The sequence below is a fragment of the Moschus berezovskii genome, chromosome 17, assembly GCF_049115385.1.
Source record: "Moschus berezovskii isolate FMDL1 chromosome 17, NW_MosBer_1.0, whole genome shotgun sequence".
Lineage (NCBI taxonomy): Eukaryota > Metazoa > Chordata > Mammalia > Artiodactyla > Moschidae > Moschus > Moschus berezovskii.
Genome location: NC_142476.1, coordinates 28,394,241 through 28,465,864, shown reverse-complemented (window position 1 = coordinate 28,465,864; position 71,624 = coordinate 28,394,241). Strand labels below are relative to the sequence as shown.

The 71,624-nt window shown below is 46.6% G+C and overlaps 1 protein-coding gene across 7 annotated transcripts; it reads right to left on the bottom strand.

Moving 5' to 3' along the window:
- Window positions 1-28,624: 28,624 nt before the first annotated feature.
- Window positions 28,625-63,342, bottom strand: RGS8 (regulator of G protein signaling 8). Of its 7 annotated transcripts, XR_016039589.1 has the most exons (10): window positions 63,214-63,317; window positions 62,953-63,068; window positions 61,737-61,809; window positions 60,227-60,367; window positions 59,697-59,825; window positions 57,176-57,277; window positions 55,576-55,640; window positions 35,027-35,193; window positions 32,632-33,588; window positions 28,625-29,483 (listed from the first exon to the last, which is right to left on the bottom strand). XR_016039589.1 is itself a non-coding variant. In XM_088845285.1 (9 exons), the coding sequence occupies exons 5-9, from the start codon at window positions 59,720-59,722 to the stop codon at window positions 33,406-33,408; spliced, it is 543 nt and encodes a 180-aa protein (XP_088701411.1). In that variant the 5' UTR covers window positions 59,723-59,825; window positions 60,227-60,367; window positions 61,737-61,809; window positions 62,953-63,068; window positions 63,214-63,317; the 3' UTR covers window positions 28,625-33,405. The 7 variants fall into 7 exon arrangements, 6 of the variants coding, with proteins under 6 accessions (XP_088701411.1, XP_088701412.1, XP_088701415.1 ...); XM_088845285.1 differs by having other exon boundaries at window positions 28,625-33,588; XM_088845286.1 differs by lacking the exon at window positions 62,953-63,068 and having other exon boundaries at window positions 28,625-33,588; window positions 63,214-63,342.
- Window positions 63,343-71,624: the final 8,282 nt, after the last annotated feature.

Here is a 71,624-nt window from a genome sequence, read left to right as displayed (position 1 = left end):
ATGACCACAGGAAAAACCATAGCCTTGACTAGACGGACATTTGTTGGCAAAGTAATGTCTCTGCTTTTTAATATGCTATCTAGGTTGGTCATAACTTTCCTTCCAAGGAGAAAGCGTCTTTTAATTTCATGGCTGCAGTCAGCATCTGCAGTGATTTTGGAGCCCAAAAATATAAAGTCTGACACTATTTCCACTGTTTCCCCATCTATTTCCCGTGAAGTGATGGGACCAGATGCCATGATCTTTGTTTTCTGAATGTTGAGCTTCAAGCCAACCTTTTCACTCTCCTCTTTCACTTTCATCAAGAGGCTTTTGAGTTCCTCTTCACTTTCTGCCATAAGGGTGGTGTCATCTGCGTATCTGAGGTTATTGATATTTCTCCTGGCAATCTTGATTCCAGCTTGTGCTTCTTCCAGCCCAGCATTCCTCATGATGTACTCTGCATATAAATTAAATAAGCAGGGTGACAATATACAGCCTTGACGTATTCCTTTTCCTATTTGGAACTAGTCTGTTGTTCCATGTCCAGTTCTAACTGTTGCTTCCTGACCTTCATACAGGTTTCTCAAGAGGCAGGTCAGGTGGTCTGGGATTCCCATCTCTTTCAAAATTTTCCAGTTTATTGTGATCCACACAGTCAAAGGCTTTGGCATAGTCAATGAAGCAGAAATAGATGTTTTTCTGGAACTCTCTTGCTTTCTCCATGATCCAGCGGATGTTGGCAATTTGATCTCTGGTGCCTCTGCCTTTTCTAAAACCTGCTTGAACATCTGGAAGTTCACGGTTCACGTATTGTTGAAGCCTGGCTTGGAGAATTTTGAGCATAGAATCAATATTTAGCCTCCTTTAGTGCTGGATTCAGGCTAGACTTACAACATGGACGCTGAGGGAAGCTTCTAACAGAAGCCTATGCAGAGCACCTGAATTTGGGGCCTGACAATTTATGTCATTATTATGTGGTGGGCTTCCCTGGTGGCTCAGATGGTAAAGGATCTGCCTGCAATGCAGGAGACCTGGGTTTCGATCCCTGGGTCAGGAAGATCCCCGGAGAAGGAAATGACAACCCACTCCAGTATTCTTGCCTGGGAAATCCCAGAGACAGAGGAGGTTACAGTCCATGGGTTGGCAAAGAGTCAGACACGACTTAGTGACTAAAGCGCCACCACCAACGTATCTGAGCACCCTTTCTACAGAGTGCTGCTGCTGCTGCTAAGTCGCTTCAGTCGTGTCCGACTCTGTGCCTCCCCATAGACGGCAGCCCACCACGCTCCCCCATCCCTGGGATTCTCCAGGCAAGAACACTGGAGTGGGCCTACAGAGTGCTAGAGAGGCAAAATCAACACAAGAAGTCAGACCCACCTGAGGTACCACTCCATGGCATGGTACCAGGGTGATGAGGCTTCATACAACACCAAGGCTTCAGGTAGTGGGAGTGGGTGGCCCTCTTAGGGCATTGGTCCTCTGCTCAGGTTTTGGCTCAGATAGCCGTAGTCCCCATCCACAGTCAGACCCATGCTTCGTAACTTCTCTTCCTGACCAGCAACCTTTGGAAGTACAATCTGTGGACCCCTTGCCCTCCCAGCCACGCCAGTCAGGGTCTTGCTCCCTCCCTGGGGACACCCGTGGGAAACAGGTCCCAGGCCTCCTCTGCTCTGATGACCCAACAGCCATCTATTCCTTCCCGCGCCAGCCCCAAGGGACTGTCTTTCCAGTGGAGAGTTCAAACCACTCCAGAGAGGAGACAGACGTCAACTTGTGGAGTTCCCCACAGAAAAAGCCCCGCTCAAGCACACAGAGCTTGGAGTCACGCACTGAGTGCTCTGCTCTTAAATGTGAGTGAAAGCCAAGGATCGCCAGACCGAAGAGCAAAGTGTCAAATGTGAAAGAAAGAGACGAAAATGAATAATGTCATGGGACCTAGAAGAAACAGAAACATCGTAGGGAAGAGAAGAAAAAAGTAAACATGACCCATCGTTAGTATACTCAGAGGAGTAGGAGACAGTGTTGCATCATGAAGTGAGAACAGGGATTTCCCTGGTGGTCCAGTGGCTAAGACTCCTCACTCCCAAGGCAGGGGGCTCGGGTTTGATCCCTAGTCAGGGAACTAGATCCCACATGCCACAACAAAGATCGAAGATCCCACCTGCCAAAACCAAGAACCAGTGCAGCCAAATAAATAAACTTAAAAATAAACAAGAACAGAATTTTGGTTCCTAAGATTTAAGGACTAATCAGAGGAAAAAATACAAAGTCTTGGCAGTTAAAAATACAATAGCAAAACAAACAGAAAACAACCAACAGAAGTGTCCAAAGACAATGTTGTGGAAATCTCCCAGAAAATAGAAAAAGATAAAGAGAAAGATAATCCCACACCCCGCCCCGCCACAAAAAAAGAATAAAACCAATAGAAGGTAAAGCCTAGGAGTCTCATTTCTAACTAATAAGAGTGCCAGAAAAAAAACAGAGGAAACAATAGGAAAGATATTATCAAAGCAATGATACAAGCATGCCACCCCCAAATCGAAGTGTGTGCATGCTAAGTTACTTCAGACGTGTCTGTCTCTTTGTGACCCCATAGACTGTAGCCCGCCAGGTTCCTCTGTCCAAGGAATTCTCTGGGCAAGAATACTGGAGTGGGTTGCCATTTCCTGCTCCAGGGTATCTTACTGACCCAAAAATGGAACCCATATCTTTTCTTCTGCACTGCCAGGTGGCTTCTTTACCACTAGCGCCACCCAAGTGAAGCATATTGTTGTCGTTGCTTAGTCTCTGAAGTGAAATCACTCAGTTGTGTCCAACTTTTGCGACCCTATGGACGGAGGCGCCTGCACCAGGCAAGATTTTCTAGGCAAGAGTACTGGAGTGGGTTGCCATTTCCTTCTCCAGGGAATCTTCCTGACCCAGGGATCGAATCCAGGTCTCCCGCATTGATAGACAGACGCTTTACCAGGGAAGTCCATCTCTGAGTCATGTCCAAATGGGCAAGGCCTATTCAGTGCTCATATGCATGGATAAAGCCCCACATCAAGCCCCATGTCATTGTAAATTCAGAACCCTGAAACAAACAAGATTCCACAACCTGGGAAACCAGAGTGATGGGGGATGAGGAACAGACCACAAATAATGCCCAGAAATCAGAATAACCTGTCTTCTCAACGGCAACATTGAAAACAGAAGACAGAGTAGTGCCTCCAAAGGACTAAGTGGAAACTGTTTTTAACCTGGAATTCTATACCACTCAAATCAAAGGTGAGCAGAGAGGAGAGTTTTAGTCAAAAAAGTTTCCAAAAACTTATCTTCCATGTACCCTTTCTTAGAAAGCTACTACTGGAATGTATGCCCTGTGGAAATAAGAACAAGAAAGAAGATGGGGTGAGAGGCAGGAATTACAAGACAAGAGAGAGGTAAAAGGAATTCCCAGGGGACTTCTCTGGTGGTCTGGTGGCTAAAATTCTTCCCTCCCAATGCAGGGGGCCCAGGGTTCGATCCCCGGTCAGGGAAATAGACCCCACATGCCGCAACTAGGAGTTCACTCACCACCAACTAAAGATCCCACCTGCCACAACTGAGATCAAAGATCTTGAGTGTCACAACTAGGACCTGGGATGGCCAAATAAATAAATAATTTTTTTTAAATAGGAGTTCCCAGGAAGTTAGCGAGTGAAAGGGCTATAATATCTAAATGGTAGACTTAAGACAGTCACCTATCCTAATAAAGGATCAGCAGACTCCAGGAGACACCTCTGGGGTGGTGGATTATCTGACAAGCTCCACAACGTGGAATTGTCACTGGGTAGTGTTTTACAGCACGTAGGAAGATTTAATCAGCTGTTGATAGAACACTGAACAGATGAAAATTAAAGGCAATTATCAATCCTGGGGCGGGGAGGGATTGTGCAAGAAAGCATATGTAATTTAATATATTAATTGGCTTAAAATAAACAATATTTATACAGTCACAATAATAAAAGCATTGTTAACCAGAAACTGGGAAGGCCTAGAAGAAGAGAGAAAGGACATGAGTTTAGAATCCTCGTTATCATCCTGGGACGTCTACAGCTAACATCTAAAATGGATGAATCAAGAGGGAGCGGCATGCTCTTTGAGTTAGAAAGGTAGGGGAACTCACCAGGTAAATAACTCAGAGTTGAGTTGCCGGTGGTTTTCTCTGTGGAAAGGGAACTGGGGCAGAGAGGAAGAGAATAAGAGACAGGCGGTTTTTATTGTGTTTTTTTTCCTATGTATATATAGCTTACAACTCATTTCCTAGTATATTTTTATTGAAACATATATTTCAGTTCAGTTCAGTTCAGTCGCTCAGTCGTGTCCGACTCTTTGCGACCCCATGAAACACAGCACGCCAGGCTTCCCTGTCCATCACCAACTCCCGGAGTTCACTCAGACTCATGTCCATCGAGTCGGTGATGCCATCCAGCCATCTCATTCTCTGTTGTCCCCTTCTCCTCCCACCCCCAATCTTCCCAGTATCAGAGTCTTTTCCAGTGAGTCAACTCTTCGCGTGAGGTGGCCAAAGTATTGCAGTTTCAGCTTTAGTTTCAGCCCTTCCAATGAACACCCAGGATTGATCTCCTTTAGAATGGACTGGTTGGATCTCCTTGCAGTCCAAGGGACTCTCAAGAGTCTTCTCCAGCACCACAGTTCAAAAGCATCAATTCTTCGGCGCTCAGCTTTCTTCACAGTCCAACTCTCACATCCATACATGATCACGGGAAAAAACATAGCCTTGATTAGACGGACATTTGTGGGCAAAGTAATGTCTCTGCTTCTTAATATGCTATCTAGGTGGGTCATAACTTTCCGTCCAAGGAGTAAGCGTCTTTTAATTTCCTGGCTGCAATCAGCATCCGCAGTGATTTTGGAGCCCAAAAAAATAAAGTCTAACACTGTTTCCACTGTTTCCCCGTCTATTTCCCATGAAGTGATGGGACCAGATGCCATGATCTTTGTTTTCTTAATGTTGAGCTTCAAGCCAACCTTTTCACTCTCCTCTTTCACTTTCATCAAGAGGCTTTTTTTGAGTTCCTCTTCACTTTCTTTAGTGAATATTATACTTCTATATTTTTAATATCTTAATAATATTAAGATTACTAATTCTTAATATAAAGAATATTAAGTGAATATTAAAAATGGCCCCCAATGATCACATATGTGAAACAGACACATAAACATATCGGAACAGGGAAGAGTTACAGGTGCTACCTGTGTACAGGTGAAGCGTGGGCATAAAAGAGAATAGCTAATTCTACCTAAGAAGGGAGAGCCAAGAAATTCCTGACTTCTTGTCCCCCACCTTATCCAGGGTCACTGCTGCCAGGGTGTGTATACAGACATGGCTCCCTTGGAAAATCAAGCGAGGCAGAAACACACCAAGCCCTTGTGGAGAAGTTGGTAGCATCTGCACATTAGGATCCCAAACCTGAGTGTCACTCTGTCTGGGTTTGAATCCTGGCTCAGCCACCAAATAACTATGTCATATTGGACATGCAACTTACCCCTTGCTGCTGCTGCTGCTAAGTCACTTCAGTCGTGTCCGACTCTGTGCGACCCCATAGACGACAGCCCACCAGGCTCCACCATCCCTGGGATTCTCCAAGCAAGAACACTGGAGTGGGTTGCCATTTCCTTCTCCAATGCATGAAAGTGAAAAGTGAAAGTGAAGTCTCTCAGTCATGTCTGACTAGTAGCGACCCCATGGACTGTAGCCCACCAGGCTCCTCTGTCCATGGGATTTTCTAGGCAAGAGTACTGGAGTGGCTTGCCATTGCCTTCTCTTCTCAACAGCTACCTGGTGCATTTACCAAATGCAGGCACTGGATAAGCAGTGCAGGAAACAAAGAACTCTAAGCCTGTCCCTGCCCTCCAGGAGCTTAAGGAGAGGGTACCAACTGGGGCAGAAGATGCGCCCATACATAAGCATTTTACCAGCACCAGTGTCCAGGTGACTGGATGCAGAACCAGGGTGACTAGATTCCCAGAAGAAGAGCTTGTCAAAATGTGCTCCATGGAAGGGTCTGGGAGACACTTTTCAGACTGGGCCTCTAGTACCCTCTTCTGTAGAAATCTCCCCTTCCCTTCCTGCTTCCACACAGTTACAGCTGGAGCTGTGTTCTGATAAAGTGAGCTTGCCTCCTTGACCCAAGGGAGCATATCCAGATCAAGTTGGGCCAGTCAGCCTGGGAGTTTTTTGACCCAAGTCTTTAAAGACAGAATGGTCTCCTGTCCATGTCCTTGTGTTAGGACTGCTATGTAAACATGGGAGCTGCCAGGCATTTTTTACCATGCAAACTGGAAACAGAAAAGCATTCTACAAGAAGAGTATAGGGTATGGCAGGTGCACAGAAAGAAACAGAGGGGAGGAGAGACAGGGCTCCAGGTTCATTACAGCTCTGCTCACTGTTTCTGGTGCCAGCTGCGTGGCACCCCTGTCTAAATTCCATAGGATGCCCCCTACTCTGGCCCAGTTCCCCTTTTATTCACGCTGGTTTGAGGTGAATCTATGTTGCAAACCAAAACTTCCTTTGTAATAGAGGGGGCCTCCCTTGCTCCCTGCTCCTGTAATAGGCAGCAGGAAGAGAACGTGGGGAGATCTGATCATATTCCCTGACATGATGAGACATGGGGAAGTTTAAACCTGGAAAAACCCAAAGGAGTCCCCGGACTTGCCCTGAAATGTAACCTGGCTCTGCGCCCAGGACACAGTGACTCTGGCTTCCTGGGAATGGCTGGGACTGTGGGAGGGGATGAGAAGGTGGAGAGCAAAGGCTGGGGTCCTGGTCTCTGGGGGAGGCAAGGACATCTGTGGCTGGGCTCTTTCAGGCTGGAAGTGCAGAGTCTGCAGCGAGAGGATGCCAGGGGGAGGTAGCGAGACCCGAGAGCCACAGCAATGGCCAGGTGAAGAAGAAGGGGCGGGGTGAGCAACGCAAAGGTGAGCCACACAAGATGCAGGGGCAAGCCAGTCACTAGTAGCTTCTTTGCTGCCCGTTGTATGCTAGGCAGCCACATTTGGGGACAAGCGAATGAAAGACCAACTCTTCAGGGACTCTGCTATGGAGATGAGTCATGGAATTAGGAGTGTTTCCATTGTGCTTCCTTAGGTCAGTGCGGCTGAAAAGTCACCAATCAGCTGGTTCAGCTCAGTTCAGTCACTCAGTCATGTCTGACTCTTTGCGACCCCATGGACTGCAGCACGCCAGGCCTCCCTGTCCATCACCAACTCCTGGAGCTAGCTCAAACTCATGTCCATCAAGTCAGTGATGCCATCCAGCCATCTCATCCTCTGATGTCCCCTTCTCCTCCTTCCTTCAATCTTTGCCAGTATCAGGGTCCTTTCTAATCAGTCAGTTCTTCCCATCAGGTGGCCAGACTTTTGGATCTTAACTTCAGCATCAGTCCTTCCAATGAATATTCAGGACTGATCTCCCTTTAGGATGGACTGGTTGGATCTCCTTGCAGTCCAAGGGACTCTCAAGAGTCTTCTCCAACACCACAATTCAAAAGCGTTAATTCTTCGGTGCTCAGCTTTCTTCATGGTCCAACTCTCACATCCATACATGACTGCTGAAAAACCATAGCTTTGACTATATGGGCCTTTGTCACCAAAGTGATGTCTCTGCTTTTTAATATGCTGTCTAGGTTGGTCATTGCTTTTCTTCCAAGGAGCAACTATCTTTTAGTTTCATGGCTGCAGTCACCATCTGCAGTGACTTTTGGAGCCCAAGAAAATAAAGTCTGTCTGTTTCCATTGTTCCCCCGTCTGTTTGGCATGAAGTGATGGGAGCAGATGCCATGATCTTAGTTTCTTGAATGTGGAGTTTTAAGCCAGTTTTTTCACTCTCCTCTTTCACTTTCTGCCACAAGGGTGGTGTCATCTGCATATCTGAGGCTATTGATATTTCTCCCTGCAATCTTGATTCCAGCTTGTGCTTCATCCAGCCCAGCATTTCTCGTGATGTACTCTGCATATATGTTATATAAGCAGGCTGACAATATATAGCCAATATATATGACGTACTCTTTTCCCAATTTGGAACCAGTCCATTGTTCCTAGTCTGGGTCTAACTGTTGCTTCTTGATCTGCATACAGATGTCTCAGGAGGCAGGTCAGGTGGTCTAGTATTCCCATCTCTTTCAGAATTTTCCACAGTTTGTTGTGATCCACACAAAGACTTAAGCACAGTCAATGAAGCAGGAGTAGATGTTTTTTCTAGAATTCTGTTGCTTTTTCTTTGATCCAATAGATGTTGGCAATTTGATCAGCAGGTAGATGCACCATTCAAAGCTACAATTCAGATTACCTCCAAGGAGGCAAAGATCACAGAGCAGGGCAGGTAGGGAAACCTGGGACTCCTTCATGGGGGAAGTAGACCTTAAAGGCTAAATAGGATTTAGGCATTTAAAGACAAAGGTTTACAATATCCAGTAGCCAGATAGTTTTTCTCTTTGTATTCCAACTCCCACAGTACTAACACAGTAGATGCTCAAAATGTTATGTTTTATTGAATTGGACTCCAGGCAAAAGGAATAGCATAAGTAAAGGCAAGGGGCAGGAAAGAGTATGGATATATCTATAGGAGTCCCAAGTAGTAATCCTATTTGTTTTTAAAAGGATGCACAAAATCGATCAATGGAAGATACACTGAAAAAGGAAACTGGAGGCAGTGGCTGATCACTCCCAAGCAAAGAGCCCAAGACATTTATCCTAGCCTGTCTGATCATGGGCTGAAAGGCTTACAGAGTAGGTGCACAGAAAGTATTTACATGAATGAAAGAATATGGAAAGTTATACCATTACCACAAAGTTTACCCCTGGATTTCTTCTTTCTCAGTTTAATCATTTTTGGCTGCACTGGGTGTTCGTTGCTGCCCTAGGGCTTTCTCCAGTTGTGGCAAGTGGGGACCACTCTCTCGTTGGGGTGCTCGAGCGTCTAGTGGTGGTGGCTTTTCTTGTTGCAGAGCGTGGTCTGTGGAACACAGGCCTCAGTAACTGTGGCACGCGGCTTCAGTTGCCCATGTAGTGTGGACAGGGATCAAACCCCTGCGTTGGCAGGAAGATTCTTTCCCTAGACCAACATGGAAGTCCATTCCTGCCTTTCTTTAAATCAAATGTCCCTTAGTCCATTTAACATAGGACTCAGTGCCTGGAAATGACTTTTCCCACATCTCTCAGAATGAAGCCCACTGATGTAGTCGTTGCTTTGGCCTGTGGACCTGTGTCTGAACTCCACCTGACTGTTGGGGGGAATGTTAATTTCTGATTCCTTGCCTTTTCATGTGAAGGGATTCCCCCAAAGTTATACGTGTGGCCTCTCTTCCCAGCTTGACTCAGTCCTACCATGGAAGCAGCAATGTCCTAAGTCGCCTGTCGCCAAACTCCCTACTCTTTTTCTAAGTTTAGTGGGGCCTGAGGGAAAGCCTGGAATGTGCCAGTTAGGATCAGAAGAACCTATTAGCTCAACCATTTTGCAGCACTTCTCCGTCAAGCCTCCCAAACCAGCTTTTATCAGTAATGAAGTTGACATTTTCATCATTGTGTCTCTGACTCCTGAGTCAATCAAAGAGTTCAGCACTCAGGAACTGAGTGGAAAGGGGGGTATTAGTTATTGGCTCCCCCAAATCCCAACTCTTACTGCCTGAGAATTTCCTACCAGTAAGGTGGATATGATGGCAATAGGCATTGCATGGGGTTTAGTGAAGATTTTTAAAGATAGTGTGTCAGATGTACACATTGCTATACCGAAAATGGATAACCAACACAGACTTAAAAGTGCAGTGGCTCAGTCATGTCCCACTCTGCAACCCCAGGGACTATAGCCTAACCAGGCTTCTCCATCCATGGGATTCTCCAGGCAAGAATACTGGAGTGGGTTGCCATTTCCTTCTCCAGGGGATCTTCCCGACCCAGGGATCAAACCCGGGTCTCCCGCATTGCAAGCAGATGCTACACAAAAAAACTAAAAGATAGTATGTTAGATATTGTCTTAGTCAGTTCGAGCTGCTATAGCAAAAATCTCATCGACTAGATGGCTTAAACAACAGATTTGTATTTCTCATAATTCAGGAGGCTGGGAAGTCCAAGATCAAGGCACTGGCAGACCCATAAGACAGTTGCCTTCTCAGTGTGTCCCCACATGGCCTAGGGAGGGAGCAGTCTCTAGGCTCTTTCCCAATCCTGGGTGTTCATTGGAAGGACTGATGCTAAAGCTGAAACTCCAATACTTTTGCCACCTCATGCGATGAGTTGACTCACTGGAAAAGAGTCTGATGCTAGGAGGGATTGGGGGTGGGAGGAGACGGGGATGACAGAGAATGAGATGGCTGGATGGCATCACCGACTCGATGGACATGAGTTTGAGTGAACTCCGGGAGTTGATGATGGACAGGGAGGCCTGGCGTGCTGTGATTCATGGGGTCACAAAGAGTCGGACACGACTGAGCGACTGAACTGAACTGAACTGAAGAAAGTTAATCCTATCATGGGGACTCCACCCTCATGACCTCATCTTTACCTAATCACCTCCCAATGGCCCCACCTCCTAACCCAATGCTCTTAGGAGTCATAGTTTCAACATATGAATTTGAGGGGGCTCAAACAAGCAGTTCATAATGGATACTCAGTAAATGTTTAATTGCTTGGTTCCTTTCTTGGAAGTCCTCTTCTTAAAGTGTATCCCCGGGAAGGAAGGGTCTACATTATTCCCTATGTCTAGCATATTTGTGGATGTTTCATAGAGATTTAAAAAGTGGAAGTGATCATTGTAGGGCCTCCCAGCAAATGAATCATTTCTACTCGTATTTTTGTTAACGGCTTTATTAAGGGATAATCAACACAACAAAGTATTTCTCGTTGAAAGTGTAAAATCTGATGTTTTGACATATGTAAGCACAGTGAAATCATCACCATCAAACAGTGAGCATATCCATTACCCACTGAAAGCTCTCATCTCTTTGTAATCTCTGCTTCTCATTTTGCTCTGCCCTCTGTCCCCAGGCAACCACTGAGCTGCTGTCTGTCTCTATGGATTAGTTTATGTTTTCTAGAATTGTACAGAAAGGAAATCACAGTATATTCTCTCCTTCCGCCCATATTTCTGAAGAGCAGAACACTGTCATCACTGAATCACAGAAAAATACTCATTTTAGAACCAAGGGACCAGGGCCCTTGTTCTGAGTAGACAGTAGCATGTCATGTGACCTTGGATGGGTCGTGTTATCCTCTGTGCCTCAGTTTCCCTTATCAGTTAAATGGGGACTAATAATGCCTGCCCTCCTTCACAGATTCAGGTACAGAGGAAATACAACACAAGGTATGAAACTAGCAAACAGAGCATGCACGTGCTTGTGTAAGTAGCAGTAGGATATCTGCCAATATTAATCTGGGGTTTTCTCCCCTACCTGAAATTTCCCCTTTTGCTTCCTCTCTGCAGTCAGGTAGACTGAAGATCTTCCTGGCTTTGGATTTCCCAGATCCTAAATCTTGAGAAGGGCTCAGGATTGCAGAAAATAAAAGGAGGAGTTTGTGGGTTCCTATGATGGTGTCCTAGGGAAGTCATGGGGAGTATGTGGCAAACCCTTCTTCCCAGGCTCTCAATTAGTCCTGCTCCCGCATCCTATCCCCATTTCCCGCAGGCACATGAACTTGACCCCTGTCAATCAACCAAAACCCCACTCTGCACCCCCACCTGCTGGGCTCAGGTCTCTCTCCTCTCTGGTCAATCACTTGCCATCCCCCGCTCTGCTCTCTGGCTCTGTGTATTATTGCTGCCGACGTTACTGCTCTCAGGGAGCTACAGGTTATTTTGCTATTTGCTGTTCTCCTAGTTGTTAGTTGTTTTTGTGAGAAGGGATACAAGTCTTTACTCTGCCTTATTGAAATTGGAAGCTTGTGATGTCTTTGCCTCATATTTTTATTGAGACATATACAGCAAAATACACAGGTCGTAACTGTTTTAGTTCAAAGAGTATTGACAAATGCACTCATGCATGTTATCCATATTGCTATTAAGATCTAGAACATTCCCATCACCCTAGATAGATCCCTCGTGGCCCTTCCCAGTTTCCTTCTACCATCCCACTCCATCCATCCCCAACCAGACTTTTTTTTTAAACCATAGATTAGTTTGCCTGTTGCAGAACTTCACGTATACATTATTACACAGGATGGAGTATATGTGTCTGCTTTCTTGAACTCAGCTTGCTTTTGAAGTTCATCCAAATTGTTTCATGTACCAATAATGCATTCCTTTTAACTGCTGAGTAGTATTTTCCGTGTACGAGTACACCACAATTTGCCGATCCTGCATTGTACTCCTTATTTTGGTTGCTTCGTGTTTTTGCCTGTTGTGAATACAGCTGCGACGGCTGATGGTGGCCACGTCTTTCTGTGAACATATATTTTCAGTTATGACATCTCCATAAGTGGACTTAGCTGAGCCGTAGGATTAGCTTTATAAGAGTTATAAGCTATTGATAAATTATATATATATATGTTATAAGTTAGCTTTATAAGAAACTGCCAAACTTCTTTCTGAAGCACTTTGTACCATGTTGCATTCACACTAGCACTATATAAGAACTCCAGTTATTCCACATCCTTGCCAACTCTTGTGTGACCAGGATTTTCATTTTACAAATCTGGTGGGAGTATAGTGAAACCCCACTGCGGGTTTTGGCATAGTTATTCCAAGTGTTCTCTAGTTCCTAGAAGAGCCTCTTAGAACTCTGAGCAGCAGTCTCTTAGCACTCTCTTTGGTTTCACTTGTATTCACAAGTGCAGCTGTTTTGATGGGCAAGAAAAATCATTACGGTGCTATACTCTAGTAACCTCGGTTTGCATGTTTACAGAGGATGGTAACTGCAGCCTGTTGGGAGAACACTCCCTGGCAAACCCAAATATTAATATATCATTTTTGAATTTAGGAAAGAGACCTAGGAGGCCATTAATGAAAGATTACAAAACCATTGACACCTACGGATCATCTAGCTGTATCTTTGTGGCTTTAGTGCTGAGGATAAAAATAATTTGGAGGCTGAGAAGGGATATGAGGAAAAGTTTTACAACCTAAATTTTAAAAAGCACTCAGGAATCCATGGAACTGTTAAGGATACACACAAAACCATTTCAAATGGTGGCTCCGCTATTTAAAAGCACAGTGTGGGCAAGCTTCTGATTTATACACCCCAAGTGATTTATGGTGTTGACTAGTTTTATAATTTGGTTTATTGGCCATTAATGTACATTCATTTGTGGAGTGTCTGTGTAAGTCTTTTGACTAAATTTTTACATTGCTTTTCATTTGTTTTTTATTGAGTTATAAGAGTTCTTCAGATTTCCCTGGTGGCTCAGATAGTAAAGAATCTGCCTGCAATGTGGAAGACCTGGGTTTGATCCCTGGGTTGGGAAGATCCCCTGGAAGAGGGCATGCAACCCACTCTGGTATTCTTGCCTGAAGAATTTCCATGGACAGAGGATCCTGGAGGGCTACAGTCTATGAGGTCACAAAAAGTTGGACATGATTAAGCGACTAAGCACAGCACACAGGAGTTCTTCATATTTTCTTGATACAAATTTACTGTCAGATTACAGTATTACAAACATGTTCTCCCACTCTGTTCTCTCTATTTATTTTAGTAATTGTCATTTTAGGAGCTGCTGCTGCTGCTGCTAAGTCACTTCAGTCATGTCCGACTCTGTGTGACCCCATAGGCGGCAGCCCATCAGGCTCCCCCGTCCCTGGGATTCTCCAGGCAAGAATACTGGAGTGGGTTGCCATTTCCGTCTCCAATGTGTGAAAGTGAAAAGTGAAAGTGAAGTCACTCAGTCAGAAGTTTTAAATTTTGAAATAGTCTGATTTATCACTTTTTTCCTTTTAATGCTTAGGGTTTTTTGGGTCCTGAGTAATCTCTTCCTGTCTCCAAACCATGAAAGTGTTGTTTTCTCCTAGAAGCTTATGCAGATTATTGTCTTTTGAACAGACCTCTGAGAAACCCCAGAAGGGCCTCAAGGGGACATGGTGAGGTCCGGTCAACGTGACCCCTGACTTTTTACGTCTTTTACCCCTTCCTTCCTCTCTCTCCATCTCAATCAAAGCAGCCCAGGCCCTCTCATTTTATGTGTTGCAGTTTTTAAATAAAATTTCTCTTAACAAAAAGATCCCCCCTCTTTTTTAGCCACTCCTGGACTATAAGTTCCTTGTACACAGGAATCATGAATATATTATTCTTTATGTTTTCAGCTATGCACAGTGCTTGGGCATATTGTAAACATTTAATACAAATGTTTAATTAAATAAATCTAGCCAGGGCATCCCTGGTGGCTCAGTGATAAAGAATCTGCCTGCCTGTTCCCCATGCTACTCCGACCACTTGTCCCACCCTTGGATGGCCAGTGGGAATTTGCTGTATGAATTGGAGAACTCAAACTGGGGCTCTGTGACAACCTAGAGGGGTGGGATGGGGAAGGAGGTTCAAGAGGTAGGAGACATATGTATACCTATAGCTGATTCATGTTCATGATGGCAGAAGCCAACACACCATTGTAAAGCAATTATCCTTCAATTAAAAATAAATTTTAAAAGAAAAGAATAAAAAAACAATCTGCCTGCCATTGCTGGAGACATGGGTTTGGTCCCTGGTCCTGGAAGATCCTACATACCGAAGACTAACTAGACCCGGGCACCACAACTCTTGATCCTGTTCTCTAGAGCCCGGGAGCCGCAACTACTGAAACCCAAGCACCCTGGAGCCCACGCTCCACAACAAGAGAAACTCAGGCACCGAAACTAGATGGTAGCCCCTGCTTGCCACAACTAGAAAAAAGCCCACACAGCAGCAGAGATCCAGCACAGTCAAAAATAAATAAAACTATTTTTAAAAAATAAATGAATGAATGAATAAATTTCTAACCAAGTTTGAACTGGGAAGAAGGCCTCTATCTCTTTAGCCAAATCTTACATAAGATGTATTCCGGGGCCTCAATTCTGGGTCAGACTCCTGGGAAGGGAGAAAGGCTCCCAGTGGGAGCAAGATCAGAGGCCCCTGCCTGCAGCAGGCTCCATAAGAAGCAGGAAGAAAAGCATCCCCTTACACTTATGTAACCTTTTACTATTTATAAAATGCTTTCATTTACCTTATCTCCAAAAAAAGTATGCTTCTAAATGTAAAAAGGCCTGTCCCTACTCACAAAGGCAGACAAACACCCCAGAGTTTCAAATCTTTGGGAGGGTTGGGGGGAATGAAGAGATTGGCCACGCTTCCAAATAGGACAAAATCCTGCCCTTCAGAGTAAAGAGAAGGGCACCCGAGGGGGTCCTTTTAAAATCCTCCCTTCCCCCAGATGCCTACGGAGGCTCAGAATCGTACTAAGCCCTATCCCTTCAGGCTAAGTCTTTTATCCCAGTTAAATGCAGATTCTGTGGGGATGACAGGCCAGCCTCAGTCACCTCCCTTCTCCACGTGGTGTAGCAGGAGGGGCTGTGTGGAAAGGTCAGTGTTTCCAGGAGACAATTCCAACTGGGAAGCGAGGGGCCCCCAGGGCCACAACTGGGCTCCGGTCAGGATCTGCAGACACCACCCCCGCCCAGCAGGTGTGGCCTGAGATACAGGAAACTCTCACTTCCTGTCTGGGACAGCCACCTCCGTCCTGACGCCTGCTCTCTGCCCCCACATTTTCACTATTCATATCTGGGTAACCCCATCTAATCGAAGAAACCATCCCATGTCTAGAAAATGAAGATTTGGAGACGTACTGGTTATACACTGTAAGGTGTGATTTTTCTTTTTTAAGTATTCCAAAAGCTTTGCACGGTGCTAACACGCAGTGGGTGTTGGCTATATCTCTGTTTTGAAAGTAAGTTTCAGAGTTCCCCTCACGCTTCTGGTCTATTTCACAGACCTAGAACTAATCATGGACTGGGATGAGCTGTCACTTTTTTTGAGGGAAAAGTAGGCAACTTTCTCCGGAGAAGGCAATGGCAAGCCACTCCAGTACTCTTGCCTAGAAAATCCCATGGATGGAGGAGCCTGGTAGGCTGCAGTCCGTGGGGTCGCTAAGGGTCGGACATGACTGAGCGACTTCACTTTCACTTTTCACTTTCACACATTGGAGAAGGAAATGGCAACCCACTCCAGTGTTCTTGCCTGGAGAATCCCAGGGAAGGGGGAGCCTGGTGGGCTTCCGTCTATGGGGTCACACAGAGTCGGACACGACTGAAGTGACTTAGCAGCAGCAGCAGCAGGCAACTTTCTCAGCCAAGCCTAATAATTTTTAAAAGGCCTACCGTTTGTTCATTACTGTACCTTTAAACCCTCCTCTCGATTTCCACCACCATTAGGGTTCTCCAGAATCAATAGCCAGTGACTTATTTTTCCTCCCAGGACTGCTCTGGTTGACTCCTTCCCATTGGTTCTGTCCGACACGAAACTTGAGAAAAGAGCCACCAGTAATGTGATTTGTTGTCTTTTTTCCCCAGGCTTCCCACAACAGTGGGCGGGGGTTCAGAAAGTAAGGCAGAGAGTCAGGACCAGCTTCCAACCCCATGTTAGATGTCACCCATCTGTCCCACCGGTTCATCAGCCTTGAATCTGAGAATAACTCTTTCTTGTCAAATCTGGATTAAGTCATTTTCACTCTAGCCGAAGTGAGTGTCCTGATCGCCTGGAAGGAAACTCAGGCTCTAGAGAGAATATGGGATTCAGATTCGGCGAGTAGTTTTAAATGGCTGCTATATGTCAGGCAAGCATTGTACTGCCTCTGTGTGTGTCGCTGTGTGTGCATAAATGTGTTTAATTGACATTCAACTTGCATCATACAGATAAGGGAAGTAGAGCTCAGTGATACTGAGTAACTCACTCACCTACAGCCAATGACTAGGAAGGTCAGGATTCTAATCTAGGTTTTATAGCTCCACGATCAAATCTGGGGATTTTTCCATTCGATCACAGATGCCATCCCAGGGGCAGTGCCTTGCCATTTTCTCTAGCATCCTGCTCTATCCCCCTAGAATATTAGAAATTACAGCAGCCTCTCTCCTCCCCAAACATCAACTACATGGTCACGGGTCCATTTCGCTTATAGAAGCTGCCCAGCTCAGCAGTTGTCTTGTTGTTTTCACCCACTGACAGAAGGCAGGCCACATGGGAAAGTGACAGTTTACTCTCAGCAATCAAAAAGCCTGCTCATATATACTACCCCCATAACTCAGTGACATAGGATATAAATAAGCTTTATTTGTTCTGGGGAGGGAGAGAAAAGTAGGGGAGGGAGGAAGGAAGAAGAAAATTAGTGAGTGATTTAGGACTCAGTCCTAAAGGATCAAAGCACTGAGAATCCTTATATATGGGGAGCAAGACCATATCCATGGTAGGCTGGGAGAATAGAAGGATTAACTTTACTTCTTGAATACCTAGTAGATGCTAGATAGTGCATTAGTAGGTTGTTAAGAATATTATTTATTGGAACCCTGCAATCATATTTTTTAATGAACCTTAGTGTGCAAAATTGAATTAATCTTTATATTTTTTTAATTCATTTCATACTATGCTTATTGGTTCATGCTTGTGCCCTGATTGTTTATTTTCCCTTTCAATCACTTAATTTAGTGATATGATGAGCACCCTTGAACCACGTCCAACCTGAGAATTTAGACACTTAATGCTAAATTACATCTATTCATCTGCCCCTTCCCTATCCTCTCCAATCTCCCTTCACCCAAGTCAAACTCGATTCTATCATTCCCTTGCCCTTTTTCAGTTTTATTGCATATATCTGAAATTGCAAAATATATTGTTTATTTTGTGCTTGTGCTCAGTTGCTCAGTCATATTTGACTCTTTTTGACCCCATGGACTTTAGCTTACCAGGCTCCTCTGTCCATGGGATTCTCTAGGCAAGAATATTGGAGAAAGTTGCCATTTCCTCCTCCAGGGGATCTTCCCAACCGAGGGACTGAACCTGCATCTCCTGCATTGGCAGGTGGGTTCTTCACCACTGAGCCATCTGGGAAGCCTCATTGTTTATTTCGGTCATTGGTGCTGTTGTTCAGTGGCTCAGAAGCATGCCAGGCTTCCTCGTCCTTCACTGTCTCCCAGAGTTTGCTCAAACTCATGTCCATTGAGTCAGTGATGCTATCTAACCATCATTCTCCTCCTGCCCTCAATCTTTCCCAGTATAAGGGTCTTTTCCAATGAGTCACATGGCCAAAGGATTGGAGCTTCAGCTTCAGCATCAGTCCTTCCAATGAACATTCAGGGTTGATTTCCTTTAGGATTGACTGGTTTGATCTCCTTCCAGTCCAAAGGACTCTCAAGAGTCTTCTTTATCCCACCACAGTTCGAAAGCTTCAGTTCTTTGGTGATCAGCCTTCTTTATGGCCCAGCTCTCACATCTGTACATGATTACTGGAAAAATCATAGCTTTGACTCTATGGACCTTCTGGGGTCATATTTAAATTTTCATAAAAAGGACTTGCGTTTTTAGCTCAATGTTGCTTTACTAAGATTCATCCATATGGTTACTACAGTGTCACTGCAGTCCACTCATTTTCACGGATAGATGGTATTCCACTGAATGAATGTGCCAGGTTATTCATTTTTCTAAAGCCTGGTGTGTGGTGTCCAGCCTTTGATGACTGCAAACAGTGCTGCTAAGAACACACTCCTGCCTGCCTACTGGTGTCCTCAGACAAGACTGTCTTTGAGAGTTATAGACCTCAAGGGGAGGAAATGCTGGGCGCCCTTTACAGATAAGGAAACTGAGGCATAGCAAGATTAAGGAAACTATTCAAAATTACACAACTACTAAATAAGCAGATCCAGGATGTGAATCCAGGACAGCTGTGACGAGCAGAAGGTGAGGGAACAGTGGGAGAAAGCAGTAATGAGGCGTATTCAGAGAAACGAGCAGACTCCATATCTTAACGATTTTATCTGGAGATGAGAACTTCCATTTACTGCGTGTGCTCAGCACTTTATATCCCTGTCCTCATGGGCCCTGGTTTGTGCCGGACTTGACCAGAGGTTGGGGGAAACTCTGGCCCTGGTTCTGGACAAGGAGCCACCAGGCCCTTTATCACCGGTGCTGAGAGCATTGTTACAGGCCAGACCTTTCCGGGCATTAGGGGCAGCCTCTTCGCAGGGCCGCCCCTTGCCTCCCCGTGGCCAAGGTGCTGGCAGACTCTGCCCCTGCCACTGCCCTCCGTGGTGAACAGTGGGTGCCAGAACCTCCCCTGTCTTTCCTGCTCTAGGGTGTCCCTGCCCGACCCCCTCTGGCCCGCCTGCCCCCACCCCCACCCTATGCTCACATATTACAGGGTGAGGCCACCCACAGAGCCATTTAATCATCCCCAGAGCAAGGCCACACCACAGGCGCAGGCAACCGGAAGGGAAAACAAGACCCGCAGCTGCGCTGTGATGTCAGCAGACGGGGCAGATGGGCATTCAAATAAAAATTAGAATTACCAGGCAAATATGCTCTCGGCCTGCCAGCTGCTCACTGGCCCCAGGCTTACAGGATTCACAGATCTGTGCTTGTTTAAGTAATGGCAGGGCCATAAAACCCCTCCCCAGAAGGCCCCCAGGCACACAGATCCTGTTCCTCTGGAGAGAGGCCTCACTCTTTCCGGAGGCCACAGACCTGCCCTCACTCAGACCTCGCTCTTCTAATGGAATCTGCTGAAGGCCATGAGGGGAAAGAGTATGGGTCCCAGATGGGAAACCTACCTAGTATTGAAGCCCTGCAGATAGAGGGTCAGGAATACCATCTCCTGCAAGAAGAACAGCCCGGGGTGAACTTGGGTCATCAGAGAACATTTGGGTGTTAAGTGTCTATCATCCAAGTGCCCTGGGCATCAGGAGCTGCCTGCCAAGAAGTATCAGATTTGGCTCTTGCCCTTGGAAAGCTTACATTCTGGATAAAAAGAGAGAAAATGAACAACAGATGAAACGTTAAATAAATGGCTTGGCTCTCTCCTAGGGGAGGTGTCTGGAGGGGTTGGTCTCTTGGAAGGTGGAGCACAGACACGGGAGGTGGTGACAGGCCAGGGCAAAGGGCACAGGGCCGGAGTCTACAGTCTTGTTCTGCCAAGCCTTCAGAGCCCCACGCCCCTCTGTAAAACAGGATGATGGTGCCTGCTTCCCAGGGCTGCCTGGAAGGTCACGTCCGGTTTGTAAGGCTTATAATCAGGGCTTCGTGAAGAGCAGCAATTCCTACATCAAGAATGGAGCACCCGCATCAAGTTCTCTGCCCAAGCTCAAAGATGACAAGATGCCTACTTCCTCGCCTCTGGTGTGTTTCTTTCCTCTCTTCTTGATTGGTGGTGATCTGTACACATGGCATTTCCTTCTACAGCTTCAGAGAATACGTCTCCGCTCCTTGTCCCCCACTCCTCCCTCCTCATACACAAGCACAGACACCCCAAAGGTGGTTGGTTGGCTCTGCTGTGGGATCTGCATGTGTTCTAGCGGTAGAGCAGGGGCGGGAGTCTGATGTCCCCCCACCACCCCCCACCCCCGATCTCTCTGCCCGGTCGGCTGCCAGCCTGTCTGGCTCTGGGACAGACACCTCCTCTGGGACACGGGTGTGGGAGCAAGGGCAGGTGCTACCGAGACAAAAAGGCCGGCAGACGGGACAGCTGCCAGCATCCAGGGGGGCCCTGTGTGAGACCTTAGGTGGGGCCGTCAGGGCACGTGACTAGCATACCTCCTCCCAAAGCTAATGGCCCGGGCAGGCGGCGCTGAACGCATCCTTTATTCTAGAGGCCAGCCCTCTTCATTCCTGCTCAAAAGAGGATTTAACCCGGCCTTGGTGAGCAGGTGGCCAACAGCTGCTCCCTAGACAGAGCAAGAATGTCTCAGCCGCTGCAGAGGGGCCCAGATGCCGCCCCTCTGCATGAGAATGCTCCCTCCCAGCCAAGACAAGTACTTTGCAGAGCTGCCTGCCCAGGGCGGTCTGCCAGGGAAAGGGGTGAGGGTCCCACGACTACCCTGTCCGCCCGCAAGTCCTAGCTCCCTGCTTCTCCAGCGAGTTCCCTGCATCTTAGCAACTGCCCCGCCCGAGTCAGGAAAGGAAAGCTGTTTGCCCTTTGGCCCGGGTTCAGACTTCACCCAGGCCAGGCCCCAGCGGGGGCTGACGTTTCTTATGGGTAATTGCCCCCTATTCATCTCCCAGGGAGTCATCTCCCTTCCTCTCCAGGATGCAGGCAGAAGAAGCTGGCCCCAACCCAGCATGCTCCTGTCCCAGGATTTCTGTGATGGGAACATGATTGTGAAGCCTGTGGTCCTAGAAGACCGCTTCCCAGCTCCTCATCCCTTCTTTGCTATTTCCTGGGAGTTGCTGCCCATCTAGACCCTGCTGACTTGTAGATTTACATCATCTGTGCTATTGGTTACAACTGACTGGAAAACTCTGCTGAATTCATTTTTAAAATACACGGTTGAAATGATTTCCCTTAATACCCCAGCAAACCTCCACACAGCTATTTTGTAGTCAAGGCAGGCTCCACTTTAATCTACTCCAGAGCCACTTACATTCTCTGCACCTGGAATGAGAATATCCACATCAGTTATGTTTCCTGTGTTTCAGCAAAGGCTGCAAGTCAAAACTATAATTTTGGTCCCAGGATGAACTAGAAAGTGCTGGAGGTGCTTGATCTGTGAAATTGGTTTTGAAAGACACAGGGATTTTTTAATTCTGCCAATTCAAGTTCTGGTTAGTTTGTTGCGTTTTCAGTGCCCTTTGAAGAGCCTGTGTGAGAAGTGAGTGATGCCAGTTACAGTTCGCTCACGGGGCGTCCATGGTCCTAGTACCTTGGTCAGGGCAGAGCGCCCTCCTTAATGAACGGCCTCACATCTTGTTTCTAGCTAACCGAGGTCCTGCATTCCTGCAAGTGTAACTTACACTCAACCCACCCCATAGATTTTCCACTGCCACCAGCTCCATGACAGGTTCTGACCCTCAGAAAACCTAAAAAAAAAAATAAGACTGAGAGCCAGGATGTTTACAACCTCAGGGCTGGATCACTAATACATCTGCCATTTTTTGAGTTCCAACCCATAGCAGCTCCTGCCTCAGGTGCTTTGCACATATCACCTCTAATTCTTTAATTTTTTTTTTTTTGCCACACCTCAAGGCATGGAAAACTTCCCTGACCAGGAATTGAACCCACACCCTCTGCAGTGGAAGCGCAGAGTCCTAACCACTGGATCACCAGGAAGTTCCACCTCTAATCCTTGCAGCCATTGTACCTGGAAATATAGGCATTGTTACACACACACCCCTTTTTGCTAATAAGAAAACAGAGGCAGAGAGGGTAAGTTTCCCAGAGTCATATACACAGAGTAAGCAACAGTGTCAGGATTCAGTCTCAGGCCAGCACATCCAAATCCCTTATTTTCTCCCACGCTGTGGCTTGATAACGCTGTCCCTTTTGGTGCCAGCAAGCCTGGTCTCAGAACTTGAAAAGATGAGCTGTTTCTTCCTCCTTGGAAGGGCATGTCTGGAGCCTGCACCATCAGGAGGTGCTTGCCTCATGGCAGATGTAGGAAATGGAGCCAAAGCTTGTCTGGAAGTTGTGGGCAGGGCTGTGACTCAGCCTTCCCTGGAAGAGTGGTGGGCTGGTGTGAGACCGACCACAGTGAACTCGTATGAGTGGACAGAGAGTGTAAAGGGCAAGCCAGCAGCAAAACAAACCCACCTGACTGCCTGAATGCACCAGCAGGGGAACGGGCTAATCCGACTCCCAGCGAGCTTTGCAGCATCTCCCAACCACATCGTCTTCCACCAGGTCTCCAGCTTCTCCAGGAGCCCAGATTTCCACCACTACCCGGCCTGCATCTTTCCTATCCCATAAGCATTTAGCTCCAGCCCGTGGAAACAGTGATAGACTTTATTTTGGGGGGGCTCCAAAATCACAGCAGATGGTGACTGCGGCCATGAAATTAAAAGATGTTTGCTCCCTGGAAGAAAAATTATGACCAACCTAGACAACTAGTGGAGGTGATGGAATTCCAGTGGAGCTATTTCAAATCCTAAAAGATGATGCTGTGAAAGTGCTGCACTCAATATGTCAGCAAATTGGGAAAGCGCAGCAGTGGCCACGGGACTGGAAAATGTCAGTTTTTATTCCAATCCCAAAGAAAGGCAATGCCAAAGAATGCTCAAACTACTGCACAATTGCACTCACACACTAGCAAAGTAATGCTCAAAATTCTCCCAGCCAGGATTCAACAATACGTGAACTGTGAAATTCCAGATGTTCAAGCTGGTTTTGGAAAAGGCAGAGGAACCAGAGATCAAATTGCCAACATCTGCTGGATCATCGAAAAAGCAAGAGTTTCATAAAAACATCTACTTCTGCTTTATTGACTATGCCAAAGCCTTTGACTGTGTGGATCACCACAAATTGTGGAAAATTCTGAAAGAGATGGGAATACCAGATCACCTGGCCTGCCTTTTGAGAAATCTGTATGCAGGTCAGGAAGCAACATGCCCCGTTAGAACGGGGAATGCATAGAACAACAGATTGGTTCCAAATAGGGAAAGGAGTATGTCAAGGCTGTATATTGTCACCTTGCTTATTTAACTTAAATGCAGAGTACATCATGAGAAACACTGGGCTGGATGAAGCACAAGCTGGAATCAAGATTGCCAGGAGAAATAGCAATAACCTCAGATATGCAGATGACACCACCCTTATGGCAGAAAGCAAAGAACTAAAGAGCTTCTTGATGAAAGTGAAAAAGGAGAGTGAAAAGTTTGGCTTAAAGCTCAACATTCAGAAAACTAAGATCATGGCATCTGGTCCCATCACTTCATGGCAAATAGATGGGGAAACAGTGGAAACAGTGTCAGACTTTATTTTTGGGGGCTCCAAAATCACTGCAGATGGTGACTGCAGCCATGAAATTAAAAGACGGTTACTCCTTGGAAGAAAAATTATGACCAACCTAGATAGCATATTAAAAAGCAGAGACATTACTTTGCCAACAAATGCCTGTCTAGTCAAGGCTATGGTTTTTCCACTAGTCATGTATGGATGTGAGAGTTGGACTATAAAGAAGGCTGAGCACTAAAGAATAGATGCTTTTGAACTGTGGTGTTGGAGAAGATTCTTCAGAGTCCCTTGGACTGCAAGGAGATCCAACCAGTCCATCCTAAAGGAAATCAGTCCTGAATATTTATTGGAAGGACTGACAATGAAGCTGAAGCTCCAATAGTTTGGCCACCTGATGGGAAGAACTGATTGATTAGAAAAGACCCTGATACTGGCAAAGATTGAAGGTAGGAAGAGAGGGGATGTCAGAGGATAAGACGGTTGGCATCACTGACTCAATGGACAAGAGTTTGAGCTAGCTCCTGGAGTTGGTGATGGATAGGGAGGCCTGGCGCGCTGTAGTCCATGGGGTCACAAAGAGTCAGACACGACTGAGTGACTGAACTCCCTCCCCCACCACTGCATCTGCTCAATTCCCCACCCCCAGGCCCCCCATCCCCACGTTCACCTCTGGTCCATTAGCATAGCAGGGGTTCTGGATTTATAGGGTTCTAAATCCCCATTCTGCCATCTGCAAGTTGTGTGACTTTGGATGTGTGGCTTAAACTCTATTTCCTTATCTGCAAATGAGGATAATAACAGAATACACTATCTATCTGTATGGGATGAATTATACTACCCCCCGCCCCAACCAAAATTCACATGTGACTACATTTTGAGACAGGTAGTTAGAGGAGTGCGTAAGTTCAAATCAGGCTGTTAGGGAGGCCTTCATCCAATCTGATTGTGTCCTTATAAGAAGACAGGACACCAAGGGCACAGACACAGAGGAATGGCCAGGTGAGGACACAGCACAAAGGTGCCACCTGCAAGCCAAGAAGAGGCCTTGGAAGATGTTAACCATGACTGCACCTTGATCCTGGACTTCCAGACTCCAGGACCATGAGAAAATTGATTTCTGTTGTTTAGAGATTCCCCAGCCTATAGTATTTTGTTATTGCAACCCTAGTAAACCAAACACTACCCCATAGAATTATTGTGGTGATTCAACTAGATGAAGCAACTAAATTGCTCTTCAAAGTTGTTGGCTCCTGCTGCTGCTGCTGCTGCTGCTGCTAAGTCGCTTTAGTCATGTCCGACTCTGTGCGACCCCATAGACGGAAGCCCACCAGACTCCCCCGTCCCTGGGATTCTCCAGGCAAGAACACTGGAGTGGGTTGCCATTTCCTTCTCCAATGCGTGAAAGTGAAAAGTGAAAGTGAGGTCGCTCAGTCGTGTCCGACTGAGTGACCCCATGGACTGCAGCCTACCAGGCCTCTCCATCCATGGGATTTTCTAGGCAAGGGTACTGGAGTGGCTTGCCATTGCCTTCTCCGTGTTGGCTCCTAGGTGTTTTCTATTAGTACTGTCACAGTGACTGTGCAGCCACTTACTTCCTTTACTATCCATTTGTTAAGTCCTTTGGTATCTACGATCTATCTTCTAGGCCTTGGGAAGGGTTAAGTTCCTATAAGAGTTAAATCAGCTCTTCGAGGGCCCAAGTTGTGGGTGTCTTGCCTCCATCTCCAAACAGTCTGGGTGCCTAACCTGTAAGCGCCCAACTTAAAGGAAATCAACCCTGATTGTTCACTGGAAGAATTGATGCTGAAGTTGAAGCTCTAATACTTTGGCCATCTGATGTGAAGAACTGACTCATTGGAAAAGACCCTGATGCAGGGAAAGATTGAGTGCAGGAGGAGAAGGGGATGACAGAGAATGAGATGGATAGATAGCATCACTGACTCAGTGAACAGGAGCCTGAGCACACTCTGGAAGATCGGGAAGGACAGGGAGGCCTGGTGTGCTGCAGTCCATGGGGTCACAAAGTACTGGGCTCGACTTAGAGACTGCACAGCAACAACAACCAGTAAAAGGTGCTCAGAAAACACTTACAGGTACAATATTCTTTCAATAAATATTTAAGGACTAGAGCAGGGGACAAGGCTGTATAGTCTCTACCCTCAGGGAGTTTATGGTTTAGCAGGGAGGGAAGAGACATTGACAGCTTCCCAGGTGGCGCAGTGGTAAAGAATCCACCTGTCAATGCAGGAGACACAAGAGACCCGGGTTTGGTCCCTGGGTTGGGAAGACCCCCAGGAGTAGGAAATGTCAACCCACTCCAGTATTTCACCTGGGAAATCCCATGGACAGAGGAGTCAGTGGGCTATAGTTCATGGAGTTGCAAAGAGTCGGACACTACTGAGCAACTGAACGCACTCACAAGAGCCACTGGATTTGTGTCATCGGGTTTGAATGGCTTCATTTTTCAATCAAGTAGCGGGTGCTGGCTAGAGCCTTGGTGATGCCAGTGTGAGAGAAGATGACAGCACATACTGTGTGCCTGCTATGTGCTGGGCATCATAATAAACACTCTTCTGTGTTAACTTACATGATGTTCACAGCAGCCCCAAGTAGTCGGCTCTGTTATGTACATTTTACAGATGCGAAAACAGAGCCGTAACTTTCCTAGGCTCACACAACTTCTAAGCATTAAAGCTGGGATTCAAACTCAGAATCTGCATCAGGGCCCCAAATATGAGAAAGAGTGTATGATGACACCCTGATCAAAGAAAGCTCTCCCGGGCTTGTGACCTCGTTTCACCCCCTGCAGCCGCGGGGTCCTGGGGGTCCCCATGACTCAGCCCCTCTGTTGTAGAATGAGTCATAGGTGGGGAGGCAGCACCCGTGATGGATCTCCACCCTTCCCCGCCAGCTTTCGGCGGGGGGGCTTTGTCCCACAGCTTCTGGGCAGGGCACCAGGACAGACCCCAACCAAGAAATGTACCTGTGGGAGGCCGTTATCTCAAGGACCTCTGCTCTGTCTCCCTCTGACTGTGGCTCTCACCTTGTTGATGTAGACAATTGGGCCAGAAGGGCTTTGTGTTTTTCCCCCTACATTTACTGTGTGTTAATCAGATGCCCAGCATAGAGTTAAGTGTTTCCCATCTGTAAGAGACTTCTTTCAAGGCCTAGGAGATAGATCTGAGATCCAAAGGGTTGCAGACCAAGCAAACACTGCAGGGAGGGAATGGCGAACCAGTGCAGGCACTCAAAACCTGTCTCCAAGGGAAAACGGTCAGGGCTAGAGAGAATCTGTGAAGGTTTTTTGGAGAGAGCTGTGGGTGTACTCTAAGTCCTACCCCACGCACATGGGGCTGAATGCCCGTCTCTCTCGCTTTGCCCCCAAGAACGGTGGTTCCCTTGGAGGGCCTGATACGTGACTCCTGATGTTTGGGGACCTGACTTCCGCCTGGAAAATAGAAAACATGAGCAGGGGGCTGGCCGGAGGCTTCGGCTGCAGAGCACAGGCAGAGCAACTGCTGCCTTGTAATTCTCAGGCCACATAAGGGCCCAGTGCTTTCAATGGGCCAGCTGTGGGTCTCTGAGAGAAAGAGACTGCCATGGGGTCATCCTAGGGGCTGCCCAAGAGGATGTCCTGGAGGGACAAACGGACTGCAGCAGAGAGACGCCGGGGTACCTCCCAGGAAGGAGCAAGGCACTACCCAGGGGAGGAAGCATTTACCATAGCTTGGAGAGCTGGAGGGGAGAGGAATCCCGCAGAGACAAGGTCCCCATGAGCCTAGGAAGGACCCACCCGAGTCTTCTAGGTTCCAAGAGACAGGGGCCTGTCCCAGGAGGCATGTGCACCAGGAATGAGCCCCCTGCTCCTTCACCTTGCCTCCTACCCTGCTCTTCTCCCACCTGGGGGTAGGAGGGTCAGAAAACCCAGCTGGCAACTAGGGTAGGAAAGCTGGCAAGGCAAGAGGAGGAAAGCTGCCAGCAGGGCAAAGCTGGCAAGAGAGGAGTCAATCTCACCCCCTCCCAAGGGGCAACGTTCCCATCTACAGCAGCTGGGCTGTCAGCTCTTGTGGCCAGTCCACAAAGTTAGGATGGGGGTTAGGGGTGGATCGTTCCAGGCAGAAGGCTGCTTCATTTAACCCAAAGCAATCACCTGTGAAGAAACATCAGCGTTCCTTTAGAGACAGACCATCTCTGGTGCGTTTTAATTATTTTGGACAATTAACATTTCGTGTATCTCTGTCTCATCACCGCCCCTGAAAAATGAGCTTTTGCGAGCAGGTTCTCCAGCTCATTCTCCTGCGGGTCCCCTCCATGGGACCCATCACCAGACACTCTGGAAGATTTGATGACTCACCCGGGCCTTTCAGGGGCACAGCGATTGTATAAAGTGAGGTACAGGCATAAGCAAAATCAACCCACTCCATTCTCAGATGCTCCAGCTGAACAAATATACAAGCCATGCCTCAGTCTTTTCTCTCCCTGCGTTCTCAAGCAGTAGGTGGCACTAATAAAAATACCACCTCGTGTTTGCACAGCTCTTTACAGTTTCAAAGCCACTCTTGCAGCCCGAAGTCACTCTCCACCCATCCCCACTCATCCCAAGCCCTTCCCATCCCATTTTCACCCACACCACTGCTTTTCCTCATGGCTGGCCCTGTGCCAGCCTCTGCCAGGGAGAGGCCACCTGCCCCCTCCCAGGGCGTCCATGTGTTACGGGAAGCGTTTCCTCACAAAAGAGTCAGCCGGCCAGAAACGCGGGCAGAGAGCGAAGGGCAGCGTGTTCAGGTTCGGTTTATTATGTTCTCACAGCCTTGTTTATAGTAGAGGTGAATGACATTATTCCACTTTGCACGGTAATGAAACACTTCAATGAGGATGAGCTGCTACAGATGCGCTTGCGCCCCGTGACTCGGCAGCTAACGCTGCCTCGCCTGGAGGGCACACAAGCCCAGCCACCGTTTCTGTCCTTGGAAGAGGGGAGGGAGCCGAGGGCAGAAGGGAGGAAGTAGCAGGAAGGGGACCAGTGTATCGACAGGACCCAGCCCCCACAGCTGGGATGGCCAGCGGCCCCATCCTGCCGACTTGGACCACGGCATCGCATGATTCGGCGAGGTCGCAGGGACAGGAAGACATCTCTGCGCTTGGCTTCTTCCTTCACAGTCTCATGCCAAGTGGCACAGGCTCCCTGTGCCGGAGGGTGACTTCGCCACCTCTTTTGCTTTCAAAACGGAGAATGAAGATTTAAAGAGGGCTGATGCTTGGCAGATTGCAGGAGAGCCTCAGATGGAAAATCGCGTTAATTCTCTGCCTGGCTGGGAAGTGGGCACAGACAGGGCTCAGGAGAGGTCTGGGTGCTCTCGATGATGGGAGACATCCTGCCTCTGAACTCACCACTCACCACCTCTCCTTTCCAGTTTATGGAAAAGCAGATGCCACTGGAGCGGCTTGTCTTCATCCCACCCACAGCCTTCCTCTTCGGTCTTCCCCGGCTCTCAACCACGGTGAGTTCACACCTTGCCCTCACACCTGGACACCCGGCCATGCCGGGGACAAGCACCCAGGGCCTGTACCCAGCAGCTGGGCCTGCAGGCTGGGCAGAGAGCCATTCACAGCTTTGGTTAATCCAGAGCAGCAAGTTCTGCAGAGAGCACCAGAGGGTAAAATCAACTAGGAACTTCCCAGCTGCCCACCCGGCTTGAGACCAACAAGGGAATGGTGAGGGCACAGACCAACAACCCAAACCCCACGGTGGCCTTGGCAGAAAGCCTCAAAGAGCTTGCAGTTCTGAGGGTATGACACCCTCCACTGAGAAATCTGAAATTGTCTTGCTACCGCTATATTACTGCTATGCACTCCTCATCCGCTACCTAAGACCAGCTCCCATGTTTCACAGCCTTGGGTACAGAGGCACAGCCTAACATGAAATGAGCAAGCACATGAGTGCACGAACACAAACAAAAACCAGACAAGCAGTCCATGAGGCAAGCTTGGAGGAAGCCCTGTGAACAAGAGCCGGGAGCCATAGAAAACCCCAAGGACCCCTCCAGCCCCCACCATTGGCATACCCCATGCATGCACCTGGGACAGAAATATTTTTATCTCAAAAGAGCAAGTCAGAGAGGGCACAGAGACAGTCACCCTAAGAGTCAGATTCAGGGCTGGCAGGTTCCAGGTTATTGTGCTTGTTTGTGGCTGGGTGTGCTCTAGCCCTCTGGACCAGCTGGAGACCACCACCCCTCCCTCCCCATTCCTGAGGTCCAGCTTCCCAACCTCATCTGCACATTGGATTCACCTGTGGAGCTTTAAAAACTACTGATGCTTGAGTTCCGACCCCAAGCTGTTCTGGGGTGGGATCTGGACATTTGGGTTTTTTCAACTCCCCGGGTGGATCCACTGAACAGCCAAGGGGGAGAGCTTCTGTCTTCGAGCACTGTCTTAGACCATCTTTTTTCCAAGTATGGTTCACAGGCCATTACATACCTGGGAACTTATTAAAAATGCAGATTTTTGAGTCCCACCCCAGATCTATCAGATCAGCATCTCTGGGTGTGGAAGCTGGGAATTAGCAATTGTAACAGGCTTTCTGGGTAACCCCTGCGCATCCTCAGGTTTCATAATAGATGCTGCTCAGGGATCCTTCCTCACCCCAGAGGTGCCCAGAGCTCTGAAGGGTTGTCATTGATGATGTTCTATTTGGTTTAGCGAGGGCGACAGGAAATCTCATACCAGCCCCCAAATCAGTTACTACTTACGTGGGGCTGAAAGGCCACTCAGGAACGAGAGCAGCCCTAAATGTCACAGCTCTGCCCGGCCCACTGCACGGCTTGCACCTGGAAGGCAGTCCACAGCACAAGCCCGGCACGAGGCGCCAAGGAAGACGGCAAATGGGAGAAGCGGCCCCTGGGGGTGCCCCCCTAACGAAGCAGAGGAGGGCTTGTGAAGAGGCAGGGGAGCGGGTGGGACAGGGCGATGGGGAAGGTCAGGGATGAGGTATGCTCGGATATTGCTCTAGATGTTGTAAACATTTGTTTCGTCACAGACCAGAATCTGGGTTGGCATGACCAAAGTGCCTGAAAGTAGCATCAGAGCAGAGAGCTCTGTGCTTCTTGTGGGAAGCAGAACACAACGGGTGTGAGGAAAGCTCCACCCATGGGAAGACCATCTCTGTGGTGTACTAGTCTAGCGCTGTTAATTGTCTCTCTCTCTCTCACACACACACACACACACTCTCTCCATGGGAGTACCATTAACATAGCAACCACGATCCTCTACACACAAACACAAACCCACCCACCCTCACTTAGTGGCAAGTTTCAGGATACCCAAGCTGGGTCCTTCACACCTCCCCATCGTGGGAGGAAGTCACCGGGCTCCATGACACCACCATCTGCTGCCTTCCTTCCACCAATAGTTTGGCAAGAATCCTAGGCTCCCCCGCACAACACTCTTGTTCAGACTTTTCTCCTGGGGACAGTGGAAGTGGTGAAAAGGCCCCTCTTAGAATGTTTCACGTTTCCATAACTCTGTGTTGTTCCCATTTACATGCCCTTCGTGTTCGACGGTAGAGTTGGCAGCAGATGCACGTTTTGTATGTAAACAACGTTGGAAATACCCTGTTCGAGAATTTGATCATTAAATTAATTCTGGCAGCGTAAGCTAAGACGGTTTTTCACCAGTGGGGATGGCGGAATACTACCCGATCTGACTAGAAACACCCACAGGAGGCTGCAGAGTTCTTGAACATGGAATTCCACAGGTCTCTTCAGGAGTCCTGTGCTCTCTCTCTCCTTGACGGTTTATGCAGACACATCAACTCTCATTCACCAGCTCACAGATACACAGCAGGGCAGCGGACCCTAAAAGCCAGTGGGACTCAAGAGCCTTCTTGGCCTGTTGTAGCCGTAGCCGAGGAAGGAAGAGATTCATGAAGCTGCTGGACGAGACGCAACCGTGGAACACCCTCACATTTAAAGAGGTCCATCCTTCCCCCAGGAGGAGACAGCTTCCACCAATCCGCTGTCACCTGCGCTGCAGAACCCACACCTGAGTAGCTTCATTTAGTCCTGCTGAAAGCTTTGAAACTCTGCAGTGAATCCAAATCTGCCGGCTGTCAATCACCCCGATCGACCGCCAGCCTGTTCTCTCTGATTCAGTCTACTGGGAGACCAGCATCTCCCAGGCTCCTCTTCCACTTTCTGGTCTCTCTGCTGAGGCTTCATCTCCCTGGCACCACAGTCTTGGGCCAAAGTCAGCTTCTTCCTGGGCAGCTGGAAAAAGGTTTCCTGCATCTCAGTCACCATCCAAGGAAGAGTTTCCTGATGTACTTCCAAGAGCAGCGCTGGGGTACCATGAAGTCATCTTGAAGGAAGGTTCTCCATAAACCAGATGTTCACAGTGATCTTCTCAGCCTCACTTTTGCTTCCATGTTCAATCCCAAAACATCAAGAAAGAAGCTGCTGATCAGCCAAGATGGCCCTCATGAGAGGGACCTTTCTAAGAAAGCATGCTCCCAGGAAGCAAGCTGGAAAGCGAGTGACAGCCTAAGTTCCCATTCTCCCCCATCAGAATTACATGACCTGCATGGAGTGGGGAAGAGGGAGAGACAGGGAAAGTATTAGGCACATGAGAGCTGTCCATGCTAGGGGAATTCACCTCCCTTTACCAAGCCGTCCATCATTCTATGCGGTCAGTGATGTGTGATGCCACAGGGAGGCGAGGGCAGAGCGTACATTAAGCGACAGAGAGGTTATGTGGCGCCCCGCTGCCCAAAAGTCTACTGGTGCTACCTTCCCTGCTCATTCAACTTCTGGAAAACTTCTTGGTAGATCTGAGGAAGACTTGCAAGCTGTCTCTCAATAGCAGCTCGACATCAGAAGTGGTGAAGGACGCCTCCCAAGATCCTTCATGGATTTGCAAGTGTATCGGAGTCTTGTGAATTTCCTAGGGTGAGATGGGCAGTGACCGCGGCCTTTCATTCTGGTCCTATGGAAATGGGAGAAATAGCCAACTTCATGGCGTTTGTCCCTTTCCTCAGAGGCCACCTGTCAGTGATGGTGCTGAAAACCCCAGATACCACTGAGCTCTCAGCACCCAGGACTGGCCATTACATCACGACAGCAAATCACAAATGTGATCCAGAGTCTTCTAGCCCTTCCTCACAGGGGTCTAGGACAAGTTCAAGAGTCAGGAATCCTAAGTGAGGAGCATGTGGAAGTGGTAGACATTGCATTTGCGTTATTTACAGAGTAGCCCAGCACAGCAAATCTCCCTTCTTGGTGGAGATGACCCGAGGCCTTATGAAGGGCCAATTGCCAACCCAGAGAAGGGTGACAAGGTACTACCACTAGCCAAAACACAAACCTGGGTAAATGGGATAGGATAGAGTCCAAGCTCTGGCAGCTGGATCAGACTTTGGAATGGCCCTTCATCCGTTCCTCGCTCCTGGCCTCCCAGCCTAATCGTCACTGCTTTTGAACACCTATGACGCTTCACATTAGAATATGGTCTTGGCAGCAAGGGGAGGGGGAAGCCGGTGATCTCCACGAGTCCCCATCTGAGTTCTAACTGAGCCGCCTCTGGCTTTGGGACAGCAAATCTAAGTACATTTTGGACCTCAGGAACCGGGGGTAAGAGTCTTTCTCCATGAGACTGTGTACTTTGCCCTGGGCTTGGTCAAAACAAGTCAGGGATGGCTCTTGCATGTTCTTCCTCGTGGCTTCTCGGGTCTGGAAGTCTATGTTTACCTGGAGACACAAGCAGAGAACATCATCACAGGCCCTCAAGGGCCAAGGCACCTGGCAGCTGGTCCTACTTAATAATTATTCATGACAGCATCTTAAATACATTAAGGTTATTCACGCTTTTCAAACTGCTTTCATGAAAGTCATCCCTTTTGATCCCAGGAAGAGTCCTGTAAGGTCTGAAGACCAGATATTCTTCATCCCAATTTATAAAGATACTGAAGAAATGAGATATCAAAAAGCTGGTCTATGGAGTAGGATATGGCAGCCCACTCCAGTATTCTTGCCTGGAAAATTCCATTCCCAGAGGAGCCTGGCAGTCCATGGGGTCACAAAGAGTCAGACACAACTAAGCACTCCCCTTTCCCACTCACCTCCTCACCTCCCAACTTTGATTCCCTGTTGCTATTAAAATTTAGTGTGTAATCTTAAAAAAAGAAAAAAAGCTGGTCTAATGTACTATGGAAAGTTAGTAACAGTCAAGGTAAAAAACCCAAATTACTCAACCCTCAATCCAGAGGTCTTCCCAATGTCAGGCCAAGAGTTAAACCAGAGACTAGCATTAATGTGGGTTCCCTAAAGTAAACTTGCCCTTTTGTCTTTTCTCAGCTACTAAGGAAACAAAGGCCCTGGGGAGAAAGACTATGTTAAGAATGTACATCTCTCATCCAACCAACATTTATAAGAAGCCTGCTGTATTCTGGCCATTGGTCAAAGACCTCCTGAGTCCCAAGTCAAAGCATAATTGAAGAGTTCTACATACATAATTCATAAACATCTAAATTCATAAACAGCAAATATTTTTCTTCTATAAAACCCTCCCAGGCAAAACCCTGTTTTATAACTCAGAATAGCAGTACATAGAAATTCATATTACCATTATAAGTAATTATAAATGAAATACCATTAAATAATATAAGTGACTGTAATCACTCATTAATAAGCAATGGCAAATATTGGCTAGGTGTTTGACCCCTAATACTCATAGTAGTCTTGAAAGGGAGGTGATATTATACCCTTTAACACTGGGGAAAATGTGATTCAGAGAAACACGGTAAGTTGACCAAGATCACACAGCAAGCAAGTGGTGGAGCTAACGTTGCAACAAGATTCCAAAGTACATGCTCATTCCATCAAGCCGTGCTGCCTTCCTCTAGGAAAACTAACACAGATTTATTGGCATCTATCTTGCAGAATCCCTATAGAAACACAGTTCCTGCTGGCACTTATTTAACTGACAGACAGCTAAAATACTCCTAATAGAGCTCCTTTTTATAGAATCCCTGGGCTCTGCACCTTAAAAGTGATCCCTTTTTTCATCAAGAGCCATCAGAGCAGTGAGATTCAGTTCAGAAGAAAGTCCCCGTCAAACCTGGCTCAAACCCCTTCAAAGAGAGAGGGCTATGGATGGAAGTCTGACAAGACCCCACCGCCAACACACCTCCCGCGGAGCCTGCACATCCACAAACTCCTCAAAGATTCTATGGGCCTTGGAGACCAGTTTGGCGGTTGACCTGGTCTTCTTGAACTCCTCACAGGCCAACCAGAACTCCAGGTTCTCTTCACTGAACTCCGTCTTCAGGAAAGCACGGAAGGCAGCCACTCCATCTGTGGATATGGAGGGGTGTGGAAAGGAAGAGAAATAGGGAGAGGCTTAAGTTCAAAAACTGTAGAAGAAAGAAAGAAAGGTGGTCAGAATGCAAGAGTGGCCCTAATTAGGCCACTGTCCAGCCCCCACTGAGCCTCCTCCACATCTTCTTGAGGATTCTCCTCTCTTAAACACACAGGTGCCCTCAGAGGTGAGCCGTGCTCCTCGTTAGAGAATCACAGGGATGTTCTGGAGAAATGATTAGGATGCCGCAGGGATAATGACTCTGGGAAGGCCTGGTCACTTCTAATCAGCCCTCCGTGGTCACTGCCTGTCCCCTAACGCAGAGTTGGCTGTCCCCTGGGGTCTACTGGTGAGCTGGTGTTTCTAATGAGGCCAAAGTAATATATGGAATTCGTTCTTGCCCAATCCAACCTGAAAAAAACAATATCACAAGACAAATTGGGTGGGTCGGGGTGTGTGAATGCCTCAGGGCAAATCCTTTACTAACATCAGAAAAATGTCTGAAAGTAAACACCCCACTGCCATGAAGTCAGTAAAACCATCCTATTATATGGAAGGGGCTCTCAGCCTCTTTTTAAAAACTTTTGAGGTCCCATATTTTAATGATCGATTCCATGGATCCTTTATTTTAAAAGAGCTTGCCTATCAAATGTTTTAATTAAGATCAATTATAATTTTTCTATGAAATGATTTAATGATTAACATATCCTTTCATTTTTCTTAATTAATGTCATACATATTGCCAAATGGGGCTTCTGATAAGAATAAGATGAGCAGGGTTATCACACAGATTGGGAAAAAGAAACAACATTCACTGATAGCCTATGCATTCGGGGGATGTTTTCATCTTAGAAGAGTTTTTATAAAGTATCCTAACCCTTAACGCACACTCCTTAAGTCAAATAAGATCTATCACTTTCTACCAACCGTCCCCAGAGAAAGGGCAGATACAACCAAAAATAAAGGAGTGACTGCATTTGGTAAAAAATGACTCTGGCTATAATGTTTCATTTGTTTTCTAAAATTTACTAGAAGGACAATATGTTAATAGGTTTTTATTCACTCTTTGTTTTAGTTTTTAGATTTTTTTTGTTTGTTTTTTATTGGAATATAGTTGCTTTACAATGCTGTGGTAGTTTCTGCTGGACAGCAAAATGAATCAGCCGCACATATACGTATATGTATTGGATTTTCTTCCCATTTAGGTCACCACAGAGCATTGAGTAGAAGTTTCAGTGCTATACAATCTGTTCTCATTAGTTATCTATTTTATACATGTTGTTGTTTAGTCACTAAATTGTGTCAAGCTCTATGACCTCACAGCCTGCAGCCACTAGGATCCCCTGTCCATGTGATTTCCCAGATTCAAGAATACTGGAACGGGTTGCCACTGCCTTCTCCAGGAGATCTTTCCAACTCAGAGATCTAACCCACATCTCCTACTCTCCTGCACTGGCAGGCAGATTCTTTATCCCTGAGCCACCAGAGAAGTCCAATTTTATACATAGTAGTACATATATATACCACTTGAAATCTCCCAGTTCATTTCACATCCGCTTCCCCCACTGGTAACCATGGACTCCCCTGAGCAGCCTAGGTCCATGCATATGTACCAGGATTGGGCACTGTCCAGCTTCATTCCATGGACCAGTGGCACCAGCCACATGGGTGACATATTTAAATGTTTGTTTTACTTTCCTGAAACATTTTTATTAAATGTTTTTACATTAAAATATAATGTAATTAAATTACATTAAATTAAAACGTCTATTTCAAAATAGACATCTTATTGCCCACATTAGAACCATAGTTATAAAAACCAAGACTTTTAATTTTAAGAGCCAGGAACTTGGGAGAGAAAAGGGTTTCAATGAAACTCCCAAACCTAAACCTTAAATCACAAAGAAATCTAAGTTTTGGGGGCCTGAGCTTATAAAGTGTTTAACAGAGGTAGGGTTGGCCATGACATTTATCACCCTAGCCAGGACATTTCTGAGAGTGAAGGGGACCACTTCTGTTAATTACACAGGAAGAATGGGCATAAACATGACCACCTTAGGCAAAAACGAGGACACACGGTCACCTTAACAGTAAGACAAGGAGACTGGAGAAAGCAGAATATGATATAAGGTTGTTTTGCATCAGGCAGGATGGAAATAAAACAGTTGCTGTGCCAGGCAGGAGAAGAGTAACACACAGTTTAGATTAAAATAAGAGGCCTGCTCAGGGCTCCACTCACCCTTATCCCTGCCTTGGGTTCAAAACCCTGAGAGGAGGGAATACAAATGCAAGATAAACCGAGGATCAAAGTGCGCGTGAAACAGTGGCCTGGCAATGATTAGGCAGAGGGAGAGAGTCTAAAAATCATTCATGCGACTCAACAACTTTCTTAAAAACCTACTTATGTACAAAGTACTATTCAAAGTCTTGGGCTACGTTAGAGAACAAATCGTAAAATTCCTGCCCATAATATCGCTTGTGGGTGCTCTCTTTGCCACATTTTATCTCTTCTAAGTTCTCAAAGGGGCGTTCAAGAGGTTTCCACACCCACCTGCTGCCGTGGGAGCCTCTGAGGGGACTCAGTGCCTGTGAGAGGCGAGGGGTGGGCGGGGGGGGTCTGCTCCAGCAACGTGACCTCAGAGCAGAGATCAGTCCACACGTGACCAGAGCCAGGGACGCTATCCATGGCGTGGGGAGGATGCAGGCCAGAGGCCCTGCCCTTGTGTCTTCCCACTGTGGCCAGGGTATGGAAGGAAACAGTTGGGGGGACCCTAAAACACTGCATTGATCTAAAGGAGCAAATGTGAAGAGACTCAGAAGAGTGACTAGGAAGGGCCTGGGTTGTTTTCTTTTCTTTTTAATTGGAGTCTAATTGTTTTGCAATGTTGTGTTAGTGGCTACTGTGCCCTGAAGTGAATCAGCTACGTGTATACATAAGTCCCCTCCCTCCTGAGCCTGCTTCCCATCCCACTCCCATCCCGCCCCTCCAGGTCATCACAGAGCACCAGGTGCCCTGTGCTCTACAGCCCAGTCCTTCTAGCTATTTTCCATATGGCAGCATATATACGTCAATGCTACTCTCTCAAGAGCCTGTTGTTTTTAAACCAGAAGAGGCCACATTCTTCAAATTGAAAAGTTTGTGGCCTGTGTTAGATTTTGTTTTTCTCTTCATCAAGCAAGAACAGGTGCTTGTGAGCAAGCAGAGATAAAGAAAATTACCTCTCCGCCTTCCTCAATGGTATCAGTGAGACGAGCCCTCCCAAGGAAACTGTCTGGCCTCACACTACCCAAGGTACAGACCTTATCTCCTTGCATCAGAGCTCAGCTTTGCTGGGTCTTTGTGTGGATTAAAGGAGATAACGCTGGCAAAGTATTCTCAGGAACATTGCTTTACTTCTCCCCACTTTATCGATGAGGAAATGGATGCTTAGAGAAGTGGCTAGACTGAGTTCATACAAGTAATAACACGCAGCGTGAAAAACTGTAAGACAGGTTAACTTCCAACCTACTGCAGCAGTAACGCCATCCCTACATTCATTGATTCTTCTGCCCATCATGCTACCCAGGCATTCTGCTAGGAGCCTGGGCAGAAAACATAAGCACAGTTATGTGCTCACAGAACTTGCAGTAAAAGAACAATTTGAGCCAAGATAACATAATTATGGTAATTATGGTATAGATGATAAGTGATATGATAGGGAAAGCGTAGGTTGCTGGGAAAGTACCCAGGAAAGGCGCCTGTGCCAGAGCTCAGGGGAAGAGGGAAGTCTTGCAGGAGGAAGAAGCTTCCAGGCTGAGATGTGAAGCTGAGAAGGAAGTTAAATGAAAGCAGGAGGGAGAGAGGGAGAAGAGACTGGCAGGAAAGGCAAATCACACAAGCAGGCCTACAGTTAAGAAACATTCAGTTCAGTTCAGTTGCTCAGTCGTGTCCGACTCTTTGCGACCCCATGAATCGCAGCACACCAGGCCTCCCTGTCCATCATCCAGCCATCTCATTCTCTGTCGTCCCCTTCTCCTCCCGCCCCCAATCATTCCCAGCATCTGAGTCTTTTCCAGTGAAGTCAACTCATTGCATGAGGTGGCCAAAGTATTGGAGTTTCAGCTTTAGCATCAATCCTTCCAATGAACACCCAGGATTGATCTCCTTTAGAATGGACTGGTTGGATCTCCTTGCAGTCCAAGGGACACTCAAGAGTCTTTTCCAGCACCACAGTTCAAAAGCATCAATTCTTCGGTGCTCAGCTTTCTTCACAGTCCAACTCTCACAACCATACATGACCACTGGAAAAACCATAGCCTTGACTAGACGGACCTTTGTTGGCAAAGTAATGTTAGAGTAACCAGAAATAGTTAGGGCTAATGTTTACTACTAATAATAATGCTAAAATTATTGAGCCTACTTAGAAGATACACATACACCAAGAGGCCTGTGAAAGAGCCAGAGAGAGAAGTGCTGCAGAGGAGAAGCCAGTTCTGACTCCACATTGGAACCGTTTCTTTGACTTGCTTTTTGTTGCTTTTATTATTATAACCATACAGAATGGTCTGCCTCGGAGAATCCTGCCCTTCTGTCTGACTGTTTAAACTAAAGTGCCTTTGTTCAGCACCGTGTCCACCTGTGGATGGCAGGAAGGAAGAAATTAACACATCCCCTGCCTGAGGCTTGCATTTCTGGGAGATGTTTGCAAGATTAATGGACTTTTTGCTTTGCTTCCTCACCTCCCCCATCTCTGATCTATAAAAGAGCCTGGCTTCCAGACCAGCACCACCCCCCAGTAAGATGGTCATTTTGAGGTGCTAGACTGCCATCTTCTCTGTCAGCCAGCTCCCCAAGTCTCTTTCTTGCCCTCAACCCCTGTCTCTCAGGTTCATTGGCCTGTCATGTGATGTGCAGAGCAAACTTGCACTTGGTAACAGAAGGATGACACAGCCCTCCAAAAGACCTGGGGAGTCAACATTTCAGGGGGAAGATAGCCACCATATCCAGTGCTACCCAGAGATCAAGCTAGATACGGATACGATCTGAGAAGCAGTGGTTGTCAGACTCAGCAGCAAGATTCAGCAACCATTGGCAGGAACGGTGACAGTGGTGTGATGAGAGCCGTAGTCATATTGTAGTTAAGTACAGGGGTGAGTGAGAGGGGAGGAAGTTGAAAAAATGAATTTAGATACCTCTTCCAGCAAAGGGAATAGAGAGATCAGAGACCTTAGCTGGAGAGAAACAGGAAGTCAGGAAACAGCTCTGGGGTGTGTGTGTGTCTGTTGGGGTTTCTGTAAGATAGCCTTGGTGGTGGTTTAGTCGCTAGGTCAAGTTTGACTCTTGAGACCCCCATGGATTGTAGCCCTCCAGGCTCTTCTGTCCATGGGATTTCCCAGGCAAGAATACTGGAGTGGGTTGCCATTTCCTTCTCCAAGATAGCCTTGGGTATGATTAAATATTGATCTGGCCAGAAAATACTTGTTGAGCAGAAGGAATTGAAGCTAACGAAAAGAAAGAGCTTAATTGAGGGGACTTCCCTGGTGGCCCAGTGTTTAAGAATTTATCTTCCAGTGCAGGAGACATGGGTTCGATCCCTGGTCAGGGAACTAAGATTCCACATGTCGCAACTAAGGAGACGCCCGCATACCGCAATGAAGATCCCATGTGCTGCAACTAAGATCTGACGCAATCTAAATAAATAATTTTTTTTAAAGAAAGTGTTTAATTGACAAAATGTAGTCTCCAGGAAGGCAGGAGAAAGGCCAGAGAACAATGTCATGATAGAAGGAAGAAAAGCTGTGTGTGGATGCAGGGAAGTCTGTAGTTTGGGCGCAGGATACAGAAGCTATCTGATGTTAGCTGGAAAAGTGCTACGAACTGGATATGTTTCTTACCGATTTGTCTAGGATCTGCGGCGAAGAGTTTTATGTATTTACTCCACACCATGCTTTGGGCTCGAGATTTCACACACAGCAGCTCAGTGTACTTTCACAGCAGTGCTGACCCATAGATAGCACAAATGACCCACTCTCAATTTTCCACATTAAAACGCACGGAAGTCAGATAAACTTCCCAGTCACACAGTTGGTAAGAACAGCCAAGTTTCCCTACCGTCCATATGGCTCCAAAGCAGGATCTTTCCAGATGTGTTTGCAGGCAGAAGGAAAAGAAGAGCAAGGGAAGAGAACGATTAAAGGGGAAAAGTATAGTATCTGGTAAAGGCAAATTCTAGAGAAGGAGAAGGATCAAGGAGAAGGATCAAGATGAAGTAGAAGAACTTGACTTCCTAAGAGTCAAAAGTAGAGAAAGAGGGGCAGGGGTCGAAGGAGATGAACAGTTCAGGGAGGGACATATTTGAGATGCATCAGTTTGAACAGCCTTGATATTCTTCTTAATTTGGGGTGAAAGCCCTGTAGGTGGTCTGCCTCCACACACTAGATTTTGGAGATATGGTAGAATCAAATCAGATAAAGTCACAACCTCACAGAACTCCAAGTTAGTCTTAGTGTAACAGACACTAAGCAATCATTTAAAATGATTAATTGAGGGCCTTCCCTGGTTGGTCCAGTGGTTGAAAGTCCACCTGCCAATGCAGGGAACACGAGTTCGATCCCTGGTCCTGGAAAATTCCACATGCTTTGGAGCAACTAAGCCGATGTGCTGCAACCACTGAGGCCCGCACTCCAGAGGCCAAGTTCTCCAACAAGAAACGGCACTGCAATGAGAAGCCAGGGCACTGCAATGAAGAGTCCCCCGTGCTCAGAGCAGCAAAGACCAGGGTAGCCAAAAATAAATAAGTAAATAAATAACAAAATAATCAATTGAATAATTACAAGTGCAGTATGTGCTGAAGTGGGAATGCTGATGAGAGTAGAAAGAGTTTAGAACAGCTACTTTGGAGAAAAAGAGTAGGAATCTGGTAGGAAATAGGCAAACCACTGTGAAGACATAGATCTCAGTTCCTGGAGAAGGTTATGATGCACCAGGAAAGGAGTAAGACCTTTTAGTTTGGGGATGTGCCCATCATTCAAGGACAGGAGCATCAACTCCAGGCTGCAACCTGGAGAGCAGAAAGGAACCAGCAGTTGGGACACTTAAAAAGGAAGAGGCTAAGCAGAAGGTTAGAAAGAAAAAAAACTTTTTTGAAGTTAGAGGAGGTATTTTTTACATAACCCCTCAGTTCAGTTCAGTTCAGTCGCTCCACCGTGTCCAACTCTTTGCGACCCTGTGGACTGCAGCACGCCAGGCATTCCTGTCATCACCAACTCCCGAAGTTGACCGAAACTCATGTCCATTGAGTCAGTGATGCCATCCAACCATCTCATCCTCTGTCGTCCCCTTCTCCTCCTGCCCTCAATATTTCCCAGCATCAAGGACTTTTCCAATGAGTCAGTTCTTCGCATCAGGTGGCCAAAGTATTAGAGTTTCAGCTTCAGCATCAGTCCTTCCAATGAATATTCAGGACTGATCTCCTTTAGGGTGGACTGTTTAGATCTCCTTGCAGTCCAAGGGATTCTCAAGAGTCTTCTCCAGCATTACAGTTCAAAAGCATCAATTCTTCAGTGCTCAGCCTTCTTTATAGTACAACTCTCACATCTATACATGATTACTGGAAAAACCATAGCTTTGACTAGACGGATCTTTGTTGGCAAAGTAATGTCTCTGCTTTTTAATATGCTGTCTAGGTTGGTCATAGCTTTTTTTCCAAGGAGCAAGCATCTTTTAATTTCATGGCTGCAGTGATTTTGGAGCCCCCCAAAATAAAGTCTGTCACTGTTTCCACTGTTTCCCCTCTATTTGCCATCAAGTGATGGGACCAGATGCCATGATCTGAATTTTTCTGAATGATCATGATTTTATTTTTTTTTATGATTTTCTGAATGTTGAGTTTTAAGCCAACTTTTTCACTCTCCTCTTTCACTTTCATCAAGAGGCTCTTTAGTTCTTCTTCGCTTTCTGCCATAAGGGTGGTGTCATCTGCATATCTGAGGTTATTGATATTTCTCCCAGCAATCTTGATTCCAGCTTGTGCTTCATCCAGCCCAGCATTCCTCATGATGTACTCTGCATATAAGTTAAATAAGCAGGGTGACAATATACAGCCTTGACGTACTCCTTTTCCTATTTGGAACCAGTCTGTTGTTCCATGTCCAGTTCTAACTGTTGCTTCCTGACCTGCATACAGATTTCTCAAGAGGCAGGTCAGGTGGTCTGGTATTCCCATCTCTTTAAGAGTTTTCCACAGTTTGTTGTGATCCACACAGTCAAAGGCTTTGGCATAGTCAATAAAGCAGAAGTAGATGTTTTTCTGGAACTCTCTTGCTTTTTCGATGGTCCAACAGATGTTGGCAATTTGATCTCTGGTTCCTCTGCCTTTTCTAAAACCTGCTTGAACATCTGGAAGTTCACAGTTCACACACTGTTGAAGCCTGGCTTGGAGAATTCTGAGCATTACTTTGTTAGTGTGTGAGGTGAGGGCAACTGTGCCATAGTTTGAGCATTCTTTGGCATTGCCTTTCTTTGGGATTGGAATGAAAACTGACCTTTTCCAGTCCTGTGGCCACTGCTGAGTTTTCCAAATTTGCTGGCATATTGAGTGCAGCACTTTCACAGCATCATCTTTCAGGATTTGAAATAGCTCAACTGGAATTCCATCACCTCCACTAGCTTTGTTCGTAGTGATGCTTTCTAAGGCCCACTTGACCTCACATTCCATGATGTCTGGCTCTAGGTGGGTGATCACACCGTCGTGATTATCTAGGTCATGAAGATCTTTTTTGTATAGTTCTTCTGTGTTTTCTTGCCACCTCTTCTTAATACCTTCTGCTTCTGTTAGGTCCGTACCATTTCTGTCCTTTATTGAGCCCATCTTTGCATGAAATGTTCCCTTGGTATCTCTAATGTTCTTGAAGAGATCTCTAGTCTTTCCCATTCTATCGTTTTCCTCTATTTCTATGCACTGAACACTGAGGAAGGCTTTCTTATCTCTCCTTGCTATTCTTTGGAACTCTGCATTGAAATGGGTATATCTTTCATTTTCTCCTTGGCTTTTCACTTCTCTTCTTTTCACAGCTATTTGTAAGGCCTCCTCAGACAGCCATTTTGCCTTTTTGCATTTCTTTTTCCCTGCCAATTTGTATTGAGCATGCATTTTGGGCCAGACACAGCACCAAATGCTTTGTGCACCTCATGGCATTTGCTGCTCCTAGCAAATCAACAGCATAGGTCCTGAGAGTTTCTTCATTTCACATCAGAGAAAGATGAAGCTTAGAGAAGTTAAATAACTTGCTGAAGGTCGCATGGTTAGCAAGTGGCAAGGAGGCCAAACTGCAGAGCCCAGCATTCTTCTGTAGCTGGTGATCCAGTCCCCAGCTCTGCATGATGATGGTCCCAAGGGATGCCTGCCTGCGCCAGTGATGACTAGAGAGGAGAGTCACTGCAGTGCAAGTCAAGGAGGTCTGGAAAGCATGGTGGTGATGACATTTCCAGGAATGAAGACAACAGATGAGGTGGAGAGAAGATGAAAAAAGTCACCAAGGGAGGCGGAAGGGTATGAGAGATGAGAACAATGCGGAGACAGGGATGCGCTTGGGCAGGAGGATCCAATGGAGTTACAGCAGACTCCACGGGGAGGGGGATTTGGAGTAAAATGCATGGTGGGCTCATACTCGACTGTCAGGCAGCCAGGTGAATCCGCCCATCCTACCTAGGGCGGGAGCACTGCAGTCTCAGCTAGTTCGAGACACAGGCAGGCCGCTGGTAATTAGCACATTCAACCTGACCGAGCCTCGGCACCCTGGTCTGTAAGTGAGGGTGGAGGATCTGATGAACTCTCCCAGGTCGGGTCAGTGCTCCACCCTGGGCTTCCAGTGCAATCACCAGCCTGCATCACACACAGTTCTCAGTCGATGGCTTTCCATCCTCCTCCTCCTCACCACACACCGAGAACTTACCCCAGGCCAAGTTCTACAGTGTCCAGTCGAGTTATCAACTCACATAACCTCTACACCAAGCCTGTTATCAAGCCAGAGGCTCTGGGGTCAGACAGCCTGGGTTCGAATCCTGTGAGACCTTGGAAAAACACCTTAACATCTTGAAGCCCAAGTCTTCTCATCTTGGAGAGTTTAAGTGAAATGACTGGTCATTTGGCCTGTGAGGAGGGGAAGGTGGATTTACACATACATCTACATGATTTCAGAGCTCACTCTGCCTGTCATCTTCTCATGACCATTGGTGGGTCCCACGTTATCACTTCCTCCAAAGGCGGATGAACAATAACCCCAAATTGGACAGTATGATGAAAGTATGCTCCACCAGGGCAAAGGCACCATTTGGCCCACAGAGCTGGGGATTCTCCAGCAAGACAACATCTGCCACCACCTCCTCTGTATTGTCCACAGAGGCTACCAGTTACCAGCCATAACCTGGAATCAGGCTGAACTCTTTTCTTTCCCACAGCTCCAATATCCACCCTAGGTGTCCCTCCCAGGATGCAGGGGTACCTCACAGAGCAGACAGGTACACTCCCGCACGCCAGCCCCAGGACGCCATCACACCACACAGCTGAGTGACATTGTAGAGTGCATCCTTTCAGGTGACCTTGATCAAAGATGTGTTTGCCTGCATTTCAGAGGCTTCAGAGGGGAACGAAAGCAAAATATGGTACTTAAAATTACCTGGCATTCCGAGGGAAGAACTCAATGAGAGATGGGGAAGGAAGGGAGAAAGGCCTGGGAGGGTCTGGACCCAACCAGCAGCACTGTAGCAATGATGACCCGAAAAGTGTCTTTGAAAGAGGCCTGCACCCACCCTGGGGATCCCAGCCCTCCTCCTCTCCTTCCCCTCCCCTCTCAGCTCAACCTATCGCCACCCTTTTATATGCCCAGGGCCAGCTCTGAGCAAGGCAGGGAGGAGGGTCACTGTGCAAAGAGAAATTTCATCCCGCAAAAAGGACCCTGAGATGCAGGTGGAACCTTCCCACCCCCGTGACTGCAGGAGCCCCTCCCCTTCCCCGCTGTGTACAGACAGCTGGTCCCCGACCTGGCGCACCTTTCCCGGACCTAGCTAAGGGAGCTACGGGACCTCCCCTACTATTGCCGCCCACATCCTCCCAGCAAGTCTTTCGTCTGGCCCTCTCCCTGATTCCTCAGCATCTTTCCCGGCCTTTCCCCTTTCTCTTCTGTCTTCCATCCCTTTTCGATCCTCCTTCCATCTTTCCTCTTCTCTCTGCCAGGACCCTCTCCTTCCCTTCTGCTTGTCCATAAACTGCAGTTGGTTAAAATGCAAGATGCCGCTTCATCTCTGCAAGGCTCATAGCCTCCACTGGTTTCTGAGAGTGACCTGCTTTATTAGCTGTGCTTCCTCTGCCCTCTCCCCATGTACATCCCGCCCTGGCCATGTACATCCACCCCTCCTTACCCACCCCTCCCTGGGGCATCCCAGACCCAGTTCCCTCCCCAGTACCCAGAGAAAAAGAGTCCCCCTTTCACCACCCCCACAGATTCCAGGCAGCCAGAAAGAGTGACTTCTGAGTCCTGAAGCTATTCTGCCTGGGACTGTTCTGGCTCAACACACACTAGTTAACTGTGACCTTGAGCAAGATACTAGACCTCTCTGAGGCTCAGTTCTCTCCTCTGTGAAATGCAGATGCTAATAGTACCCACCCCATGAAACTGTTAATACATGTAAACAGCATGCAGAGTCTGACACCGAGACAGTGATTGCTCCATACGTGTTTGTGACCATTATTCCCATACTTTGCTGGCTTAAGGACTCATCGGACAGAACATAACATGCCTGATGTATACTCATGGCTGATTCACATTGTTGCATGGCAAAAACCAACACAACATTGCAAAGTGATTCTCCTCCAACTAAAAAAAAATGCCTAACATGGAAAAACAACCCTGGTAACTTAAAGATGATGGGTGAGAAACAGTCCAGGAAAATAAGAGAGAAACAGGAGGATCCTCCTTTTTCCTTTTTCATCTCATACTGGGTTTTCTCTGCACGACCCTATAAGAAGTCAAAGCTCTAAAGACATCAGACCTGTTTGAAATTAGTGTCTATCGAGTCGCAGGAAAGGAAAGGCTGGTGACCAGAATTCCTGGAACACGGGACAGAATTTTGACGTCCTCCTGAGCATGCACAGCATCTCCAAGAACACACCCGTGGCCGCACACGCTGCCTGCTGCCGGCACCCTCCCTCTAGTTCTTTGATGCAGGGTGCTTACATAAGAAAAGAAACTGGGTCACTATGAATGATCAGTGCAGCTGGTGCGGCGGGGAGGGGGGCTTAGGTAACAGTTCAAGGTCCAGGAATCCTGATTTAGCTGGCAGTGGGGGTGGGCTGCAGCCTAGCTCAGTCCCCAAGCTTGGAAAAATACAAGATCACAAGAATGATTTTTTTTTTTAGCTTTCTGTTTGCTAAAGTGTAGTAGTCTCAAACGCCAGAGTCCTCTTGCATCCCTGACCAACTGGAGAAAATAAGCTGGCGCATGGGCCCAAGGTCAGACAGGAGAGGAGAGGAATATACATTTATAAAATCTAGGATACATACACTAATGGCAAATCAAAACCTCTTTGATTCAGAGCCAAGCTTACTAATTTGAAATTTGTGATGAGAATAGCACCAGGATCAAAGCCTTCCTTTTATGTTATCTACAGAATGAAGGTTTTAAAGCAAATAACTTTGACTAAGAAGATTTAGGTAGGAAGATTATTTAGAGAACAAACTATTTTCAGTTCTTGACATTTATTGGCAAGCAATTAGTATGCTAATTGTACTTCAGTCTTGTGATTAACGTAATTTTCTTCAATGATCTCTACTTTGTTAGTGTATATATAGGAAGAAGATAGATTATGAAGTAGTAGGACTTATTTGCTAGAGTCATTGAGTCAGAAAGGACATGGGAGATACTATGATCCAGCCCTACACTGAACACTAGGAAATGGTGAGGCCCTGGGTTGCACAGTTTCTTATTTCCAGGATGTGGTCACTGAAGAGAAAGGTGAGCCTGGGTCTTAAAACTTCTGGTCCAGTGTTCCTTCTTATTTTGTCAAGTAACAGATAGAACATGATAGAACCTGTATCTGCAACTATAGAAAGGATTTTTTTTTTTTATTAAAGATGTTAAAAAGGAGATGTGCCCCAAATAGAGTGAAAGTTTAGCATCCACAAATAACTGTAAAGACAAGAGAAATATTGTCAAATCCCATGTACACAGTCCGCAGCTTAAAAGATTTCAAAAATTAAGTGATTGGGAATGCTTGTCTAGCTGGTTTGATATAACAATACTGCAAGGACTCTCAAAGAGGAAACATAGCATATTCACCTACTGGGCTTTTAAAAACTGCTGCTGCTGCTACTAAGTCACTTCAGTCATGTCCGACTCTGTGTGACCCCACAGACGGAAGCCCACCAGGCTCCCCCGTCCCTGAGATTCTCCAGGCAAGAACACTGGAGTGGGTTGCCATTTCATTCTCTAATGTGTGAAAGTGAAAAGTGAAAGTGAAGTCGCTCAGTCGTGTCCGACCCTTAGCGACCCCACAGGCTGCAGCCTACCAGGCTCCTCCATCCATGGGATTTTCTAGGCGACTACCTCCCGCTAAAGAAGATGTGGTACATATATACAATAAATACTACTCAGCCATAAAACAGAACAAAGTGATGCCATTCGCAGGAACATGGATAGACCGAAAGATTGTCATACTGAGTGAAGTAAGTCAAAGAGAAATCACATAATATCAATTATCTATGAAATCTTTTAAAAGGATACAAATGAAATTATTTACAAAACAAAAATAGAGTCACAGAAGTAGGAAACAAACAAATGGTTACCGGGGGTAAGGATGGGAGGGATAAATTGCAAGATTGAGATTGATAAAAGAGATGACTAATAAGGACCCACTGTGTGGCACAGGGAAATCCACTCAATACTCTGTAATAGTCTATACAGGAAAAGAATCTAAAAAAAGGATAGAATCATGCATATGTATTACTGATTCACTTTACTGTATGCCAGAAACTAACACAATATCGTAAATCAACCACACTCCAATAAAATTAAAAATAAAATCAACACTTTTGTTAATAAATGTTATTTAAATTAAAAAAAGAAAAAACTATATCTCCAGGCAGATTCTCTCACATACATTGAGAGGAAACTGGGACGCTAAGAGGAAAGGATGTTGAAACCTCATGCGGCAAGTGGAGGGAGGTATTATGAAATCTAAATAAGCCCACCGGTGATACTAACATGACCCACATCCTACCCACTGAGTTCAACCTCAAGCTGCCTATGGGATCAAGGAGCTCACACAATCTCTAGCATATAGGAGTCATAAAATGCATTTGTTCTCGGTGAATTTAATGTTGGGTTATAACAAAAATAATAATAGTTATCCTACATGGAGCCCCACTATGCACCAGTCATCATGCAGAGCATTTCACAATCACATTTAATTCTCGCCAGAACTCTACAAGGTAAGTCTAAGCATTCCCCTTTCATAGGTGAAGAAAGCGAGGTTTATAGAGGTTACACAGTTTACCAAAGGTCACAGCTGGTAAGCGACAAATGAGTGTCCAATTGCTTTCATTCAAACCTTTTCCAGTGAGCTTTTAATAGCTGCCTTATAGATTCTTGGCACTTCTTCTATAAAGGCTAAATGCACCCATACCCCTGGGTGGGTGAAAGTAAAAATTATAGCAATGTAAAGAGTGTGGCAGGCTTCCCTGGTGGCTCAGCAGTAAGGAATCCACCTGCCAACGCAGGAGACATGGGTTCGACCCCTGGGTTGGGAAGATCCCCTGAAGAAGGAAAGGGCAACTCACTCCAGTATTCTTGCCTAGGAAATCCCATATACAGAAGAGCTTGGCGGGCTACAGTCCATGGGGTCGCAAAAGAGTCGGACACAGCTTAACGGCTCAACGACAACAGAGAGGGTAGTTAGGAGGAAGAGAAGCTTCTTTTCCACCCATCTCTACTTCGAGTATCTTTCTAACCTTTACCCTCACTTCATCCAGAAAGCACACCTGTTGTATTTGTTTATTTACTGTGAATATCCTCTACCATGTCTGCTATACATGTGGACTCTGCAACACATGGATGCCTCCCTATTAAATGGATGTGCTGCCTGAGAACCTTGGAAAACTGAAGTCCAGTCTTTAGCATTTTTCTTGGAAAGCACTAACCACCTGCCCCACCAAGATGTTCCAGGTTCATAGTTTTCCCTACTTGTATTTGAGAGCAGTGTTGCTCAAGCTTCAAAGCACGTCAACATTACGGGGGGCTAGAGAAAAAATGGGCTTCCCTGGTGGCACAGTGGTAAAGAATCTGCCTGCCTGTGCAGGAGATGCAAGAGACCTGGGTTCCATCTCTGGGTCGGGAAGATCCCCTGAAGGAGGAAATGGAAACCCACTCCAGCATTCTTGCCTGGAGAATTCCACGGACAGGGGATCCTGGTGGGCTATAATCCCACCAAGTTGCAAAGAGTTGGAGCACACACGCATATAGAGAAAAAACAGAGTGCAGGCCCCCACTTGCAGAGATTCTGATTCAGTAGGTATGAGCCAGGACCCAAGAATTTGCCTTTCTCATAAGCTCGCATCGAATCATCCCCTGCTGATGCGGCCTTCCATGGATCCCACTTTGAGTAACACTGTTCTAGAACCCTAGGGCTTGGAGAGGAACGAGGGGAGGCCTGTGTGACAAATGGAAATCTGATTATTAAACTGTACATTCCAGAGCTAAAGGCCACTCGGACGAAAAAGTGTGGAATTTCATGAGCTGATAATTTTAGTGTCCGCTTGTTTGGGGTTTTCTGCTCGGGTGCCATGTGACCAGGTCACATCATTATTTTTCTGTATCTCAATCATTCTCCCAAAGGGGCTAATTTTTTCATTAAACTAAAAGCTTCTTTACTGATCTCCTTTGCTCAGAGATGAATACTAACTCTGCAAATGTAAAAGAGCTTTCAATTATACTATTCCATGAAGCTAGCTTTCCCTGGGCCTGGTGGGGACAGGTCAGTCTGGACCCTCCATGCTCTCCAAACAATGAAACAAAGACAAGGACCAAACAGAGACCCAGGATGGGGAGCTCTGTCATCCAGGTGGGGGATCAGGCTGAAAGAAGTGAGAGGAAGGGGAAAGGAACGTGGTCTCCACCTTCACCTTAAAACTGGAATGAATTTCAACTTTTATGTCAAAAAAAAGGAGGGAGGGACACAGGGAAGGAGAGGGAATCAATTCAGAGTTAAGGACTAAACGTCCTACTAAAAGCTGGACAAATAACAAGCATATGTCTGAACCTCATGAGGAATAAAAGCAGGAGACACACAATTCTGTACTCTCCAGCAACCTGTCAGAAAAGATTTCCCACAAGCCAGGAGGCTTCATTCTCCCAGGTCTGAACTGCAGAGGTGGGCGCACGCACACCCCCCCCCCCCCAGGGACAGACTACGTGCACACTCACAGGCACCAAATCTAATTGTCACTGGTTGAACAGGAAAAAGATGCCAAATTAACGCACATTAGAAATCCCTCTCTATCTAATGAAGCCATCAGCAATTTCAATTTCATTTTTCATTTGTTAGTTAAAATAAAAAAAAGAGCAGTTAGCAAATAGTTATCTCCTAGACCACCACGGGTTCTTCTTCAGCTCTGTACTACATTTGTAAGCAAATGTAATTGGAAATAAAACTGCTTCAGGTATTTGCATCCCAGCTTTTTTTATTCTACGGTTTAAGATTTAGTAAAGTGGTTTTCTTTTTTGCCTGAGATTTCAACCCATGAGGTGCATCCCTGTCCAGTGGGATCCCACCAAGGAGAGAAGGCTTCATAACACGTGCCCTCGCCTCTCATCTGCTTGCTCAAGCCATTTCACCTCTAAAGCACTTTTATATAACCCTGCAGGCAGGGCTGACTCAAACCACCTGGCGTAGGTGACGAGTGATTGCCAGTCCTAGCGGTTGCTATAGACAGCCTCCTAGAACTCAATCCAGCCCTCTTGAGTCCAGATCCTTCACTAGAGAGGAGGAAACAGATTTTCCAAGAGAATGAAGGATTCCCAAGGCCATCCAGCTATTTAGCAGTAGAGCTGGGTCAAAATTGAGAGGTCTGACTACCAGCCAGTGTGAGCAGAAACACGCTCCCCAATTAAATGGAACAACGCTCTAAGCCAAGGGTCCCCAACCTCTGGGACCTAATGCCTGATGATCTGAGGTGGAGCTGATGAAATAACAATAGAAATAAAATGCACAGTAAATGTACTATACTTGAATCATCCCCAAAACAACCCCCCACCCATCCCTTCACTCTGATCTATGGAAAAATTGTCTTCCATGAAACCAGTCCCTACTGCCAAAAAGGCTGGGACCGCTGTTCTAAACCAAAAGCAGCCCTTCTACTCTGGATTGGTAAGGACCTCTAACACAGATTAGGTAGCATTTAAGAGTGCTGTGATTCATGGGGTTGCAAAGAGTCGGACACGACTGAGCAACTGAACTGAACTGAACTGAAGAGGAACACTGGATGCCAAGATCCTATTTGAAACCTTGAACTCCTCCCCACCCCCAACCCGAGTCTTAGCACACTGCCTGTATCTTTATTGTCTGTAGGCATATCTGTTTTCTCAGAAGGCTGCATTCTCCACCAGGGAAGGACAGTCCGGTTCATCTTGCAGCCCCCTGTCCATCAGCGACTTAGCATAGATTTTGTCCATAATGAGGACTCGGTTAACCTTTTGGAGAGAATGAAAACATCCAGGCAGGGCAAGATGGCAGAGATGCTCTGTCAATTGAGAATGGGAACAAGAACAATTATCTGAGTTTTCTGAAATAGAATATGCAGGGAGGACAGCTGCCTGGAGAGTTACCAGCCAGTGTGTTCTGGACCAACACAAGTGTTCCTGGAGCCCAGTCATTCAGCCATTCTCTTTTCTTTCTAGAACATTTTGTTGTTTAAATTCCTATACACCTCTGATCAACTGCTGTCCCTCCTCAGAGACCAGCACACATGTAATCCCTTTGGAAAAGCTTAATCAGGCCTAATTGAGTCATAATACTAACCCAAATTAATTAGACTTTAGAAAGTTGCCAACACTCTTGGAGGTAGGCTGGGCTCTGACCCCTCCAGATTCACGGGGAGTAAATATTCAAGTTTTAAAACCTTGAAATTCTGCCAGAGGCCCCTAAACGAAAGTCCCTTGCTTCTCAAAGACATTCAGTCCGTCGGCTTTTTATTTCCGTAGTAAAAAAATAAATAAAAACGAACATCAGATTCCAAGAAGGATCACAGAACTTCAAAGTTCAAAAAGCTTATTTCTGTACCATTTTTTTTTTTTTTAACAAAGAGGCAATCTGGTGTCAGCTTGTAACCCCTTAGTGGAATCTCCCTCTCAGAAAATTGTTATTTCATTCCTGGAAACCCAAAGTATCTGTGACAGAAGCAGAACCAAGTGTCTTTAGCTCTAAAAGTCATTGAATCAAACAAATACAATTAAACCTCTCAATCTCTGGGTCTTACCACTAAAGCAATCCAAATATACCCTGAGCATCCATCCACTAGCTTTAGTACCATAAACTCTGTCTGTAAAGGCTTCTCATTAATCATTGGCAGCAAAATTTGCAGTCTTATTCTCAAGGTACGTTTATTTCTTCTCATTTGAGAAAAATTCTTTTAAAGTTCCATTCTTAAAAGAAATTCTACTGTATTCTCACAAAACACCTTTGCATAGAGAACCCCAAAATCATCTAAAGGTGACCTCTTGTGAAGATTCTCACACCCGGGTGACAGGTGGCATACAGGTATTTCCATCTCCATTTAAGAATGAGGAAACAGCCTCAGGGACTTAAACTGAGTCAGTCATGAGGCTGAAATAGAAACAAACTTCAAAATGACCTTGAATCAAATCCAGCCAGAAAAGAAGGCGTAAATTGATAGTGACACTTGTTTAGCCGCCTAATGTGACTCTAGAAAATAAGTCAGAATTGCCCCATAAAAAAAACAACCATTACTGTCAAATCCTAAGTATTATCGCGCATATGCCATTGCCTTGGCAAATTCACCACAGAAGTTTGCTGTTTGGGGTTACAGCCATGTGTTATACTTGCTGTATCTCCTCTGCTTTATTTTCGTTCCTAACTGTAATCCATAGAACACTAAAATGACTATTTGTCTCACAAAATTACTCGCTACAATATGTGCTTATTCTTAAATTTTGCATTTCACTTTAAAAACTATTCAAAAGCATTTGTTAATTAGTATTAGGACCAAGGTTAGAAGGAACTGCTCCTTTAGATGAAAGTGAAGTCACTTTTAAAGACATTTTCTAAAGACTGAGCAACCCCATCAAGGCCATCAACTATCTGGTAGCCGAGCTGGGTCAGAATCCAGAAAATAAGTATATACCAGCCGATGCCCTTCACTTTGCAGTGTAAAATCATGTTCCACGCTCCATGCCAAAAGCTTCCCTCCTGCTCCCAGATCAATCAGGATTCCTAATACCAACAAGACAAATTTATGGGGAGCACTGAATGCCTGTGTAAAACCTTCTTTTCTCCTCAAAAGACCCTTCCGTCTTCTTTACCGCTGCTTTCCAACTTCCATGTTTTTCATGCCACTAGGATGTGAAGCCCAATGAACTTGGACTTGCTTACGATGAGAAAAAAAGCAAGAACTGAAATGTCTGGCTGCCATCAAAATGCCCTTCCTTCATGGCAAAATGCACACCTCTTTCTGTCTTTGTGGAAAAAGCAAGAACTGAAATGTCTGGCTGCCATCAAAATGCCCTTCCTTCATGGCAAAATGCACACCTCTTTCTGTCTTTGTGGCAAACAGAGGCATATGAGATGAGGAAAGCGGGAAACAGAAGAGGAAAGATACCAGGAGTGAATACTAATGAAACTTATGGCCAAGTTGAGGGTCTAATACAGCTGGGGTAGTAAACCCCCAGATAAGGAGGGATAAGAAAACTCAAAACTTTGCCAACCTAAGTCAACAACAAAATCCACAAAATATTCTTTTGACTGATGAGTAACCCCAGGCTCTCCAGTGACTTGGGGGAGGTCATTTAATTTTATAAAACAAGATCTGCATGGAATCTAGACTTTCATTCCCAATGAACCCATTACTCCAACTCTCTAAGTCAAATTCTTTCTTGCTAAAGTTGCTGAGACATGAAGGCTTCTTGGGGCCAAACTTTCAGCTCAGAAAACAGAAAATAAGGGCCCTCTTCCCAGAGCATTTAAATTATGTCTTCTTGTCTATACTCAGGTTCTCTGAGTGTGGAGGCTGGAGCTGTCTGGAACACCAGGCACAGTACCTGGATCATGGTGGGTTCATCTTTTACAAAATGAATGATTTGTGGAGACATGATGAAGCCTGAATTTTACTTACACTTATGGGAGAGAAGCACATCAAAGGAATCTGCCCACCTTGTAGCTTCTTCTGTGGATAGTCTCCTAGGAAAGAAGAAACATCTGTCTTGAATCTTTCTGCAATGACCTCCTCTCCCTCAGCCACCACTGAGATTTGCTCGTGAAAACAAATCAAAAAAATGGAGGGCAAACGAAGACCATACTTTCACTCCTGCCTTCCTGTCGCTAGAAATGTGCACATCCTTAAGTAGCTGATAGAAAAATCTCAGGATTGGGATTCCGTAAGTTTAATAAGTTGGCTTTCAGTCTAAAAAGCAAAACTAAGAAAGTACATCATCTAAAGATGCCAGTGTAGGGAGATTCCCTGGCAAACCAGTGGTTAGGACTCAGTGCTCTCATCCCCAAGAGCCCAGGTTCAATCCCTGGAAGGGAAACTAAGATCCCATAAGTTGCACAGGGCCACCAAAATAAAATAAACGCAAAATTAAAGAAATAAGAAAATAGATGTCATTGTAAACCAATTATGAAAGTTAAAGGCTTAGTTTCTCAGTCATGTCCGACTCTTTGTGACCCCCCCGCCCCCCGCCACAATCCTCTGTCCACAGAATTCTTCAGGCAAGCATACTGGAGTGGGTTGCCATTTCCTTCTCCAGGGGATCTTAATGGCCCAGGGATCAAACCCGGGTCTCCTGCATTGCAGGTAGATTCTTTACCATCTGAGCCACCAAGCCAACTCTGCTGCTGCTGCTAAGTCACTTCAGTCGTGTCCAACTCCGTGTGATCCCATAGACGGAAGCCCACCAGGCTCCCCCGTCCCTGGGATTCTCCAGGCAAGAACACTGGAGTGGGTTGCCATTTCCTTCTCCAATGTGTGAAAGTGAAAAGTGAAAGTGAAGTCGCTCAGTCATGTCCGACCCTTAGCAACCCCACGGACTGCAGCCTACCAGGCTCCTCCATCCATGGGATTTTCTAGGCAAGAGTACTGGAGTGGCTTGCCATTGCCTTCTCCAAAGCCAACTCTACCTCTACTTAATAAATTAGTTAATTAGCATGTCACAATCACAAAGAAAAGAAGCTGAACTTGGAAACAGAAGAGTTAGGCTGAGTTCCTGGCTCCACCGTCACCTTTGTCTCCTCACCTCTTTAATGGGGAAACAGCACCCATCACAGAACCCCATGAGGGTTAAATGAGGTACCGTCTGTGACATCATTTAAGACAGTGCCTGCACAGAGAAGAAGCACTGAAACCAGATCATCTCAACCTAAGCAGATTTTCAAGAGTAGATTTGAGTGTTTCCAAACTGAGAAGCTCAGGTTGACAATTAAGTAGAACAAAGAAGTATCCTTCACTGCAGCTTTATAAGAGTGGTGCTTAATATGGCTTTCTTAGGAGAAAAACGAGGGTCCCTATTCTGAATTTTGAAGCCATACGCTTTGAAAAGGAAAATAACATTCTTTCACTTGTGTTCAACGATAGAAAAGAAGCCGCCAAGAGACTGGAAGTTATTGTCACTCGGCTCATCTCTTCAGCCATCTACCGGAGAAGAAGAGCTTGTAAATCCCAGCGTGAGCATCCCATGGCCGACACTCCGGGGATGCAGTTTGGCCGTATTACTCACTTTAGAGCACGGTTGGGTTTGTCGGGAAGAATGGCTGTGAAATCACTACAAGAGTCAGACTTGTGAGACAGGCATCCCAGTCGAGTCCTCATCCCTTTGTTCCTGCAACAAACACAGGGGCAGAAAGATGGGGAACTGTCATGAAAGTAACTGTCAGCCCCCAAAGGGGAGCTGCTGGGGCAGAAGCCAGCCCTGCCCCGCTCCCATCCTTCCCCAGGTGGCCCCTGAAGATTTCATGAGCCAGAGCAGACACCAGGAGGATCAAGGGCAATACTCACTCCCTATCTTGACGACCGGAATAGTAATAGGTCCCCTAGCCCTAGAGGCTTAACGCTTTTTAAAGCTGACATGCAAGTTGATGGTAAGTCAATGAAGGTCATTAGCTTGGAAGAATTTCTAAATTAGGATTCTCTGTGGGGAAAGGAAATACAGTGATGACAAAGTAACAATCCACATTTTGCTCTCCCTCTAGGAGGGCAAAGTAGCAGCAGCAGCAATAACTCCTGACTGCAGAGCCCCAGTGACAGCCACACAGAGAGCAGGGAGATGCTTGAGTGATACAGTGATGCTTGTCACAGGATCTCAGAGCACAGACAAAGTAGGGACCTTCAGAGCAGGTCAATTCTACCTCAGCTCTTTCCCATTCATCCCACAAAACTGAGGAATAGGTGTGAATGGTGACAGACCAGTGAGGACTGATGTCTGCAGGTGGGAAGCAGAAGCAGTGGGTACAATCAGCAGCTAAGAACCAGGGTACCCTCTGTTAGCAATTTCAGTTAACTACGCTCTCATACACTTATTTGTATTTTGGCTAATCTCAATCAACATATTTAAAATTTTAACATGCATGCCTAAATTTCTCATATTTTTAATTTTCTTAAGGACCAGACACTTTGCAGTTATTTGTTGTGATAGCTCCAAGAGAAATGAAGCTAATATCTCTTTCTGACTCTCAATATTAGCCCCCTTTGACCTTTCAGTGAGATCATACAATTACAGCCCTGAGAGATACCTGTTTGTGTAAATAAAATTTTATTGGAACTTTATTTATTGGAAACACCCTGCTTGTTTATATGTGGTCTGAAGCTGTTTTCGAACATAAAGGCACAGTTGGGCGGTTCAGGACAGACTGTATGGCCCATGAAGTTGACAATATTTACTCCCTGGTTCCTGATAGATTAAGTTCATTGACCCCTGACCTCTAACCACTCCTTGGATGGAGGGCAAAGGTAAGAGGGAGGAGTTTGGGATGAGCAGGACTTAAAAGTGACTGATAAAAGGGGACCGCCACGTGCACACTGGTGACAGTTTGCCATGGAAATAGTCCAAGAAGACGTTATTCTCCTTGTTAAAAGGAACTCTTTCCATCCTGGTTTCCCTTCCCCATTTTCACAAATCCTGGACCTGGGCAGAGATGTGAAATCCAATTCAAGCTCTTTTACTTCAAATGGGTTTTCATCTCTGACCCTGGTCATTGTTCCCAGAAATCTTATCCAGCGAACGTCTGCGGGGATGGTATTACCTTTGGTGGGGGTGGAAACATGTGCACAGCCCATCTCTGAGGAGCCTTTTAAGGCCAGAACATCCAAGGTCCCAGAAATATCTCCTCTCCTGCACGTCCTGTGCCCCCAGCTCTCATCTCAGCCAGGCTCACTGTGCAGCCATCGATTTCCTTGCATTTCAGAACACTGGCTACAGCCATTCTCTCTCCCTCGACAGTGAGCACGTCATGTCCACTCTCTCTTACAAATCACGGGGTGTCCCAGCACCAGGTTATTGGAGCAACTGATTAAGGGCCCTTGAATCATCACATTCCATGAATTCAAGTGCAGGTCCTGCCCAGGCTGCACCACAGGCCAGAACCAACTCAGAGTGAGTTGGCTCATTCCTCACTGCCTCAGAAACATCAGTCAGTGAATACTCAGGTCGATGCCCCCAAAAGAGCAATTAAGAGGATTTCAATAAATGGCAAATCCATGCAAGCCATCTAACAAGGTTTAGCAGGGGCCAGTATAAAGGGTGCTGCTTGTTACCAAGACAACGGTAAGTCTCCCAAATAGTTTGCAAAAATCTTCCATAAAATATCCTTTGGGGCAAAATAGTTCTGACTTTCTATCTTGTCTAACTGAGACTTAACCTTTTCATTAGGTCTGAAATAACAGGAGCAGAAGCGAGAGTCAAAGGTTAAGGCTACTTTAAAAACAAAGGACTTGCCCTCATCTTTCTTCTCTATCCCACTAACACAGAGACACCCCCAAATGGTTCAATACAAGCTCATGCACAGTCCCACCCTCTGAGTCCCATCCCATAGGGCAGGGCTTGGTGCTAAGGCAGGTTCTGCCTGCAAGGCCCCAACTCTGCACGAAGCATCCAGGCAAACAGAGCACAGTCCACACAGCAGGCCCGGGGGATGGAGGCCAGTGATCCACCCACAGGATTAGAAGGTTTGGGGCCGGCTCAGACAGCAGGGCAGGTGGGAAAAGAGGAAAGAAAGGTGAGAAGACATGTTAGCGTCAGTTACCTGCGTGGCATCAGTAAAGCGGCCATACGGGCGCCCACTTATGGTTAACCCTCTGGCTGATGTGCAGGGACGACAGGGCGGGAGATAAGACTGCAGGGCTCGGGGATTTACCCTTTCACGTCCTCTCACCTAAAATCAAAGAATCTGCTGTAAGAGGGGGCCCCCTCTCTGACTGCACTGCAAGTCCTCGCAGGTGACCGTCTGCCAAGGAAATACCTCCCCACACACCCCCGTCCCCCATAAACATCTGCTGGTCCTGACCAAGGGCGACCAACCAGGGTGGACGAGGACCAGGTGTTGGGTGGCTTCACATTGCTGCCTGTTGGTCAGGAGTCCCTGCTTCCCCGGCTACTGACCATCAACGTAAAGTGGGACGCGAGCCCCTCCCTGGGGAGGAAGGCACAGCATCGCAAGCCCAAAATGACTGTTCTCTATGTCTTATTCAAGTGGGGCCCAAGTGACCAGCCAGCCCTGGGTGGGGAGGAGGGGTCAGCGCTTGCTCCAGAATCCTTTGATTGGCTGTTTCTCACCTCCCTCCAAGGGGACCTGTCCCGGAGGCGGGCGTGCGGAGCCCGGGGAGGGCGTGAGCGGGAGGAAGGCTGGAAGAACTCCAAGGGAGGCTCGACAGGCACTGTCACCACTCAGGTTTGCTCCTTTGCAGGAATCACAGGCTGAAGAAATGAATATGCAAGTCACCCTCTCCAGCCCAGATGGAGGCTGCCTGGCCTTCCCCAGTTTGGGGACCGGCCTGCCCCTGACCTGAAGCAGGAAGCGCATCAGGGAAATGCGGTCTCCAGGCAGAAGCCTGACGGACTGATCACCTGTCTCTCCCGGGGGGTCCCACTCTCAGGGCATCAAACCCTTGGTTTCCACAGACGAAACTGATAGGAAGAAACACGTGAGGAGAGCAGCCTATCCATTAAGGGTTCCCCTGGGAACCCTGACACCAAACATAGAATCCATTTTCAAAGAAACCTAATTTAGATAGATACGGCCCCAGCAAGATCTACGCAGGTTAAATTATTTTGATATCACCGGGAACATTTCACCAATACTTAAAAAAAAAACAAAAACCTCTTGTCATACTACTATAATTAATCAAATTAAAAGATAGCTTTCTTAAAACTGGGGGGGGGGCAAAAGAATCAGACTTTGTGTGCAGGAGACTGAGAGAGGGCTGTATTCCTGACATCAAGGACGTTTCCTTAATCTTTGCCCTAACTGTGCATATACCTGCTTGCACAGAAGTCAGGAAATCAAAGTCCTTCACAGCCATAAAGGTCATCAGAAATCATTACTTGCGGTATCTTAGCCTCGTTTTCATTGACTTGTGGGTTAGAGCCCCAGAGGAAGGGGACACCCAGGCCAGGAGCCTTTATTAGCTTGGAGCCAAGCAGAATCAGGTACTACCACCCACATTCACAGCAGGCAAGGTCACCTGGGCGGTATCACCTGGCCTCCCGTCCCTGCCCTGCAGCTCTTCCGGTCCCACCACCATCCACGCCAGCTTCCCAGGGCTGCTTAGACGTCTGCCTCTCTCTCTTTCACATCCAACGCTGGTCACTATTGCCCTTTAAACCCCTCCACCGCCTCTTATATCAGCTTAGAGTCAAGTATGTAAGAGTTTGCAGGATACCCTGACCCCACCTTTCTCATTCATCCCAGCACCCAGGGACTCTTACCCTACTTGGCACTCGATTTGTAGTAGAAGAGTTTGGGGTTACCCAGAGCCCAGGAAGGTCAAAGGTATGATGGTACTATGGTCCATGTGCCCTAATAAGTGGGCATCAAGTTACACGTAACTCTGGGGCAGACAGGCTGAGAAATATTGGAAAGTGAGGATACTCAAGGGGAAAGAAAAAAAAAAAAAGGTTAAAAGCGAAGAGCAAAGATTTATAAAGAGGGGAAGAGGAACTAAGAGCCTCAGCGGGAAGAAAGCAATCAATATGCATGGAGAGGCAGGTTAATTAAATATGGATAATGCAATCAGCCCACATGGGCACCCCAGAGAGGAAAGAGAGTAACCCAAGCGATACTCACTGTCTTTGAACAGTCCTCATGGCCTGCGGGTCTTTGCCAATGGGATGGTCAGAGAGGCTGCGGATAAGGAGCTCTGGGGAAAGAGTAGATCTTTCTCTTAGCAGTCAAATCCTTGGCGGGTGAAGGGCATGTGTGCATGAACACAGAGGCACACTTGCGCACGCACACACACACACATATCCACATGCCTGCATGCACAACACACCTCCCACCACTTGAGCCGGGCAGCAAGCGGCCCCGCTGAAAGCTCTTCTCTCTGCTTGTCACATTCGGTAAATACTGAAGCAGCCTACACCCAGCGGGCGGCGGCTCAGCTCCCGGGCACAGGCTGCACGCCCATCCTCATTGGCAGGATGCAGGAGGTGCCCCTGAGCGGAGCTCGCCTGGCACTCCTCCCGCATCTCCGTCTTCAGCCTCACTAACCTGCTTCACTGCTCCTATGGCTGCAGCTCAGGGAGAAGTTCCCACAGCCCAGAGCTGCCTCCCTCGGCACCCAGAGGCTGCCCAGGGGGGCAGCGAAGCTGGAGGTATTAACTCTTTCCCGCCACCAGTGAGCTGAAAATCAAGGGTCTGGATGGAGGGTGGGGGGTGTCTCCTAATGAGCTCTGCTGCTGGCTGAAGGCTGGTTGCTGCTTAGGGAGCAGGGAGCATAAAGATTTTGCCCCTAGACAGCTGCTGACAGCAGGAGCCAAGCCGAATCAAATCTCCTAATGAACCAGGAGGAGGGGGGCTGTCTTGCTGGGTGTGATGTGATGTGATAAATGCAGAGAGCAAGGAAGCTATGGGGCAGGTCACACATCTAAATTCCACCCCCTTTCTCCCCATTTCTATTGTGCCGTACTGCCAAGCCACAGCACACAGCACTGAAATTACCCCCCTCTGCCACAGCTCAGCTGTCCCTCTTACCCCACAGCGGCATTGGTCACCCCCAACCCATCCCAGTCCCCAGAACCAACCACACCACTCCTCACTTCTTAATGAGAACTCTCCACCTCCCCAGACTTGCACATTTCCAAATCGTTGCTCTTGCCTCTCACCTGGGTTTCCCTACGCTGGAAATTCAGCCCTCTCCCTCATCCATCACCTAGCAACTTCCCCCGACTTGCATTTGTCACGGAATGAGACTTTTCCCTTTGTTCTGCCCAATCCGCACATTATCTCTATTTTTCTATCTTCTACAGTCTTTTTTTTTTTTCCTTCAAATCGCCTTACTCACATGGATCTTCATTCACACTGCCCGGTTCAGTTCCACAAGGAGGACTCTCTCTTCCTGCTTGCCCTAGTACAGTAATTCTCCGAGTGTGGTCCCTGGACCAGCAGTGTCAGCAGCACCTGGGAATGTGTTCGAAATGTAAAGTCTTAGGCCCCACCCCCAGACCTACAGAATCGGAGACTCTGGGGATGCTGCCGGCCTTCCGGGTGATTCCAATGCACGCTAAAGTTTACAAACCGCTGCCCTGGGATAAAGCTGACTTACCTTCTTCCTCCTCATCCCACTCCGGGTCTCTAAGCCACCGCCTCCTGCTCCCACCCAGGAACTAGCTCCCAATGCAGCTAGACTTTGCTGAGATCATTTCTGAAACCCAGAAGGCAGCACTTGCTGGAGGTATCACTATGGAAAGTGACGCTTTTCTTCTAAAGATACCAGACCCTGTTTGCTGACCCGCTCCCAACGTAGAAAGCATTGTCATGCGTTGTCACTCAACAACCCCTAGACAGTCAGAGACAGTATTATCATCCCTGTGACACAGATCAGAGAACTGAGGGTGGAAAAGGTGACCTGCCTTTTTCACAGTGACACCACACGTCAGAGGCACTTCAAGGACCAGAACTTGCTTCTTTATGACTTTAGAGCAGACTTTTTCTACTACGTCACGCCGGAACCCAGTGTTTCCTGGCAGATCCATTGGTGCATAGCCTGGACCCTCGCAGTCCAATGACTCTGCCACAACCACACTGATGACAGGATGAAATAAAAATTCTGATGCTGCCTCCACAGTGACTCATAGTCTCTCTCTGAAAATGTCCACAGTGCCCCTCTGTTAGGTAAAGGGAGCTTCATGTTATAAAAGGAGATACAAACGAGCATTTTCTATCCCTCCGAGTTCCTGTTTTGAACCCCGAGGCAAACTGGGGTTTCGAATTAAAGCATAAAGAGAATCATTCACTTCTGGGCATTTTCCTGGTGAACTGCATCAGAAAGAGGCACACAGATAAACCAGTGCATAAAAGCCCAGCGATAAGCACTTCCCTAATCCAAGGTAAGTTTATAATATAAGGTTGATTCCTCATCCAGGGCTAATGTTTAATGAGCAACTAGTGTGTGCCATTTCATACTGTTCATACTCCTTTCAAACTGCAAGGAGATCAAACCAGTCAATCCTAAAGGCAATCAGTTCTGAATAGTCATTGGAAGGACTGATTCTGAAGCTGAAGCTCTGATCCTTTGGCCACCTGATGCCAAACTGATTCACTGGAAAAGACCCTGATGCTGGGAAAGATTGAAGGCAGGAGGAGAAGGGTACGACAGAGGATGAGATGGTTGGATGGCATCAGCGACTCAAAGGACACGAGTTTGAGCAAGCTCCGGGGGTTGGTGATAGACAGGGAAGCCTGGTGCACTGCAGTCCACGGGGTCGCAAAGAGTCAGACATGGCTGAGGGACTGAACTGACTAGTATGTGCCAGACACTGTGCTAAACACTGCTCTTTGTTATCTTATTTAACTCTCGCCAAAAACCTACAGGCTTCTCTGGTGGCTCCGACGGTAAGGAATCTCCCTAATGCAGGAGTCCTGGGTTCCATCCCTGGGTCCAGAAGATCCCCTGGAGAAGGGAATGGCAACCCACTCCAGTATTCTTGCCTGGAGAATTCCATGGACAGAGGAGCCTGGCGGGCCATAGCCCATGCGGTCACAAAGAGTTGGACACAACTGAGCGACTAACACAAACTTACAAGACTAACGTCTTTATCATCTGTTTTACAGATGGGAAAACAGAAAAGCCATTTATAAGCAACAGAGCTGGGTGTCTGATACCAAACTCAGTGCCTCAGCCTATTCCACCTTTCACCTGAACACAAAGGCGGGGTCATCACGGGACCCCTCTACTGGTGCTAACGCAGGGGGCTGGAGGCCTCCTCCAAATCACTGCCCAGTCCAGCATCCAGGATTTAAAGGCACCGAAGAGTCTGGGCTGTACGTACGGGAGCCCAAGTCTCAAGTGGAAGCTGACCCATAATAACCAGGCATCAGAGTCATCAGTTAGCCTTCAGGATTAATACAGTCACAGCGAGTCAACAAGCCAACCCGAACGCTTAAGGACAGATACCATAATTAATAAAGCTTTAAAAGAAAGGACAGGAATATAAAGAGCAGAGGGGTGCAGGTGTGTAGACATGACTCTAGCATGAATAAAAAGAAAATTAAAAGCACTGCAAGCTTTTTATTTTTTTTTTAACCAACTCTCCTAAACACCAAGGAGGAAACTCACAGCACCCCAGTTTGAGCAGCACAGACCTAGGACAGCTCCCTCCCAAGGGAGGACTCTAGGGATTTCCCTGGTGGCCCAGTGCAGCGGGCCCAGGTTCAAGATCCCAAGTGGTGCGGGTGTGCGTACTCCGTCCAACTCCTGACCACCCCATGGACTGCAGCCCGCCAGACTCTTCTGTCCATGGAATTTTCCAGGTAAGAATACTGGAGTGAGTTGCCATTTCCTCCTCCAGGGGATATTCCCAACCCAGGGATCCAACTCACGTCTCTGGTGTCTCCTGCATCGGCAGATGGATTTTTTTACCACTCAGTTCAGTTCAGTAGCTTAGTCGTGACCGACTCTTTGCGACCCCATGAATCACAGCACACCAGGCCTCCCTGTCCAACTCCCGGAGTTCACTCAAACTCATGTCCATCGAGTCGGTGATGCCATCCAGCCATCTCATTCTCTGTCGTCCCCTTCTCCTCCCACCCCCAATCCTTCCCAGCATCAGAGTCTTTTCCAGTGAGTCAACTCGTCACATGAGGTGGCCAAAGTATTGCAGTTTCAACTTTAGCATCAGTCCTTCCAATGAACACCCAGGATCAATCTCCTTCAGAATGGACTGGTTGGATCTCCTTGCAGTCCAAGGGACTCTCAAGAGTCTTCTCCAGCACCACAGTTCAAAAGCATCAATTCTTCGGCGATCAGCTTTCTTCACAGTCCAACTCTCACATCCATACATGACCACTGGAAAAACCATAGCCTTGACTAGACGGACCTTGGTTGGCAAAGTAATGTCTCTGCTCTTTAATATACTATCTAGGTTGCTCATAATTTTCCTTCCAAGGAACAAGCGTCTTTTAATTTCATGGCTGCAATCAGCATCCGCAGTGATTTTGGAGCTGAAAAAAAAAATGTCTGACACTGTTTCCACTGTTTCCCATCTATTTCCCATGAAATGATGGGACCAGATACCATGATCTTTGTTTTCTGAATGTTGAGCTTCAAGCCAACCTTTTCACTCTCCTCTTTCACTTTTATCAAGAGGCTTTTGAGTTCCTCTAGCGCCACCTGAAAAGCTCCCAAGATCCCATGTACCATAACCAAAACCCAGTGCAGTCAAATAAATAAATAATTTTTTTAAGGGAGGACTCATCTTCCTTCCTATAGAGGCAGGTGTATAAAGAATTTAGGGGCAGGAAATTAAGTTGAATCGAGGGGATATGTATCCTGGCATGGTTTTATTTCCCAGAGGAGAGAGACAGAAAAAGGCAAGCAGGTTGGAGGGCTAATGAGAAAGGCACTTGCTACTTGGACTCTGGTCCAGGGACGTAGAACTCTGGATTCATCTCTGTTTACAGCTCCTGAGCTGCTGGGTGAAAACTAGGCATAGGACAGCATCTTGGGTTGCGACGCATGGTTTTTCCCGGGAAAGCAATCATTGCAAGCCCTGCTCTGGCTTCTCAGCAACTCTGGCTCTTCTGGCTTCTTGGCACTTCTGGCTGCCAGGCACCTCGATGATCGTCCCTCTCTGCACTTGCTCCTCTGTGGAACTCTATCCTCCCAAGCACCAGGCACAGCTTCTCTCCAGAATCAAGGCTTTGGTCCTAGCTCTCTTGAGGTCCATGCTGCATTTCGAGAGGTCTTCTAGACAGCCCCACCCCTCTCAGACCCTGCAGACTCTCAACTGTCTCCAAAACAACCACCTTCCCCTCCAAGTCCTCCACTCTTGCTGGGCTCCTGTGTGCGTTCATGACATCACTCTGTTCCAGACCCTCAAGGTAATAAATGCAGGTATCTGGCGTTTCTTTCCCTCCATGCCTCTTGCTGAATTGATTTCTAAACCTTATCATTGTATTTCTGATTTATTTCTGAATTTCCTCATATCGCATCCATTGATGCAGCCATGTCAGAGGTTATCAGCACCTAGCACAATGCATGCCCTTCCACTCCCCTAAATAACTGATCTTCCTGTCCCTATTTCATCACCCCCATTCCCCACAAACCTTCTGGCACACTCCACTACCACAAGAGTAACCTACTGAATAGATCCATAAAGCAAATCTTCCCCGGTGGTTCAGTGGTTAAGAATCCACCTGCAGTGCAGGAGACACGGGTTTGATCCCTGGGTCAGGAAGATCCCCCGGAGGAGGAAATGGCAATCCACTCCAGTATTCTTGCCTGGAAAATCCCATGGACAGAGGAGCCTGGCGGGCTATCGTCCATGGGGTTGCAAAAGAGTGGGACACAACTGAGCAACTAAACAGCAACAACCAACAACAAAGCAGATCATCTGTATAATGGGCTCCATTGTAACCCCTGTTCCGCCTGATATTCCAATCACTGGGTCTCATTTATCTACCCAGTCTCATACCCCATTGTACACTCAGGCACATGCATGCGTGCAGACACACACACATGCATGCATGCAAGCACACAGCTGGTTCCTCAGCTAGTCTCTCTGAATGTCTCCACTCTGGGTCTGTCTCTTAACTCCCAGTTCCTTCCTGAAACCCGGTATCTTCAAGCTAAAACTTCGCCTTTCCAAAGCTTTTCCAGAGCTCCCTCAATCGGGAGGAATCCCCCCATTCCACCGTCGTCGCTGTGCTATGTGATTCTCTGACAGCCCGCATCACAGCCTGTAGTTTATCCTTGTGATTTATGTTTTCGGATCCTCCCAAATGACTGTGTGCTCCACAAAGACAGACTCTCTGACTCGTTCCCCCTGCTATCAATTTTCATTCCCTGGTATGGAGCAGGTGTTTAATAAATGTCAGCTGCATTTGATTTTCAGTTCATGAGAAAATGTGAAAAATCACCGAGGATTCCTTATGGCAGAAACACACCAGACTTCTGCAGGCTCCAGGTCAAGATGGAAGTCAGCCTAATGTTAATGACGCCCAGGGGCAGCCGTCCAGGTACCTATGGCATCTGCAAACTATTGTTCCCAACTGACTGGTCGGGGCAGAGTGGAATTAATCAAGAACAAAAGGACACCTGGCATTGTCACACGGGCCACAGAAATGTAATTACATTGAAGATAAAGGGAATTAAAGACTGCAATATAATATTTTTAAAAGCCACGATAGTGGGAGCGGAGGTTTATTGCCAAATGCCCCCTGTGTGCTTATTTCATCAACATACCACCTAGGATAGGACCACATTAAAAGCTTTTAATAAAACAGTCATTTGGATATTAGATTTGAATTCTGGTCAGCATGCTAAAGCTCTTCCACAAATCTTTTAAAAGCAATTTCCAGTTTGTAGCTTCCTAGTAACAGTAGAAACATGAATCAACATATGCCACGTTGATTTGGGGTTTCCATGGAGACTGGAAGGACACAGGGAAGGGAAGGACAGAAAGAGGCCAGTTGGCCCAAAATTCTGCTAAAAAAAAATGCATCTCGATTCCATTCCTCTGAGCATTAGCAGCCTCATTTCCTTCCTGTTCATCAGTTCGAGCTTCATGATATTTAATTTGTAATAAGCCTACTCGACTTCGCACAAGGAACATCAGAGGGGGCATGGAAAAAAGTCAGCAGCTAAAGGTGTGGGCCCAGGAGGTTTGCAAAGAGGACCCGAGAAACACGGGATCTGGAATCAGAAGAAAGAGCCTCTGATCCTCACTCTGCTGCAAACTAGCTCCATGACACTCACTGCCCTCACTAGCTGCCTGATTACCAACTAACATAAGCAAGAGCTTTGAATTTCAATTTCCTCATCTGTAAAACACAAATTAACACACCTGCCCTATTTTTCAAGGTGGTTGTAAGAAAGAAATGAGCCAGTCTGTGGGAAGGAAAATGCTCTGCAAATTCCAGCACACTGTGCCCTGTTATTACATTTGGTGATGCTCTGTGTTACTCTCTAAATGGGATTTTGCTGGTGAGCAAGTCTATGCAGAACAAGATGGATGACTGAGTAGAGAGTAGACTGACCTGAAAAGCAAGAACAGTGGGTTTGACAGCCCTGAATTTCCGTCTCTGCTCCTTGATTTCCCCAGATCTGTAACTGAGGGCAAGTATTCTCCCTCTCTGAGGGTTATTTTCACGTCATCAGTTTATTATAAAGATTATAACGGTCCTTATACCAATGTCATCAGCTTGTTAAAAGGATCCAATTAGATAACATCATCAAGTTCAGCACAATGTTTGATGAACAGCAAATGACGGTGAGCCACTATTATTAGCTGTATCAATTGTTTCATCATCTGTAAAATGGGAATTAGAATTCCTACCCTTCCCCACTTTACATAGAGGATGACTTTGGCGATACTCACTCAACTATTTGATAAGCTGTCTGGAAAAACATGCTAAATAAATAGAATGTTATTGTTTAAAGATTCATGTTTGCCACTTGCTAAGCCAGGTGACAGCAAAAAAAAAAAAAATGTATGAACCACATTTGTAAGGATTTTCAAGCCTCTTGATGGATGGGTGTTACTTAAGTCCCTGCTACAAAAGTCCTTTTCTTTTGTTCCCCTTGAGCCTTCATGAGTCTCCTTATGACTCCCTCCAGCCTTTCCTTCTTTCTATCCTCTTTTCTTTATTCATTATTTTTATACTTCTCCTAAGTGTGTCTAGAAGGTATTTTAAAATGAATCTTTGGAGGCTTTGTTGTCTAAACTGCAGTGGTTCCTTAGAGCTCCTAAAATTAAATGGCAGACCTACACTGGGAGAAATGACATGAAATCAGGAGTTGTTGTGGAACTACAGGATTCTCATACAGTGGCCATCAGTGTTAAAAAACAAAACAAAACGAAAACTTAAGAAGCACATCAACCAAATACAGCATGTGAAATTTAACTTGGACCCTGATTTGAATTTAAAAACATAAAAAAAATGTTATGAGACAATTGGGGGAAGTGGGAGCACTGATTAGATATTATTATTAGTGTGATAGCAATACTGAGGTTTGTTTTTTTTTTTCCCTTAAGCAGTCTTACTCTTTAGAAATACACTAGGAAATATTTAACATTGAAATGATATGCCATCTGGAAATTGCTTAAAAATCACCCAGGGTGGTGAGTGCAAGGGGGTCAAAGCTGAGCTGTCCTGTTTTCTTGACTTGTGTATTTTTGATAGTATGCCTAATTTTTTTTTAGTGTGACAAGATATGCTTTAGTAAAAATGTGTAAACTGTTAGTGTAAGGTAATTGGAATAGAAATTGATTTCCTGTTTATTTTCCATTGTAAGCTTTCTTCCCCATGGATAAATCAACTTAAAAAGAAAAAAAAAACAACTATTATTTGACTCCTAGGGAGCAGGTGCTAAAATTCATAGAGGTTTAGAGTGGGTATGACTCTCAGATATCACCTACAGAACCTAAACTTTAAAGACTTTGCCCAAAGTCACATTTCTTAGAGCCACAGTCAGGACTCAGCACAGAGCTATTACAACAGCATCCAGCTGCTTACTTCCTTTCCTCCCACATCTGAGCTGCCCAAACATCCAGAATCCAGGGCCACAAGTCAACCTTGGATGAGGATGCAAAGGATGACCTGTTTGCTTACATCCCCAACCATTCCCTGCCCCTACTGTGACCTGAGCCTTACACAATGAACTCACTTTTTACAGATTAGCTTCCCAGTGGCCAGCTGGCTTCTGCGAAGGCAGTCCAAGGGCAGGAAGCCAGGGTGTAAGAAGTGCTCGTGTTCATTCTCCGTCGCTCAGTCGTGTCCGACTCTTTGTAGCCCCATGGCCTGTAACCCTCCAGGCTCCTCTGTCCATGGACTTTTTCAAGCAAAAATACTGGAGTGAGTTGCCATTTCCTCATCCAGCAGATCTTCCTGACCCAGGGATCAAACCCACGTCTCCTACATTGCAGGCAGATTCTTTACCACTGAGCCACCTGGGAAGCCCATAGAGAAGAGAGGGCTTCTATAACGCGATCCTTCACACGCCCGCAGCCACATCTCCTGGTTCATCATGATCATCAAGCCCTCAGGTGTGAAATAGCCTCAACCTCTTCTCCCGTCTCCTCATCTGCAAGTCTATACACGTCTACGCACAGCCACCCCTCGCAGGTGTGTCCATCAGGGCAAATTCTTCCTCCAGGCCCTGCTTCCCCACTTAAGCCTCCCTGCTTGATCAGCTCTCTACCTTTATTCTTTCTCTCCCCCATTACACTTACAAATAAAAGTACTCTTTCATTTTAAAAATCCCCCTTGGGCATTCCTCCCTGTGTCAGCAAAGCTGTCTGATAGCATCTCCCGTTTCCCCACTTCCGATCCCATCCTCAGTCCTTCACAATGGCTTCCATGCCCACCACGGCCCTGAAACAGGGACCCCCCCTCCCCCGGCCAACCATCCTGTGAAGGCCAATGACTCTTGTCTCTAAGGACCTCTTCACTGCATCCACCACGGTGACCCTTCACTTCTAGCATCCCTACTCCCTTAGCCTCCTCGACCCGACA

Coding starts and splice junctions, on each gene's coding strand:
- RGS8 (XM_088845286.1), bottom strand. CDS start 59,722: ATGGCCGCTTTACTGATGCCACGCAG. Junction 55,641..57,175: donor AAACCCAACCGTGCTCTAAA/GTGAGTAATACG, acceptor CTTCTTTCCTAG/GAGACTATCCACAGAAGAAG. Junction 35,194..55,575: donor TGTGCTTCTCTCCCATAAGT/GTAAGTAAAATT, acceptor CCATATCCACAG/ATGGAGTGGCTGCCTTCCGT.